The sequence below is a fragment of the Helianthus annuus genome, chromosome 5 (genome assembly GCF_002127325.2).
Source record: "Helianthus annuus cultivar XRQ/B chromosome 5, HanXRQr2.0-SUNRISE, whole genome shotgun sequence".
Lineage (NCBI taxonomy): Eukaryota > Viridiplantae > Streptophyta > Magnoliopsida > Asterales > Asteraceae > Helianthus > Helianthus annuus.
Genome location: NC_035437.2, coordinates 161,985,588 through 162,056,844, shown reverse-complemented (window position 1 = coordinate 162,056,844; position 71,257 = coordinate 161,985,588). Strand labels below are relative to the sequence as shown.

Below are 71,257 nucleotides of genomic sequence, written 5' to 3'. Positions count from 1 at the left end.
AAACTTATTTTTGGGACACATTGAGGACAATGTGTAATTTAAGTGTGGGGGGATGCTAAAACCTTGAATTTTGCAAGTCCTAATAACAAGCCTTACACAAAACTCTATTGGAACCGCTAATCACCCCAAATTTTTTTTTTCAAAAATTTTCAATTTTTTTTTACTTGTCTAAGTTTAAGTTGGGAATTCTAATTCTAACAAGGTTATATTTTTACAAATTTACAACCGATAGCGTCATGATAAAAAGAACCAACATAAGAAAATTATGAAACAGCATGACAAGCTTAGTTAAAATTTGATTATATATACTTGATCACGGCATACAAATATACATCTTTACATTAAATGCTCATTTTTCGTTTCTTGTGTGAATAGCCGCTTGGTTCTTACCACTCTAGAACTTGCCACGATAATTCATTCCCGGTCCTTACCAACTTAAACCCAAGTAAGTAAATGATGGAGGCATTAGGACTAACCCTTTTTCTTTCAACACCATTATTTTCATTTTCTTTTCACCTACCCAAAAATTCCCCCTAGTTAACCCCTTTGAGCCTAAATCTTTTCATTTCTTAACCCAAAACCCTTTTTACCCACCAAAATCCCTTTTTCATTTTTAACCCCTTATTTTAGTAACAAAGCTTGGTTTTCGTGTGACTCTTCTTGAAAAAAAAAATGAATGATGATGAAGTTGGAAATAAACAAACAAAGCTCCTCAAACAAAAGCTTGTTTGAATAAATACTTCATTAAAAATAAAAGGTCACAAAAATAAAATGTTTTATGAAAACCAACGCTTTTTACGCCTTTCGCCCTTTTTCAACTAACCACTAACCCAACCACCCACCTTTAGCCCAAGCCTAACCATTCACCCAAAAAGTCCTCTTGATATTTACAAAGGTATAAAGTTAAAAAGGAGGAGGATTGATTGCTTGGCAAGCTTATGGTAGAAATAAGTTCCATGCCGCTCTCGAGTGATTCACTAAAAATACACCTTCGGCCGAGTGTGAGTGATTTCCCCCGTGAGGTACGTGAACTTGTATATAAATGGAATTTTAAAAAGGTATGTTATGCCTTAATAAATAATTTATCTTATGAATTTTTTTTAATAAAACATGACGAATAGGATTGTAAATAAATAAAAATAAAACCTAACGATCTTGGAAAATCCCGACACTCTATGACAAGCCCAAAAACCTTCTCTTCTACCCATTCCATTTGGGAGTGAATAAAGCCACATTATAAAGAGTTTTGCTTGAGGACAACGTAGGGCTGTAAACGAACCGAACGAACACGAACAAGGCCTTGTTCATGTTCGTTCGTTAAGGAAATAAATGTGTTCATGAACGGTTCACGAACACTTACCGAACGAGATTTTATGTTCGTGTTCGTTCATTAAGGAAATGAGCGTGTTCGCGAACGGTTCACGAACATAAATAAATTTGGCGAAACCGACGAAGGATAAAGATAGATGGCCTAGAGAGTAGCACTTGAACTTGAATCCTTTCTTGTGGAACGGAGGTCGATCGTATTCGCCGATATAAATAATGAGAAATGAAAAGGAAATGATACATAAACAAGGTGAAAGTGAGTTTTCCTAGTTTAATTGTTAGGGTAATAAAATAAATAAAAGTTTAATAATATAAAAAGTACAAATAAAATATAAGAAAGTACAAAGATCTTCAATTAAAACACAAACATACGAACATAAACGAACACAAATCAACAATTGTTCATGAACACGTTCACGAACACCTTACCGAACGTTCACGAACACAATCGAACGAACAAGAACTATGTTCATGTTCGTTCATTTAACTAATCGAACGAAATTTCTTGTTCATGTTCGTTCGTTTATTAAACGAACGAACATAAACGAACTTCCCGCCGAACGGTTCACGAACTGTTTGCTGAACGTTCTGTTCGTTTACAGCCCTAGGACAAGCAAAGATTCAAGTGTGGGGGTATTTGATACGCGCAAAATGCAACATATAAATTATATCAATTGTGGCATAAAACTAACCCTTTTTTAGTACTAATGTTGGAAAAAGTGTGCTTTTGTCTTCCTTTTGTATTTTCAGGATTAAATGAGCTAAAATTAACAAAAGAAGCAAAAAGACAGCAAAATCTAACATAAATACAAGAAAAGGGACAAAAGTGGATTGCCCAATCCCTCGACAGCATCCTCCCGAGCAAAACAAAGAAGGCAGAAGACTGGCACGCCCTGTGCTCAGCGAGCACGGGGCCGTGCCCAAGAAGCAGCAGATAAGACAAACTAATAGAAGCTTCTATTGCCCACCACGGGGCCGTGCCCAGCGGACACGGGGGCGTGGTCAGAGTACTGCAGGCGCATTTATTGTAATTGCGAATTACAATTAATGAAGAGAGAGTGTCAGACGGACACGGGGCCGTGCCCAGTGGGCACAGGGCCGTGCCCAGGCTTCTGTTCAGCCTATAAATAGGAGTGCTTGGAGCCATTTCAACTCATCCCTTGGCACACCACCTCTCTCACACTTCACCCACCACCCACCACCATCACAACACCATCATCCACCACCATCATCCATTGTCCATTATAGAGTGTGTGAGTCATCTCGGGATCCAAGATTGATCGTAAGAGTTCTTGACAATCAAAGGCCATGTTTGCCTAAGTCTCTTACATCACTTGGTGAAGACAAGTGTCTAGTGTAATACTTTTTATTTTTAATCTTTTGCACTTTTTATTTGGTTTTGTATTAATGACTTTAATAACTAGTTTCTTATGTTGAAGGTGATTCTTCCTTATCGTTTGTCCGTGGTGTCTTGACATTATTTTACTGTCTATATAAAATAAAAGATTTTCACCATTCATATCTCCACGGTCTATATAGAGGTATGTTGGCTACCTGGTCGGGGGTTAAGGGAACGGTTTGGTAAGAGTCTTGCCCTTGTTCAGCGTTTAGAGGTCCTGCAAGGGACCTGGGTCAAATTTAGTAGGATCTCCTTCAATACCCAAAGGTATTGGATGGATCCAAACTCTTTGACCCCCTCATAAGTTAAACTACTATTAATACTATAACCCGGCTATTTAGGACTGTATCCCTGCTAACTCAGACTACTTAGTCGAGGGTAACGTCACCTTCAAAAGAGGGGCCTACCATAATTTGCATTAATAACTTCATTAATTATTTTTCAATAATCCGACCCTTTAGGATTGTATCCTTGCTAACTCAAACTACTGGGTTGAGGGTAACGTCACCTTCAAAAGAGGGGCCTACTACAATAACTAAGATAATCTCTTAAACGAGTGCAAAAGTGCGAAAATAATCAAAGGTTACACTATACACGAGTCGGATCCAAGTGATTCATCTTGTCTATCTGTTTTTATTTTATTTTTCAGCATTTAGTTAGTTTTATTTTCTTAGTTTTAAAATCTTTTCTAACATTTTGATTTGATTAGACGTTGAGGATAAACCGGTACTAAAAGCTCTTGTGTCCTTGGACGACCTCGGTATCTTACCAACACTATACTACGCCCACGATGGGTGCACTTGCCCATATGTGTGTTTAGTGTTAGTAAATATCGTGTTTTATAAATTTAAAACTTGGCTAAAAAAGTGTAAAAAGGGCTTAAAATATATACCTAAAACATATACACACTAACACGCATAACCTACTATGACATCGAAGCTTCCGAGCTGCATCGGAATAAGGTCGATTGGGAAGATGTGATTGTTGAGCTCGAGAGTACAATCATGGAGAACAGAGTTAACGGCGACAGTTCTTCCAGTAGTGACTTCGACATCGAATGACGAAGGGAGATAAGAGCGCTTACGACTAAGGAGCTTCTCGAATTCAAACGACACAAAGCAGTTATCGGCTCCAGTATCAAACAAACATGATGCATAAATACCATTCACAAGGAACGTACCATTAACCACGTCATTGTCAGCCTGGGCTTGACGGGCATTGATGTTGAAGGTTCTGACACGGGCTACTTGCTGCTGCTGTTGGGGCTGCTGCTGCTGCTGTTTGGGCTCTTGTTTCACCACCCTGTTCGGGCACATGTTTGCAAAATGGTTAGGGTCACCACATGCAAAGCAGACACGAGCATTGACCGCGGGTGCTTGAGCTGCGGGTTGGCCTTGAGGGGCTGGGAGTAGAGCTTGATGAGCGGCGGCAGGAGCTGCGGTGTTTCGGGGACCATAGCGACAGTTTGTAGTGAAATGACCGTAGAGATTGCAGTGAGCGCAGAAACGACAGGTGATTCCCACCGGATGATGATATGAGCATGTCGGGCAGAGCGGGTAGGGACCTGTGTAAGCACGCTTTGCTGGCGGTGCATTGGTCATTGGAGCTGGTCGGTGATGCGACTGCTGCTGAGCCGGTACGGCTTGCAGAGGGGCAGCAGTTATTATGACAGCACAGTTCTTGTTGTTGGAGCTGCTGTTGTTGTGCTTCTTCTTTCGGCGTGATGACTTGGAGGGTTGAGCAGTGGAGTCGGCGGTTGCTGCAGTGGTAGCTTGATGCAAAGACTTAGATGGCTTATCCCAGAAACCAGACTTTACCCGCTTGTCATTGATCTCGGCGGCAAGCAGGTAGGTCTCCTCAATTGATGATGTCTTGCTGGCGTGAACAAAATCGGCAACACAATCAGGTAAAGCTCGAATGTACTTCTTGATGGCCATGTCTGGCGTCTTGACTTGATCGGGACAGATAATGCTAAGCTGCTTGAAGCGAGCAGTTAAAGCAGCGTTGTCTCTGTCCTTCTGCTTGATGTTCCAAAACTCATCCTCCAGCTTTTGGCGTTCATGGGGAGGGCAGAATTCATCCATCATAATGGCTTTCAGCTCTTCCCAAGTCAGCTCATAAGCTGCATCATTCCCGCGTTTGTTTCGTTCGGCCGTCCACCAGTCTAGAGCTCGGGACTGGAAGACACCGGTCGCATTTAGGGTACGGAGATTTTCAGGACAGCCGCTTTGGCCCAGAGTGACTTCAACCGAATCAAACCATTGAAACATGGCGGTAGGGCCATCTTCTCTGGTGAACTCCTTTGGTCCGCATGCCTTAAACTGTTTGAAGCTGAAAACGGTCTTGTTAGCATCTTTAGGAGCATCGGTTCGCGACTCCTCTGACGATTTGCTGACGTTTTCATACACCTCACTTACAGCTTTTGCCACTTGCTTGGCGATGATAGCAGCGAGACGCTTGTCTCTCTTTTCTTGGCAGGTAAGAGGGGTTCGGTGTCCAGATGACGACATGGTCTGCAACAGACATTGTCGTTCGTCTCAGACACAACAAATCGGATCTCACCTCACACGTTTACTACTTACTAAAGCTCAGGAACACGATAAAGCATGAATCACATAAACATATAGGCACGAAAATCACGTAATCACAGAAGCACAAAAACACATAAGGCACAGAAGCACAGTAGCACATAAACACATAAACACAAACGCATTTAATCACAGATGCGGTTAATGTCACGTAATTCTCCTATCCGCACACAGTAGCACATACAGTATCCTGACCGCATCTAAGTGTTGTGAGTTATTCGAATATAGTGATCGCGAATAGCATATCGAGTAGTATAGCATAGCATAGTCGTGTAGCGTGTCGAGTATTATAGCATAATCGTAGCATAATATTGTCTAAAATTGCAGCGACTTGTTAGTGTCTTGAGATAGAATAGCAATACGAGTCGTGTGTGTCGATCGAAGTGATAGCGAAAATCGAAATTTTTTTAAAATTAAAACACGTAAACAAACAAGTACACTTAAAACACATAAAATCAACGAGTTATCAGAGTTGGTAGTTGCAAGCTCAGAATTGAAACACATAAAATCGAGGAATAGATTGTCTGCGGCTACTAGACATCGACTACCCAAAGCGATTCGACTATTCGCAGTGGACTTGTCGTCACTTTTTGACTTTCGGGTTCGTGTTGCTGCCTCGATTCTTGGGCATTCAACACGCATTCCCTAGGTCATACTTGTGAGTTCAGGTCGTTGGAGTCCGTCGAGGCTTTGGTGAGATAAATAAAAAATTCGGAACAAGTTATCAAGGTTAGGGTTTCACCCCTAGCTTAGCAACTTCTTCCTTGTTTTAGTAAAATTGAAGAGATTATTCATCAAAATATGGATTTCACTCCTGATTTGGTATAATTCTCCTTGTTGGTTTTGAGAAATTAATGAAGAAATCATTGATGAATTGATAAAGTCAGCATTGACCAAGCAATTTAGTCGAGAGTTTGCGGTTTTCACACCTAATCCGGACTAAATCGCTTGATTCTATTTGAAAATTCGAGTGCAGTGATGTCACGGCCCCCGCGCCCGGTTTGACCCGGTCCAGGAGCCGCGGGACAGAAACCCGTGGTATTTATGTTTACAGCGAAAGTCTTAACATGATCGTTTAAAATTGAAAATGCCCGAGTATTATTTATTTCATAATTCGAGATAACCCCGTAATTTACAGTAGAGGAATTTCATAGGAATTCCCTTATTTTACAAAACATGTTTATTTATTTATTTAGTCGAGCCACTACTTCAAGGTTGGGAGTGCTCCATAGCACTTGTACTTGATTCACAGTAGGTCACCTGAAACATGTTGTAAAAATATTTTGTCAGCGGGGAAATATTGAGTGAATCATTCAATCTGAGAAAGGACACATAGTTATCAATTACAGCATAAGAGCGATTACAATGGCATTTATCTTATTTTTATCTGGCGCCGGTGTCACCTCCTGGTGACGATGGTCATGCCACTATTGGGTCCTTCCCCAAGTAGTGACGATTATCACTGTTAGGACTTATTTGCCTAACCTGTATTAGGGCTTATTAACCTAACCGTGAGAATTTAGTAATGTGCACAATACCCCACTAGCCAGTGATTAAGATAACCACGTGATGTGCGTGAAGTGTGTTATATTTTAGGTATGTATTTTAAGCCCTTTTACACTTTTTAGCCAAGTTTTAAATTTATAAAACACGATATTTACTAACACTAAACACACATATGGGCAAGTGCACCCATCGTGGACGTAGTATAGTGTTGGTAAGATACCGAGGTCGTCCAAGGACACAAGAGCTTTTAGTACCGGTTTATCCTCAGCGTCTAATCAAACCAAAATGTTAGGAAAAGATTTTTAAACTAAGAAAATAAAACTAACTAAAATGCTGAAAATAAAAATAAAAATAAAAACAGATAGACAAGATGAATCACTTGGATCCGACTCGTGTGTTAGTGTAACCTTTGATTATTTTCGCACTTTTGCACTTATTTAAGAGATTATCTTAGTTATTGTAGTAGGCCCCTCTTTTGAAGGCGACGTTACCCTCAACCTAGTAGTTTGATTCAGCAAGGATACAATCCTAAAGGGTCGGATTATTGAAAGATAATTAATTAAGTTATTAATGCATAATGTGGTAGGCCCCTCTTTTGAAGGCGACGTTACCCTCAACTAAGTAGTCTGAGTCAGCAGGGATACAGTCCTAAGTAGCTGGGTTAAAGTTTTAATAGTAGTTTAACTTATGAGGGGATCAAAGAGTTTTGACCCCCGCCATCCAACACCTTTGGGTATTGAAGGAGGTCCTACTAAATTTGACCCAGGTCCCTTGCAGGATCTCTAAACGCTGAACAATGGCAAGACTCTTTCCAAACCGTTCCCTTAACCCCCGACCAGGTAGCCAACATACCTCCATATAGACCGTGGAGATATGAATGGTGAAAATCTTTTATTTTATATAGACAGTAAAATAATGCCAAGACACCACGAATAAACGATAAGGAAGAATCACCTTCAACATAAGAAACTAGTAATTAAAGTCATTAATACAAAACCAATTAAAAAGTGCAAAAGATTAAAAATAAAAAGTATTACACTAAACACTTGTCTTCACCAAGTGATGTAAGAGACTTAGGCAAACATGGCCTTTGATTGTCAAGAACTCTTACGATCAATCTTGGATCCCGAGACGACTCACACACTCTATGATGGACAATGGATGATGGTGGTGGATGATGGTGTTATGGTGGTGGGTGGTGGGTGAAGTGTGAGAGAGGTGATGTGCCAAGGGATGAGTTGAAATGTCTCCAAGCACTCCTATTTATAGGCTGAACAGAAGCTCGGGCACGGCCCCGTGTCCATCCTTGTCTCTCTCCTCATTAATTGTAATTCGCAATTACAATAAATGCGCCTGCAGGAGTCTGACCACGCCCCCGTGTCCATTGGGCACGGCCCCGTGGTGGGCAATAGAAGCTTCTAAAGGTTTGTCTTTTCTGCTGCTTCTTGGGCACGGCCCCGTGCTCGCTGAGCACGGGGCGTGTTCAGTCTTCTGTTTTCTTGGTTTTGCTTGGGAAGATGCTGTTGAGGGGTCAGGCATTCCACTTTAGCCCCTTTTCTTGTATTTATGTTAGATTTTGCTGTCTTTTTGCTTCTTTTGTTAATTTGAGCTCATTTAATCCTGAAAATACAAAAGGAAGACAAAAACACATTTTTTCCAACATTAGTACTAAAAAAGGGTTAGTTTTATGCCACATTTGATATAATTTATATGTTGCATTTTGCGCATATCAAATACCCCCACACTTGAATCTTTGCTTGTCCTCAAGCAAAACTCTTTATAATGTGGCTTTATTCACTCCCAAATGGAATGGGTAGAAGAGAAGGTTTTTTTTTTTTTTTTTAGGCTTGTCATAGAGTGTCGGGATTTCCAAGATTCTTTATTGAGGTTTTATTTTTATTTATTTACAATCCTATTCGGCATGATTTATTAAGAACATTCCTTAAGATAAATTACTTATTTGGGCATAACATACCTTTTTAAAATCTTATTTATATACAAGTTCACATACCTCACGGGAGATCACTCAACACTCGGCCGAAGGTGTATTTTTAGTGAATCACTCGAGAGCGGCATGGAACTTACTTCTACCATAAGCTTGCCAAGCAATCAATCCTCCTCCTTTTTAACTATATACCTTTGTAAATATCAAGAGGACTTTATGGGTTTTTTGGCTTGGGCTAAAGGTGGGTAGTTGGGCTAGTGGTTAGTAAAAAGGGCGAAAGGCGTAACAAACGTCGGTTTGAAAGACTTTTTATTTTTCATATTTTTATTTTATTTCGATGGATTGTTCAAACAAAGAGATTTGATAAACTTTGTTTGTTTGTTTGGCTTCATCTATATGTGTATATATATATATATATATTGAAAGTCATAAGAGAACCGAACGTTGTTACTAAAAAAAATAAATAAAAAGGTTTAGGTGGGTAAAAAGGGTTGTTTTGGGTTACGAAATGAAAAGGTTTAGGCTCAAAGGGGTTAACTAGGGGGATTTTGGGTAGGTGGTAAAAAAAAAAGAAAAATAATGGTATAGAATGAAAAAGGGTTAGTCCTAATGCCTCCATCATTTACTTACTCGGGTTTAAGTTGGTAAGGACCGGGAATGTATTGTTGTGGCAAGTTCTAGAGTCGTATGAACCAAGCGGCTATTCACACAAGAAACGAAAAATGAGCATTTAGTGTAAAGATATATATATTTGTATGCTCGTTAAAGGCTCAAAACTCACTTTTGTGGGAAAAGGGTTTTTTTATGTGATCAAGTATATAATCAAATTTTAACTAAGTTTGTCATGCCTTTTCATAATTTTCTTATGTTGGTTCTTTTTATCACGACGCTATCGGTTGTAAATTTGTAAAAATATAACCTTGTTAAGTTTTGAATTCCCAACTTAAACTTAGACAAGTAAAAAAATGAAATTTTTTTTGGAAAAAATTTGGGGTGATTAGCGGTTCCAATAGAGTTTTGTGTAAGGCTTGTTATTAGGACTTGCAAAATTCAAGGTTTTAGCATCCCCCCCACACTTAAATTACACATTGTCCTCAATGTGTCCCAAAGATAAGTTTTTAGGTTGATTGAATGTGTAAAATGGTGTTTAAAGCAAAATTTTATGTTACTGGCAATCTGGACACGGCCCCGTGTTCAGGTGCCAGTGACAAAATTTTAAGAAAAGAAACAGAAGCCTGGGCACGGGGGCGTGTCCAGTGAACACGGCCCCGTGTCCAGTTACCTGAACTGGGCGATTTGCTGCAGATTGTGCAGCACGGGGCCGTGTTGGGTGGACACGGCTCGTGCTGAGCCTACTGTAATGGGAGATCATTGTCGGATTGCTCTGTTTCAGTGCATGGGGCGATGTTTCTCGTTTCCCTGGTTATCCCTCATCATCCAGAGTGTGTTTTATTTCTTATAACACCATCCAAACCATCATTTCATTAATAATCATAGAGAGGATTACATAGTCCTAAAAATTAAAAATAAATAAGAAATAAAAAGTCCTAAATTAGATAGATTTAGTGAAACATAAAGTTATCATAAGGAGTCCTAATCCCTTGTTAAGAACCAAAATTCCGGGAATTCATTCTCGGTAATGTAGTAGGACTTCTTAGCCGAGTGTTATCTTCCTATATGCTTTCAAAGCCATTCTTCTATTTCTCTTGGGAGAAAGAAGGTGGCTTCGTTTTCCTCAACGTCTTGCGGAGGAGGGGTAGCGCCAACCGGAACTCCTTGTAATATGTCCCTAGGAGCCCCCGGGTGCATGGCATACCACTCGGCTGGTATGATAACTTCAGGCACCACGTTCCATGCCCTTTGGGTTATTATAGGTACCAAAGGGGGAGATGCGAGAATGTTCAACCTCTGGTGCAAGAGGTTAACTTCCCGGAGACACCCTTCTAGTCCCACCGATAGATGGTTGATGCGGTCGACCAAGGTTTCTTCCACCCCGTCATTTCATCTATAGCTTCTCTTAGGGCGTAAACATAGTTTACAAGAGAGTCTTCCGCCGTAGATGACCTCCTTCCGTTTCGGTTGTTCCTTGTGTGTGATGCAGACGTTCCGCTTGTTCTGCTTGCCATTCTGAGAGGAAAGACCGTAACGAGCTCAAATTTTTGTAAAACCGTACTTCGGACACAGCCCCGTGTTCATTGAGAACGGCCCCGTGTCCAGATGTCTGTAAGCTTTTATATTAAGAAATCTTGCAGTTTTTAAATTATTTTATTGGTTTATATGCAAAGTTTAAGCACAAAAAATTTAAAACAAAGTTTGCATGACTTATTTTAGACAAGATTTCTTGAATAAGATCTAACAAACACTTCATTAAAGGTTGGAATTATGAAGTTCCCAACTCTAATGGAGGTGTTAATTAAAAATTGAGGAAGAAGGTAATGGACAAAAGAGGAAAAGACAAGATAGTTCTTGAGAACCTTCTTTTAGAACATACCTAGGATAGTATGAGTGAAGATCTCAGGAATCTCTGTCTTTTGAAGTGGTCCAAATGAGCAGGAATCATGCTGCATTTATAGAAAACGACAGCACGTTGGACACGGCCCCGTGTCGGCTGGACACGGCCCCGTGTGCAGACAGAATCCTGACACATTTTTGTCCGTATTCTGATAAAATCAGAAAATAATCTTTTGGAGGACACGAGGGCGTGTTGGCCGGACACGGCCCCGTGTCGAAGGGCTGATTAGGAAGGTTGTCTTATGTCTTAAGGAACTTATCCGGATCGGGTGGTTCCTTACTGGATGGAACAACCCCAAAGTGCCTAAGATACCTTAATTGTCCTAGGTTAAGACGAGAACGTAAGAGGTTGTCGGTGAGGGTGATTCCTATGCTATATGTAGGTGGACAAGTCCAACCCTTTTCCGGGCTCTCGTTAAAGAAGGTGTATGCCGAATCGCTCAGGTCTTCGGGCCTTCAGTCTGTTCGTTCACTTTCTTTCTTTCTTTCTAAATTTCTGTAGTGGCGTTATTATACCCGGGCATTATACCCCCTAAAATAGCGAGGTTCTGCTACGATGTAAGTATTATAACCCCTGAAGACGTATTAGATACGCTGCCCGATTGATCTAGGGTTCCGTAACGGCTGTCGTGGTTCTGCCCGACGTAGTCGTTGGAATGCCGTCTCGGGGAGGGTATTACTAATGTTAAAATGGGTTATTATACTAACACACGTGCATTTGTGTAATTTATAGATATTTACCAGGAAACTCTAAAGAATAACCTAAGACAGCAATGTGAGTAATCTCCTTTTTGCAAACTGTTTTTACAAAACCTTAAATACCTTTCTATGCGAATGACAGTTATTGAGTATTTGTAAGAATACAATTATCGTGGGTATGTTGGGGTTTTGTATACAAAATTGGTTACAACCTGGTTAAGGAGTAACATTTCCACAAGTCGGGTTTCGACAGTACCAACGGGTGATAATTGATATAACTTGGAAACAAATGTAATTGCGGGTATAACAACCCTCGGTAAAACCGACACCCTCATAATAATTTTGACACCCTAATATATCTTGAAATATATCAACATGTCTTTATATGCACCCCGTATGTGAAAACCGAGCCCAAAGTAGAACATAATACATAAAATAAATTAAAAACCCTAAATCTTAAGTTCAGGCGGGCCGCGTAGGGCCTCACCTCAACTTAACGCGGGCCGCATTAGGATGTAACCGGACTCCGCTGAAATCATTAGTTGATGCGGGCCGCGTATGACTTCGTTTAAGTTCATGCGGGCCGCGAGCGACCTAGAATGTGGCACGACCCTGAGCTGACACGTGTCAACATCGTGTCGAGCCTAGTAGATGACCGGGCCAAGCTATACGTTGACCGCATGTTGACGCGGGCCGCGTAAGGCTTAGCCTTACTTTACGCGGGCCGCCTGGAAGTCCGATTTCAGCACTATAAATAGAACGCAACGGGCCTTCAGTCTGCTCGCTCATTCCTTTCTTTCTTTCTTAATTTTCTGTAGTGGCGTTATTATACCCGGGCATTATACCCCCTAAAATAGCGAAGTTCTGCTACGATGTAAGTATTATAACCCCTGGAGACGTATTAGATACGCTGCCCGATTGATCTAGGGTTCCGTAACGGCTGTCGTGGTTCTGCCCGACGTAGTCGTTGGAATGCCGTCTCGGGGAGGGTATTACTAATGTTAAAATGGGTTATTATACTAACACACGTGCATTTGTGTAATTTATAGATATTTACCAGGAAACTCTAAAGAATAACCTAAGACAGCAATGTGAGTAATCTCCTTTTTGCAAACTGTTTTTACAAAACCTTAAATACCTTTCTATGCGAATGACAGTTATTGAGTATTTGTAAGAATACAATTATCGTGGGTATGTTGGGGTTTTGTATACAAAATTGGTTACAACCTGGTTAAGGAGTAACATTTCCACAAGTCGGGTTTCGACAGTACCAACGGGTGATAATTAATATAACTTGGAAACAAATGTAATTGCGGGATCGCCCTCAATACTGTTCACTGTGAATTTTATTTAAACCTGATTAAACTGGGATTCACTCACCAGTATTTCCCACTGACAAAATGTTTTTAAAACACGTTTCAGGTAACAAAATGTGAAAGCCAAATAGAAGCCAGCTGGACAGCACTGGAGGCTTGGAAAAGTGGCAATAAAGTTACCTAAGAATAAAATGGATGTTTTTATTAAATAAATAGGATTTATTCCTATGAAACGTGTGTATTGAAAACTTGGGTTATCCCCATATGTTTAATGTTATAAAACATGGTGGTTTACTCTGATTAAATATTTCCTAACTACGGTCCTGATGAAAATTCCCGCTGCCAGAATTGGATAAATAAACGTGATACCACCGAAACTGGCTCACGGCCGCCCGTTCCCGGGAACTAGGGATCGGGGGCTGTGACAGAAGGTGGTATCAGAGCTATGCCACTGATTCAGCCACAGAAGTGTTCTGCTGACATCAAAATTCAAAGTGTTAGGAAATAAATTACCGGAATAAGTGCATAATTGTATTTTCTTGCTATGTGTTATCTGACTATTTGTTAGTTTACAGTATGAGCGACCAAGGACCCTCTGACGCCTATCGTCAATTGTCTGGGTCGCCTAGGAGCGAAGGCACCTCCTCTTCTCAGCCTGCCCTTTCAGGGTATTCTGCTGACACAGAAGAAGGAATCTTTGTGTTTAAGGCTCAATCTGAAGAGTCATTTCCTCAGAAAAAGAGGGGATGGTTCAGTAGGGGAGCACACGAGCGTAGGAAACGAATGAAAAAGTTGCAGGAGCAGCGAGTGTTAGCCGCAGCAAAAAGAGAGACTGATGCTTATAATCAGGATATGCTCAATAGGGGTATCGCTAATATCCATATTTTAGCAACCACTGCTGCTGACCCAAACTTGGAACAAATGCTAGCACCCCAACCACCAAATCCTGACCAACCCATGGAAATAGAAAATCAAATAGAAATGCCTGATTACAACCCGGAGGAGATACCTAGGGTACCTGCACCAAATCCTCTAGACCCAAACAACTACGACCCCTGGTGGGACGATGTTAGGGACTATGTGCAACAAAACCCAATACAGGAAAATGTGCCAATTCCCAACTTAGGAGCTTATCCAGGGTTAGATCCTCAAGATCCCTACAACATTAGTGATGCATATGTTAGGGAAATTTTAGAGAATCCATACCCGTACCAGGCCCCTATGCCTCTGTACCAGGAACCCGTACCACAGATTCCAAACCCAGTCCTAGAACCTGCACCCCCAATGAGTGCAAAAAATGTCCAAGAACTTAGGACTTTCGGTGAGGAAATTTTAGAAAGCAGTGAGAGAATGAGACAGGTGGGAGAACGCCTCGTATGGAAATACGATGAGCGTAATATGGATTTTTGGATGAATCCATATCAGTGAATGTGATGGCAGGAACGGTAGTAGTAATAATAATATAATATAATATAATAATATATGTGTGTATGAAAAAAAAACACTACGAACGCCTACTACTAGTGTTGTAGCTTTACATTTCAGTCGGTATTGTAATTTAAATTTCAGTACTGGTGTGCAATGATGCATACTATATAATAGAGTAAAAGTCGCAATGCTTGACGCTTTTGGCTAAAAGTGCGTGTCATGTGATTGGCTATATTCAAATATTAGTTGTGATATTAATATTTGGTAAATGTTTAAAATTCAGATGGCCGGCGAGGAAAATCAAGATAATCTGAATAACGATAACCAGAGTAACATTAACGTGGTTAATGAAAATCCGGACAACAATAACAATGGAAACCAAATGGATAATAGTGCCGTTCAACACATAGTGGCACAAGGAATTATAGATGAAATGCCATTTATTATTCAAACGGTTCAAGAAGCGAATAATAAAAGTAAGCATAGTAGTAAACGACCAAGTGAACCGGAACACAGCGTGAACAATGGATTCGTACTTCAAGCGCCCATTCCCAAAAGAAGAAGAACCATGCCATATGGTTGTTCTTACAAGGAATTCTGGTCCTGTAAACCAATAGAATTCTCGGGCAATGAAGGACCCATTGCAGCCCTATGCTGGATAGAGAAAACTGAGGCTGTTCTAAAAATAAGTAAATGTGCTGAAGAAGATAGGATAATGTTTGCTTCAAATCTGTTTAAAAATGCAGCCTTAGAATGGTGGAACACTATCCTCCAGTCAAGAGGAAGTGATAGGGTTTATAATATGGAATGGGAGGAGTTCAAAAATATAGTAGAAAGGAAATTCTGCCCTCCCAATGAAAAGGAACAGATAGCAAATAAGTTTCTGAATCTAAGAATGACCGGGGTAGACAGTAAGGGTTACACTACCACATTCTTTGAATATGCTAGGATAGTACCAACCCTTGCATCACCTGAACCGGTATTAATCTCCCGTTACATCTGGGGATTAATTGGAGAAATTAGACATGTAGTCAAGGCAGCTAGACCCCAAACCATAGAGGAAGCTGTAGAACTAGCCAATACCTTGACTGATGAACTAGTACGAACTAGAGAAGAAGACCAGAGGAGAAACCTAACCCAAAGGCTTACTCAAGAATTCCGTTCTGGGAATTCCAATCGTAGGAATGTAGGTTCTACCTCAGCACCATACTGCAGAAACTGCAAGAAGAAGCATTCTGGAAGATGCTCTCCTTACTGCAATTACTGTAATGCGCCAGGGCACAAGGAAGAAAATTGCAGGAGAAAAACCAGTAATGGAATGTGTTACAACTATGGAGAAAAAGGTCATATTAAGACAAACTGTCCAAAATTGGTTCCAGCTGCAAATAACAAGAATCCTAAAAATGCTAGAGCATTCGTTCTAACTGCAGATGAAGCTAGGATGATTCCGGACGTTATAGCTGGTACGTTTTTAGTTAATGATATTTTTGCTAAAGTATTATCTGACTCTGGTGCAAACCAAAGTTTTATTAATACTTCATTTTGCAAACTCCTAAATCAATCATTAACTAAACTACCACAAGAATGTCTAGTGGAAACAGCAAATGGAGAAACCGTTAAGATTTCTGAAATCTTGCAAGGAGCAAGAATAGAAATTTTTAATCAAAAATTTATTGCAAACCTTTACCCAATGAATCTAGTAGGATTTGATGTCGTGTTAGGAATGGATTGGTTAATAGCCAATAAAGCCAATATTTTATGTGATCAAAAGTCAATTCAAGTAAAATCACCAAGAGGTGAAAAGATCACAATTAAAGGAGATAAACCCATCTAGATCCACTAAATTCATCTCTGTGATGAAAACTGCAAGTTATATAAGGAAAGGATCTATAGTGTATTTGATTTCTATAATCACTAACACTAAAGGAAAAGAGTTAAAAGACATTCCAGTAGTGTCCCAATTTTCAGATGTCTTTCCAGAAGAATTGCCAGGGCTACCACTAGACAGGGAACTTGAATTTAGAATTCACCTGCTACCAGGAACAACACCAATTTCCAAAGCACCTTACCGGTTGGCACCCGTGGAAATGCAAGAACTGAAGAAACAACTAGACGAATTGTTGGAGAAAGGATTCATACAGCCAAGCTCATCGCCATGGGGAGCGCTGATTTTATTTGTTAAAAAGAAGGACGGATCAATGCGTATGTGCATTGACTACCGTGAATTGAACAAAATCACGATTAAGAATCGGTATCCATTACCGAGGATCGATGATTTGTTCGATCAATTCAGGGAGCTCGATTTTTCTCTAAAATCGATTTAAGATCAGGATATCATCAATTAAAGGTACAGGAAGAGGATACTCCTAAAACCGCATTCAGAACAAGGTATGGTCATTATGAATTTACTGTCATGCCATTTGGTTTAACCAATGCCCCAGCCGCATTTATGGACATGATGAACCGAATATGTAAACCATATTTGGATAAATTCATAATTGTCTTCATAGATGATATTCTAATTTACTCCAAAAGTAAAGAGGAGCATGCAAAGCACTTGCACTTACTTTTAAGTTTATTGAGAAAGGAAAAGCTTTATGCTAAATTTTCAAAGTGCGAATTTTGGTTAGAACAGGTACAATTTCTCATACATTTTAGTTAATCATGAAGGAATTCATGTAGATCCAATAAAGATCGAGGCAATTACCAAATGGAAAACCCCTGAGTCACCAACCGAGGTTAGGAGTTTCTTAGGATTGGCCGGTTATTATAGAAGATTTATCCGAGATTTTTCTAGAATAGTCATTCCTTTAACTAAGTTAACCTGTAAATCTGTTAAGTTTGAATGGGGACCAAAACAAGAAGAAGCCTTTAGAATTCTTAAGCAAAGACTAACCCATACACCCATACTAGCGTTACCAGAAGGAACTGAAGACTTTGTAGTCTTTTGTGACGCTTCAAAGTTAGGTTATGGATGTGTATTAATGCAACGTCAAAAAGTTATAGCTTATGCATCTAGACAGCTTAAGAGTCATGAAGAAAATTATTCAACCCATGATTTGGAATTAGGAGCTATAATTTTTGCCCTTAAAATTTGGAGACATTATCTTTATGGTAGTAAGTTTACCATATTCACAGATCATAAGAGTTTAAGGTATGTTTTTGGGCAAAAAGAATTGAATATGAGACAAAGACGTTGGATGGAGTTACTTAGCGATTATGATTGTGATATCCAGTATCATGCAGGAAAAGCCAATGTGGTGGCTGATGCTTTAAGTCGAAAGTATCACGAAAAGCCAAAAAGGGTACGTTCTCTTAAATTAAATCTACAAGTAGATTTAAACGATCAGATTAGAAAAGCACAAGAATCAGTAATCAAGGAGGATACTGAAAAATTAAAAGGAATGATTAAGGAGTTAGAACAAGGAACATATGGAATTTGGAGATTCCATAAAAAGAGAATGTGGATACCTAAATTAGGAAATTTACGTAACCGTATATTAGAAGAAGCTCATAAGTCTAAATATACGATGCATCTAGGAAGTGTTAAAATGTACCAGGATTTAAGGAAAAATTTTTGGTGGATAGGAATGAAAAAGGATGTAGCAGCTTATGTTTCTAAATGTCTAACTTGCTCACAAGTTAAAGCTGAACATCAGAAACCCTCAGGTTTGTTGCAACAATTAGAAATGCCAGTTTGGAAATGGGAATTGATAACAATGGATTTTGTTACCAAATTACCCAAAACAAGAAAAGGTAAGGATACAATCTGGGTGATTGTAGATAGGTTAACCAAGTCAGCTCATTTCTTACCAATGAAAGAAACCTTTAGTATGGAACAATTAGCCAAATTATATGTAAATGAAATTGTTTCTTTACATGGCATTCCTTTATCAATTGTTTCCGATAGAGATAGCCGTTTTACCTCTCATTTTTGGTCAAGTTTCCAAAAAGCAATGGGAACCAAGTTGAATTTAAGCACAGCTTATCATCCTCAAACAGACGGGCAAAGCGAAAGGACAATCCAGACAATGGAAGACATGCTTAGAGCTTGTGTAATTGATTTCGGAGGTAATTGGGACGAACACTTACCTTTAATAGAATTTTCTTATAATAACAGTTATCACACAAGTATCAATGCTGCACCATTCGAAGCACTTTATGGACAAAAGTGCAGAACCCCAGTCTGTTGGGCAGAAATTAGGGAAAAACAACTATCTGGACCCGAAATAGTACAAGAAACAACTGATAAAAACATTCAAGTCAAGGAACGACTGATAGCAGCGCGTGATCGACAAAAGAGCTACGCGGATAACAGACGCAAACCATTAGAATTTCAGGTAGGAGATAAAGTATTATTAAAAGTCTCTCCTTGGAAAGGAGTAGTAAGATTCATCAAAAGAGGAAAACTAAGTCCCAGGTATATTGGACCCTTCAAGATTATTAAAAGAGTAGGACCTGTAGCCTATCAGCTACAACTGCCAGAGGAAATGGCAGGAATACATAATGTATTTCATGTATCTAATCTCAAAAAGTGCTTAGCTGATGAGTCACTCGTAATGCCTCTTAAGGATATAGAGGTAAATGAACAACTCAAATTTGTAGAAAGACCTCTACAAATTGAAGATAGGAAAATTAAGAATCTCAAACATAAGAGATTAGTTCTGGTCAAAGTGAAATGGGACTCTAAAAGAGGACCTGAGTACACATGGGAACTTGAATCAGAAATGCAAAGGAAATATCCACACTTGTTCCAGTAGATCTCGAGGACGAGCTCTAAAACAAGGTGGGGAGGATATAACAACCCTCGGTAAAACCGACACCCTCATAATAATTTTGACACCCTAATATATCTTGAAATATATCAACATGTCTTTATATGCACCCCGTATGTGAAAACCGAGCCCAAAGTAGAACATAATACATAAAATAAATTAAAAACCCTAAATCTTAAGTTCAGGCGGGCCGCGTAGGGCCTCACCTCAACTTAACGCGGGCCGCATTAGGATGTAACCGGACTCCGCTGAAATCATTAGTTGATGCGGGCCGCGTATGAGTTCGTTTAAGTTCATGCGGGCCGCGAGCGACCTAGAATGTGGCACGACCCTGAGCTGACACGTGTCAACATCGTGTCGAGCCTAGTAGATGACCGGGCCAAGCTATACGTTGACCGCATGTTGACGCGGGCCGCGTAAGGCTTAGCCTTACTTTACGAGGGCCGCCTGGAAGTCCGATTTCAGCACTATAAATAGAACGCAACGGGCCTTCAGTCTGCTCGCTCATTCCTTTCTTTCTTTCTTAATTTTCTGTAGTGGCGTTATTATACCCGGGCATTATACCCCCTAAAATAGCGAGGTTCTGCTACGATGTAAGTATTATAACCCCTGGAGACGTATTAGATACGCTGCCCAATTGATCTAGGGTTCCGTAACGGCTGTCGTGGTTCTGCCCGACGTAGTCGTTGGAATGCCGTCTCGGGGAGGGTATTACTAATGTTAAAATGGGTTATTATACTAACACACGTGCATTTGTGTAATTTATAGATATTCACCAGGAAACTCTAAAGAATAACCTAAGACAGCAATGTGAGTAATCTCCTTTTTGCAAACTGTTTTTACAAAACCTTAAATACCTTTCTATGCGAATGACAGTTATTGAGTATTTGTAAGAATACAATTATCGTGGGTATGTTGGGGTTTTGTATACAAAATTGGTTACAACCTGGTTAAGGAGTAACATTTCCACAAGTCGGGTTTCGACAGTACCAACGGGTGATAATTGATATAACTTGGAAACAAATGTAATTGCGGGATCGCCCTCAATACTGTTCACTGTGAATTTTATTTAAACCTGATTAAACTGGGATTCACTCACCAGTATTTCCCACTGACAAAATGTTTTTAAAACGCGTTTCAGGTAACAAAATGTGAAAGCTAAATAGAAGCCAGCTGGACAGCACTGGAGGCTTGGAAAAGTGGCAATAAAGTTACCTAAGAATAAAATGGATGTTTTTATTAAATAAATAGGATTTATTCCTATGAAACGTGTGTATTGAAAACTTGGGTTTTACCCATATGTTTAATGTTATAAAACATGGTGGTTTACTCTGATTAAATATTTCCTAACTACGGTCCTGATGAAAATTTCCGCTGCCAAAATTGGATAAATGAACGTGATACCACCGAAACTGGCTCACGGCCGCCCGTTCCCGAGAACTAGGGATCGGGGGCTGTGACAATGTATGCATCGAACGAAGTCGATGGGAAGTCCTTCACGGCACAATCGACACAGGGACGACTATCGTCCAAGTCTTTGCTAGAGTCGAAGGTATTATCGGGATCAACGAGGTTGTTTGAATGCGATCCCAACACTTCTTCTTGGTTATTGTCTTGAGATGAATTTAGAAAATCCATCCTAAGTTCCTTTAACCAATCAAGAATTAGATCTTCTAGTTGAAATAGTTCATCAAGAAGCATTTCTCCTAAAATATCTGGTTGGGCGCCTTCGAGGGAGAGATAAGGATTATTTTTACTTTCACCCCTGTTAAGGATACAAGGAAACGATGGGTCTATATAGTGGGGCTTATAGTTTAGAAAATAACATTCTAATTCTTTATGTCCGACTCGACATAATTGACACCACGTACCATAAGAGTGCCGAAAGTAAAAAAAAATCATCATCACTCATTTTTTTGTGTCAGAATTTACCAACCGTCGGGATCTTACGGTTCTGTTTTCAGTAACTGAATTTTGGGCACGGCCCCGTGTTCATCTTACTGTCTGACTTAGAACAGGATTGCCAGTTCCAAAGATTGGGCACGGGGCGTGTTTAGCGGGCACGACCCGTGCTGAGTTCTGCAGAAGCTGAAAAATTTAAAAAAATCTAAAAAAAATAAAAAGAAAATAAAAAAAATGATTAGGCCGTTGATTCCTAACTTTCTTAAAATACTTGTGTCCCCGGCAACGGCGCCAAAAACTTGATGTGCGTGAAGTGTGTTATATTTTAGGTATGTATTTTAAGCCCTTTTACACTTTTTAGCCAAGTTTTAAATTTATAAAACACGATATTTACTAACACTAAACACATATATGGGCAAGTGCACCCATCGTGGACGTAGTATAGTGTTGGTAAGATACCGAGGTCGTCCAAGGACACAAGAGCTTTTAGTACCGGTTTATCCTCAGCGTCTAATCAAACCAAAATGTTAGGAAAAGATTTTTAAACTAAGAAAATAAAACTAACTAAAATGCTGAAAATAAAAATAAAAATAAAAACAGATAGACAAGATGAATCACTTGGATCCGACTCGTGTGTTAGTGTAACCTTTGATTATTTTCGCACTTTTGCACTTATTTAAGAGATTATCTTAGTTATTGTAGTAGGCCCCTCTTTTGAAGGCGACGTTACCCTCAACCCAGTAGTTTGAGTCAGCAAGGATACAATCCTAAAGGGTCGGACTATTGAAAGATAATTAATTAAGTTATTAATGCATAATGTGGTAGGCCCCTCTTTTGAAGGCGACGTTACCCTCAGCTAAGTAGTCTGAGTCAGCAGGGATACAGTCCTAAGTAGCTGGGTTAAAGTTTTAATAGTAGTTTAACTTATGAGGGGATCAAAGAGTTTGGACCCCCGCCATCCAACACCTTTGGGTATTGAAGGAGGTCCTACTAAATTTGACCCAGGTCCCTTGCAGGATCTCTAAACGCTGAACAATGGCAAGACTCTTACCAAACCGTTCCCTTAATCGCCGACCAGGTAGCCAACATACCTCCATATAGACCGTGGAGATATGAATGGTAAAAATCTTTTATTTTATATAGATAGTAAAATAATGCCAAGACACCACAGACAAACGATAAGGAAGAATCACCTTCAACATAAGAAACTAGTAATTAAAGTCATTAATACAAAACCAATTAAAAAGTGCAAAAGATTAAAAATAAAAAGTATTACACTAAACACTTGTCTTCACCAAGTGATGTAAGAGACTTAGGCAAACATGGCCTTTGATTGTCAAGAACTCTTACGATCAATCTTGGATCCTGAGACGACTCACACACTCTATGATGGACAATGGATGATGGTGGTGGATGATGGTGTTATGGTGGTGGTGGGTGGTGGGTGAAGTGTGAGAGAAGTGGTGTGCCAAGGGATGAGTTGAAATGTCTCCAAGCACTCTTATTTATAGGCTGAACAGAAGCTCGGGCACGGCCCCGTGTCCATCCTTGTCTCTCTCCTCATTAATTGTAATTCGCAATTACAATAAATGTGCCTGCAGGAGTCTGACCACGCCCCCGTGTCCACTGGGCACGGCCCCGTGGTGGGCAATAGAAGCTTCTAAAGGTTTGTCTTTTCTGCTGCTTCTTGGGCACGGCCCCGTGCTCGCTGAGCACGGGGCGTGTTCAGTCTTCTGTTTTCTTGGTTTTGCTTGGGAAGATGCTGTTGAGAGGTCGGGCATTCCACTTTAGCCCCTTTTCTTGTATTTATGTTAGATTTTATTGTCTTTTTGCTTCTTTTGTTAATTTGAGCTCATTTAATCCTGAAAATACAAAAGGAAGACAAAAACACATTTTTTCCAACATTAGTACTAAAAAAGGGTTAGTTTTATGCCACATTTGATATATTATATGTTGCATTTTACGCATATCACCACGACTTAATCCCTGTAATTATAACATTTTGAAAATAATTTGAGGTATTGTAAAATAGTGATAAAAAGAGAATGACTCACATTGCAAGTTTATACGGGCAGGGTTTAGCCTACTGATAAGCCGAATAACCTAGTTTAAACAACAATGCACACGAACCAGGTTAGTAACTAATACAGCATTTACGATAACTCACGAGATACAACCCTCACAACGAATGACAAAGTGCCATACTAAACATCCATCGAATTAACGACGAATAACAAAGTATAACCCTAATGCGGGCAGCACTTAAACATCCATTGGATTGTTTCAATCGATCGGATATTTAATCGTAGCAGCGATCGAGTTAATACCCGGTATTATGGCAGCACCTCACTATATGAAAATATAGATTTGGACAGTATAACTTCGTTTATAAAAGATTTCGTCGACACGGAATGAAAGCCCCTGAGCTAGGCTATTTATAGCCTGAAATTGGGTTTTACGTGGCCCGCGTAAACCCACATATACATCTTACGCGGCCCGCGAGGCCGCCTAGTCTAGGCGTAGGTCTGGTTGGTCATAAGTAGGGTCACCCGGTAATCAACACGTGGTCCCGGAATACTTATCCGGTCAAATTTAAGTTGACGCGGCCCGCGTAAACATTCCTTAAGTTTTACGCGGCCCGCCTAGAACCCTTAAACTTATCCGGTTGTTTATTAACTTGTAGCGGCCCGCGTAAGGTTAAGCTATCCCTTACGCGGCCCGCCTGAAACCCATTTTTCTTGTTTTCTTGGTTTTTCATGCACAGTAGGGTTTCAGGGGTCCGGTTTACATTTATAGGTTGTTCAGGGACATTTTTGAAGGTCCTTACATCCTCCCCACCTTAATTAAAATCTCGTCCTCGAGATTTATTGAAATAAGTGTGGATATTTGCGCTTCATCTCTGATTCTAGTTCCCAGGTGTATTCAGGTCCTCTTTTCGAATCCCATTTGACTTTAACCAGTACTAGTCGCTTGTGTTTGAGAAACTTGATCTTTCTATCTTCTATTTGAAGTGGTTTTTCAACAAACTTCAACTTTTCGTTTACTTGCAAATCTTGAAGAGGGACTACCACTGATTCGTCAGATAAACATTTCTTGAGATTGGATACATGAAATACATCATGTACTCCAGCTAATTCTTCTGGTAGTTGTAAGCGATAAGCAACTGGTCCTATACGTTGAATTACTGGGAAAGGTCCTACGTACCTTGGACTCAGCTTTCCTTTCTTACCGAACCGTACTACTCCTTTCCAAGGAGAAACTTTCAAGAGTACCTTGTCACCGACTTGAAATTCTAGTGGCTTGCGTCGATTGTCTGCATAACTCTTCTGGCGATCTCGAGCCGTTTTTAATCTTTCCTTGATTTGAGTTATTTTGTCGGTAGTCTCTTGCACAATCTCAGGACCTGATAATTGACTTTCTTCTATTTCTGCCCAACAAACTGGACTTCTACACTTGCGTCCATACAGTGCTTCGAACGGGGCAGCTTCAATGCTTGCATTATAACTGTTATTATAGGAGAATTCAATTAAGGGTAGATGGTCATCCCAGTTTCCACCAAAATCTATTACACATGCCCTGAGCATGTCTTCCAAGGTTTGAATGGTTCTTTCACTTTGTCCGTCTGTTTGGGGATGATAAGCTGTGCTTAAATTTAATCGTGTACCCATGGCTTCTTGGAAACTTGTCCAAAAGTGTGAAGTGAAACGACTATCCCTATCTAATACAATGGAGAATGGAACTCCATGTAAGGATACTACTTCATCTACGTATAATTTTGCTAATCTTTCCATGCTGAAAGTTTCTTTCATGGGTAGAAAATGAGTTGACTTGGTTAATCGATCCACAATTACCCAAATCGCATCATTACCTTTTCTGGTTTTAGGCAACTTAGTAATAAAATCCATGGTTATTAGTTCCCATTTCCAAACAGGCATTTCTAATTGTTGAAGTAACCCTGAAGGTTTCTGGTGTTCTGCTTTAACTTGTGAACAAGTAAGACATTTAGATACATAACTAGCTATGTCCTTTTTCATTCCTATCCACCAGAAATTATTTCTTAAATCTTGGTACATCTTATTATTTCCTGGATGCATGGTATACCTAGATTTATGGGCTTCTTCTAAAATTTTATTTCTTAATTCCCCTTGCTTAGGTACCCAAATCCTTTTCTTGTGGAATCTCCAAATTCCATCAGCTCCTTGCTCCAATTCTTTGATTCGTCCTTTCATTCCTTCAGCATCATCCTGGATTGCTGTGGTTTGAACGTTCTTTAATTGTTCCATTAAATCTAACTGTATATTTAATCTAAGAGCACGAATTCGCTTTTGTTTTTCATTGATATTTACGACTTAAGGCATCTGTAACTACATTTGCCTTTCCTTCATGATATTGAATATCACAGTCGTAATCGCTTAAAATTTCCATCCATCTTCTTTGCCTCATGTTTAATTCTTTTTGCCCAAATATGTACCTTAAGCTTTTATGATCTGTAGACAGTAAACTTACTTCCATACAGATAATGCCTCCAAATCTTAAGGGCAAAAATTACTGCTCCCAATTCTAAGTCGTGAGTCGTATAGTTTTCTTCGTGCTTTTTCAATTGCCTTGAGGCATACGCAATTACCTTTTTGCGTTGCATTAACACACATCCTAATCCTAGCATAGAAGCATTGCAGTAAACTTCAAAATCTTCTGTTCCTTCTGGTAATGCTAAGATTGGGGCGTTTGTTAACTTTTGCTTTAAAATTCTAAAAGCTTCCTCCTGTCTAGGTCCCCATTTAAATTTTACGGCTTTACAAGTTAGCTTGGTTAAAGGCACGACTATTTTAGAAAAATCTTTAATAAAGCGTCTATAATATCCAGCTAATCCTAGAAAACTTCTAACTTCCGTAGCTGATTGCGGGGCCTTCCATTTGGTGATAGCTTCAATCTTGGAGGGATCTACGTGAATACCTTCGTGATTCACCATGTGTCCTAGAAATTGCACCTCTTGGAGCCAAAATTCACACTTTGAGAATTTTGCATAAAGCTTCTCCTTTCGTAACAAAGTTAGGAGTGCATGCAGGTGCTCACAATGTTCCTCCTGACTTTTGGAGTAAATAAGTATATCGTCGATGAAAACGATTACAAATCTATCCAAATACGGTTTACAGATTCTGTTCATCATGTCCATGAATGCTGCAGGAGCATTAGTTAATCCAAAGGGCATGACTGTAAACTCGTAATGTCCATACCTAGTTCTGAAAACAGTTTTAGGTATGTCTTCTTCTTGTACCTTCAATTGATGATATCCGGAGCGCAAGTCTATCTTAGAAAAATACCTAGCTCCTTGCAATTGATCAAAAAGATCATCAATCCTAAGTAATGGGTATCGATTCTTAATTGTAACTTTGTTTAATTCCCTATAATCAATACACATTCTCATCGATCCGTCTTTCTTCTTTACAAACAACACTGGAGCTCCCCATGGAGAGGAACTTGGTTGTATAAATCCTTTACTTAGTAATTCATCTAACTGTTTCTTTAATTCCAACATTTCAGTAGGTGCTAGCCGATAGGGTGCCTTGGCTATTGGTATAGTTCCTGGAATTAGATGAATTCTAAATTCTACCTCCCTATCGGGTGGTAATCCTGGTAGGTCTTCTGGAAAGACGTCTGGGTATTCTGATACTATCGGAATGTCCTCCAGTTTCTTACTTTTGGTATTAACAACTACCGAAACCATATATGTTATTCCTTGTTTTCTTGAATAACTGGCCAACTTCATTACTGAAATGAATTTCAGTGGCTTTCGTAGCTTATCTCCGGTAATTATTACTAATTCTCCTGTGGGTGTATGGATTTCGATGGAATTTTTATCACAAAGAATTCGAGCATGGTTGGCTACTAACCAATCCATTCCTAACACAACTAACACAACATCGAATCTGGCTAAATTCATAGGTAACAGGTTTGTACAAAATTTATGGCCTAAGAGTTCTATCTTTCCTTCTCGCAAAACCTTATCTATTTTAACAGAATTTCCCTCTGCCGTTTCGACTGTAAAAATCTGCCTAAGGTTGGTTAAAGGTAATTTAAGAGCTTGGCAGAACGAAGTATTTATAAAACTTTGGTTTGCACCAGAGTCAAATAATACTTTTGCATAAACGTTGTGAACTAAGAACGTACCAGCTATGACGTCAGGAATTAGTTCGGCTTCCTGAGTAGTCAATTGAAAAGCTCTAGCGTTCTTCTTGGTAGTTCCTTCAGCAGGTTTAGCCTTGTTATCTGCTGGTTTGACCAATTTCGGGCATTCTGGCCTGAAATGCCCGGCTTCTCCACAATTGTAGCAGACTACTGCTTTCTTCCTCCTGCAATTTTCTTCTTGATGTCCTGGAGTTTTGCAGAAGTTACAGTACCCTTTACATTTTCCAAAATGCTTCTTTTTACAGGTACCGCAAAATGGGATAGTGGAAGATCGCCCAATTCCTCTTTTTCTGAAATTGCTACTATTACCCACACGAAATCCTTGGGTAATCTTTTGGGCTACTTCCTTCCTTTTATTTTCTTCTCGAGTGCGCACCAACCCGTCAGTTAAGGTATTGGCTAACTCCACGGCATCGTCAATCGTGCGAGGCCTAGCAGTTTTAACAATGTCACGAATCTCGCTAATCAAACCCCAAATATAGCGAGAGATAAGTACCTATTCCGGCGAGGCCAGAGTAGGTACAATTCTGGCATACTTAAAGAATTTTGAAGTATACCCTCGGCAGTCAACATCCACCATTCGGTGGCTCAGGAATTTGTTTGCCATTTGTTCTTTTTCGTATTCGGGACAGAATTTTCTTTCTATCAATTGCTTAAATTCTTCCCAACTCATGGCATAAGCCACGTCACTTCCCTTAGCTTGTAATACCGTGTTCCACCATTCTAACGCTTCTTCCTTGAAAAGGTGAGAAGCGTACATGACCTTATCTTCCTCAGCACATTTACTTATTTTGATCACTGCCTCGGTTTTCTCTAACCAACGCAGTGCCGCAGTCGCCCTTCATTGCCTGCAAATTCAGCTGGTTTACAGGCAAGAAACTCCTTGTAAGTGCAACCAGGTGTTGCAGCTTTCATTCTTTTGTGTATCGGGGCTTGAATCCCGTTATTATTATTAGTACCGCCTCCATTGATACTATTACTGGCAGTATCGTCATGCGTACACTTACTAGGGTGAGCTTGCGAAGGCTCAACAGGACTTTTTACCGCAGCTACAATTGCTGGAATAGCATTAACTATTCCCTGAGCAACGATGTTTTCGATGTCTTGTCGGTTTAGGAAGTGATCCTCGTTATTGTGTTCCGATTGGTTAACTTCATTAACTGGTTCATTAACAGCGTGTTCCATCTGGATGTGTATCAATCACGAACTATTATTTAGTACAAATACTTTGGTACACTGTACAACCAAACTTTATTTGAAATAGCAAACACCCAAGCTTATAGATCTATTACAACTGAAATTTAGAGACATATTATTATTTTATTTTGACTATGACGATCATGCCCTGCATTTATTCATTTCCTCGTACTTATTTATTTACCATGGTTGGTCTTGGTTTGGCCACTATCTTAATTAAGGATCAAGATTCACGGCAGTAGTGGCTAACATATAGAGGTCTGACCATTTTTCATCTAATTCGTCTTCCCATGGCGGGTTTTTGCCTATTTCCTTATTAACTTCACTTCTTTTGAATTGGATGTCTCTATTTTCTCTTGGCTTTTTCTAATAATACAATCTCTCTTCTTGGGAGTAAGTGGGTTTTCATAGTGTGCCTTACGAATAAATATTCCTTCATTAGTATTCACTGAATATCTTGAGGAATTTGATTGGGACGAGGTTCTCTTATCCTTTTGGGCATTATCTAGTTGATGATAAATATCCGAAAGCTTTTGCTTACCCATTCTGTATATTAACAAGTAGTTAAATAACACGAAAAATCAATAAAGGAACACATAATCACACAAACATGTACAGCCAAAACTGTCGACTTTGCGACTATTCGATTTTATATAGTTTTAATAGTATGCATCCGTACACGCTGATTATCTTACAACATTTTATTTTTAGACTATTTTACAAGATTTATATTTTACTATTATTATTATTATTATACACTATAACCACACCACCCCCTGTAATCCCTGTTAGCTGGCATTTTAGAAACCCCTCTCGTCGTATTTCCAGGAGATATGCTCTCCTACCTCCCGAATCCTATTTTCGGCATCCACCAATTCCTCGCCATAGTGGCGGAGTTCAGCTAAGTTTTCATTGCTCATTGGTGGGTTTGGTATAGGTTCCGGGTCGAATTGAGGGAGAAAAGTGTTAGGGCTATTCATAATGTTCTGAAATTGCCAGTCGGCAGTCCACCACTCCTCTAATGCTCCTGGTAAAGGTCTAGGGTGCATAACAGGGTCTGGAATGGCAGGTTCTAGGTTAACAGGTAGTAGGGCTTCTGCTGGGTAGTTAAAGAGAGTTTCATCGGCAGGTCCGATGATATCACCTAGTGCCAATTTACGATCCAACTCTTCTTCCCAAGATAGTGGTTCCTGGTTTTGCCTGGAACTCTCCCCAGTTTCTATTCCCTTTCCTTTATCCTTTGGATCTTTCTTTTTCATAGTTTTCTGTGTTGTTGGCTTCTTTCTGCGTACACGCCTCCAACCTACCCACCTATGTCTCTTTTTCGCTACTTTTGGTTTTTCCTGAGGTTGGGCTTTAAATACCATAGGCTCCTCCACATCTGCCTGGTACCCAGTAGTAATACTGGTAATATCCATATCTGTACTATGGATTGAAATATTCTGTAGGGCTTCTGATAGTTCGTTCATGCTGTTAGCACACACGAAGACGCACACAATCCTAAGTTAAAATTTTGTAAACTAAATTTTCACCAAATCACATAGTGGCAATTAAATAAATTAAGTATTTCTAAATACTTAATTGGCTTAAACCAGTGGCTCTGATACCACCTTTTTCTGTCACGGCCCCCGCGCCCGGTTTGACCCGGTCCAGGAGCCGCGGGACAGAAACCCGTGGTATTTATGTTTACAACGGAAGTCTTAACAGGATTGTTTAAACTTGAAAATGCCCGAGTATTATTTATTTCATAATTCGAGATAACCCCGTAATTTACAGTAGAGGAATTTCATAGGAATTCCCTTATTTTACAAAACATGTTTATTTATTTATTTAGTCGAGCCACTACTTCAAGCTTGGGAGTGCTCCATAGCACTTGTACTTGATTCACAGTAGGTCACCTGAAACATGTTGTAAAAATATTTTGTCAGCGGGCAAAAACTGAGTGAATCATTCAATTTGAGAAAGGACACATAGTTATCAATTACAGCATAAGAGCGATTACAATGGCATTTATCTTATTTTTATCTGGCGCCGGTGTCACCTCCTGGTGACGATGGTCATGCCACTATTGGGTCCTTCCCCAAGTAGTGACGATTATCACTGTTAGGACTTATTTGCCTAACCTGTGTTAGGGCTTATTAACCTAACCGTGAGAATTTAGTAATGTGCACAATACCCCACAGCCAGTGATTAAGATAACCACGACTTAATCCATGTAATTATAACATTTTGAAAATAATTTGAGGTATTGTAAAATAGTGATAAAAAGAGAATGACTCACATTGCAAGTTTATACGGGCAGGGTTTAGCCTACTGATAAGCCGAATAACCTAGTTTAAACAACAATGCACACGAACCAGGTTAGTAACTAATACAGCATTTATGATAACTCATGAGATGCAACACTCACAACGAATGACAAAGTGCCATACTAAACATCCATCGAATTAACGACGAATGACAAAGTATAACCCTAATGCGGGCAGCACTTAAACATCCATTGGATAGTTTCAATCGATCGGATATTTAATCGTAGCAGCGATCGAGTTAATACCCGCTATTGTGGCAGCACCTCACTATATGAAAATATAGATTTGGACAGTATAACTTCGTTTATAAAAGATTTCGTCGACACAGAATGAAAGCCCCTGAGCTAGGCTATTTATAGCCTGAAATTGGGTTTTACGCGGCCCGCGTAAACCCACATATACATCTTACACGGCCCGCGAGGCCGCCTAGTCTAGGCGTAGGTCTGGTTGGTCATAAGTAGGGTCACCCGGTAATCAACACGTGGTCCCGGAATACTTATCCGGTCAAATTTAAGTTGACGCGGCCCGCGTAAACATTCCTTAAGTTTTACGCGGCCCGCCTAGAACCCTTAAACTTATCTGGTTGTTTATTAAGTTGTAGCGGCCCGCGTAAGGTTAAGCTATCCCTTAAGCAGCCCGCCTGAAACCCATTTTTCTTGTTTTCTTGGTTTTTTCATGCACAGTAGGGTTTTAGGGGTCCGGATTACATTTATAGGTTGTTCAGGGACATTTTTGAAGGTCCTTACAAGTGATAACGAAGAGTAACAGGATATAGCACATAAGCTTGGTCTGTTGGTTCCTAACTATAGTCTAGGTCTCTAAGACAACGACCCGGACTAGGTCATGTCTAGCCTAATTCCCTATAGTTATGGCTCTGATACCAATCTGTCACACCCCAACCGATGGCGGAATCATTGGGGCATGGCACTGAGTGAAACAGATTGTCCAGAAGTTTCCACAAAAACTATCATTACTATTTAGTTTAATTAATACGTCCCACACCGTATCCCAAATAATAAAACAAATTATTACAGATAACAACTAGTCAAATACTCTGTTCCGACAACTCAGATTCAAATATAAATATTGTTTAAATGCTTCTAGAGACTCGATCTGCAAGATCTACAGACAACTATGCTCTAGACGCTTATTCTAAGCTCACCTTCCTAGTAGATGAGCATCCTAATTGCCTGTCACATACGTTAAAATAAAGTCAATACATAGAATGTAAAGGTGAGCATACAAGTTTGATAATAGCATATAGAGTTCGAAATAGTTTACGCATAACCAGCACGTACACAGAGGAAAACGAAGCATGTTAATTATCGACATGGATCTATCGATACCAATGACTGCGGGTTGACTGTCCGAGACAGTTCGCAATACATGATTACCACCGTAACCCATGCAAGTAATTGTCCTTAACAACCCCTGTGTGAACGGGCTCTGAGTCCAAACTATAGTACTATCGTCGTTAAGGCAGGTAGACAACATTTCACGTGTAAACATAACAACAAGCATTCATTTAGTTACGTAATACATGCAGAACGGTTAGCGTTTAAATAGTTGAGTAGTGTGTTCGATTGTGATTTAGATAAGTAACGTATGTAACACCCAAAAGTGCTAAAGCAAAAAGGGTTCGAGTATACTCGCAGCGATTGATTGATGGATTGAAGGGAGCGCTTGAGAGTAGGGTTAGCCTGAATAGTTCGATAGTATAATGATGAGTAACGCGTTAAATGGAAACAAGTAATGATGGGTCGAACAACATGGTCGATCGAACTGTAGGTTCGATCGAACAGGTTATTTGTTCGGTTAGACAGTCCGTTCGGATAGCCTGTTCGATTGGTCGGTAGGCTCGATCGGTTGGACTGTTCGAGTGGATTGTTTCTTCCTTTGAGTAGGATGTGTTTGTGTATGATGGCTTGTCCTTTTGAAGTTTTCGTTGTAGTATTTGAGAACATCGTAGTGTCCTTACCTTTCAGGTCGATCGATCGAACGGTCTGTTCGATCGGCCGGCTTAACCGATCGGTTAGACACTTCAGTAGTAAGTCCTCAGTAGGATGTCACCTGATCGAACAGCATGTTCGATCGGGTGGCACTCCAATACGTCGAACGAGTTGAAAAATCAATTAAGGGTTGAAGCATAGTATCTCATGATCCAAAGAGTAATTCAACCCAACCGTAGTTCGATCGAACATCACTTCGTTCAATACTATACTTCATGAAATTGCCAAAGTGTGGGGCCATGTGCTAGCCGATCGGCTGGCCTGGTCGATCGGCTGACATGTCCGATCGGTTGGACTGTTCGTTCGAACAGCCTGTTTGATCGGTCAGCATTCTGACCTGGTCGGCCTGTTCGTCTAACACTTGGCTGTTCTGATTGTTTAACGTTATATCGAGGTATTTTGACAACGAGCTGAACCATGACACCTTCGTTCTTACTTGTTTCCCCTACTCGGACAGGAATCACCCAAGTCCGGCCAGTGAACGGTTCGGAACGGTAGTTTAACGTTTAACCCGAAATCGGTGAACCTCGTAGATAGAATCCAAATCTTGAACCACAAAACCATTAGAATGATTAGTGAGTCAGCTCAAGCTCTGTTTCTACCGGTTTGAAGGCATTGTGTAATAGAGTTGAAAGAAGGTTGGAATCCTTCTTTCAATCCTTCACACCATGTAAATGTTCAGATCTGTGATAGATCTTAGTTTGTTTCTGTGGAAATCGGCTAGATCCAAGTGATTCTTGGTGGATTGAGGCCAAAACATGAAGTTCTTGAAGAACAACATGATGACATCATCCTAGAACACTTAGATCTTGATAATTTCATGGTTAGAAATCAAGATTTGAAAGATAGAAAGGTGTAGGAGTGTGCATAGATCAAAAACGTACAAGATTTAGGATAAAATCTTACCGGGATTGAGAGAAATCTGAGAAATAGTGAAGAACACGAGCTGGTCGGTTAGAGGGTTTCCAAAAGTGGAAAGAATGACAATGACAGGCCTATTTATAGGCTTCCAAAAGGGGAAAGAGCTGGCCGATCGGCCAGGCATCCCGATCGGATAGCCTGCTCGATCGGACAGTCCGTCCGATCGGCTGGGCTGTTCGATCGGCTAGGAGCCTGATCGATTAACAGCCTGCGTTGAGCGTTCGGTGCGACGATTTCTGATATTTTGATTCCGATGGAAAACGATACGAATACGATAGAGCTTCATATTCAAATTACTTTTAGTCCCAACCACTATATCTACATACAAGCATCTACATTTCACACTATCCTTTCGCTACCATTCATCATATTTCGATTGAGTTCGATTGAGTTTCGAGTTTCGATTCGATTGCTCACCACACATAACATAAAGTAAACACGCACAGGTAACACGTAAGGCACACACACACGTAATATAACACCAAATTCGCATAATTCGAGTTTCGAATTCGATTGATGGTTCGATTAGCTTGATTATTGATTGATTGACTTTATCGCATTGTTACTTCCTACTATTCACAGTCGTAAAGCGTTTCGCGTCGATTAAACATTCGATTCGTTCGATTACTTTGATTAACAACACTTACTCCACATAATACGAATAATAAAACATAGAATAGACTAATTACAGTCAAAGAAGTCAAACTTGACTTGGACTTTGACTTTGACTTTGACATTCGGTAACACGGGGTGTTACATCAAGTGTTTATTATCAAACAATCAAACACCAAAACTAACAAGAGACTAACCGAATCAATCTATGAACCGAGGATTGTGTGTGATGATAAGGCTTCGAGGGAGAGAGATGAGATACCCGTCAGCCTTCACTTCGAAGAAAGGGGGAGGGTTGTCGTCGAACAAGAAGGAGGAGAGGAGAGAGAGCTTAGGGTTTTGTGTGTGTTTACTTGTGTTGCAAACTATGAGAAAACAAACCCCACAAATGGGTATGTGTGTGCGTATAAGAGGAATCAGGGGAGTGGGCCGAACCCTAACTTGGGTTGCCCCTTTTGATTCGAGTACAAGTTGTGCGGCCCAAAGGGGCTTGTGCGATTAGACGAGTGTTGTGCGATTGTGCATACATATTTATATCATAATCACGTAATGCAAAACAAAACATAACATTCCATTAAAATCACACATATCAACTAGTCACATAATGTTCATGCAAGTTACATCGAGCACAAAGAAAGGTTCTAAAATTCGAGTTGTCACAACAAACATATGTGTCATCAAAACTATCTCACCGTTTAGTTTTTTTATAAAATGGCGCCGTTTACCCTTTTCGTCATTCTAATAATATAATATAACGTGATGTATCTTCTAATTATAAAACTTTTTATAAATTTACCCTTTTAGCCTTCTCTACTTTTATAGAACTTTTTTATAAAGTGATGTCATTTACCCTTTTCATTATTCTAATAATATAATATAGCGTAAGGTATCTTCTAATCTATAAAACTTTTTTTTTATAAATAAACCCTTTTAACCCGCCCTACTATTATACTTTTTTTATGTTGTTAAAGACAACAAAATTCAAAATCATTGTTTAACAATTATAAATGTAACTGAATACATGAAAATATACTTTTTAAAATCCCACCTCAAAATGCCACTAACATAAACTACTATAGACTAGTTTTTAAAAATTGATTTGTTAATATAGTTTTATTTAAAAACATGCTCTAGTTTTAGAAAGGAATGGAGCGTGGATTCGAGGCCAAGTTTTTTCGTTTTTCTTTATTGTGGTTTGTTAGAAAGAATTAATACAAATTAATAAAAATACATTATTAAGTGTGTGTAATAAAGAAGATTTGGTTCGTGTAGTTAATTATAAATTAATGGTCAAATGTAACTCTAATCTCATTTACTCCTTGTTAATTAAAAGGCAATTAATTCAATATTTGATAATTGACCAATTTTATTATTTTCTTTTCACCTCAACTACAAGACTACAAGGATACTTAAGTAAATAATAGGATGTTTTACATTTATCTCAATATTAAAGATTATTTCTGACATTTTATGTATTATAGAAAAAACTGTGTTTACTTTCTACCAAAAAAAAAAAAAAAACAAAAAAAACAAAACCCCCTAAAATTATATTATACTTATTTTATAAAAAAATGCATACGAACATTTTCTAGGACTAGTTTTTTATTAATCGTAAAAACTTGCTTAATTTAGCAACCGGCTTTAAATTCAATTATTGTAGCCTTAAAACACCTTTGGCAATTGGCACCCCACGAATTTAAATAATTTCTAAAATCGGTACCAGATTTTTCATAATATACATTAGCTTATGTAAAATTTAAAACTAAAATCGGTACTAGATTTAAACAGTATTACTTTGTGACAATAGGGTACTCTTTTGGAAAAGTGTTAAAAACTGATTTAAAAACCGAAAAAAAAAACACTTTAATATATTCATGAAGAATAAAACTATAAAAAAATTTATAATGTAGTTTGATCAATTAGAAATTATAATACATTATTATTTAATATTTTACTTTTTTATAACTTTTTTTTTAAAACTAATCATATTTATATTTGTTTATTGCATTCATGTTCAAGTTTAAAAGAAAAGATTTATAGTGTATTTTGAATTTTTGACCAGTTTAAAGTTTGGTCATAAACTAATCCTAACCATTGGATCACCATAAACATCATTAATGTTTCTCTTAATTAATTGTTTACTTATAAATGACACCAACATGAATAAACTCGAATTTAAGATAAAAGAGAGAAGACTACAACAGCATTCTCTCTATGCTTTGTGTTCTCTCCCATGGATATTGTTTACGAAAACTACTCGAAACCCGAATTGGAATCTGAATTCAAATTCGAAGATGATTTTCCAATCGACACAAAAGGTGTCTTTCAAGATTTCCACAATGTCACGGGTTCATCTTTCAACCCGGATTACACAACTCATGTTGTGGGATATGACCCGTTTGGGCTTCTACCATATGGATTGGGTTCGAATGATGATTTTTACGAGTTTAAGCCCGTTGAACAAGTGAACGATGGTGGGACTGGGATGGTGGTGAATTTGAACAACCAACACAAAAGTTATATTGGTTGGACGCAAACACAGGTTAATCTGTCAACCCGTTTTGGGTTGATGGAATGCACCCCGATTATGAATCCAAAGCCGATGAGCTTCTTTGTGGCAGATGAAGGATCGTGTGTCACGGCTGATAATGGAACGAAGAAAGGTGATAGAAAGAGCGGGAAAGGAAAATCGAAGTCTTCTTCGTCCAAAGGGCAATGGACCAAAGAAGAAGATAGGTAATGTACTAGTGATTAGTGTCTAATGAATTAATTACATGTTACAAAATTAAATGGTGAATGTTTTTGCATGTAGGATTTTGAAAGATATGGTGGAGAAATATGGGGTGCGAAAATGGTCATATATAGCGCAAATGTTGAGAGGGAGGATCGGCAAACAGTGTAGGGAGAGATGGCACAATCATCTTAGACCCGACATCAAGGTTTGCTTATATCCGTTTTAACGATGCTAGATCTTCTTTAGTATGGGTGTTTATAAACCGTTGAAACTAACTAAATCGCTTAAATTAAAGCAAGTTCACCAATTTGAGATTTATGTGGCTAGCCTAAACGAATCGGTCATGATGCTTTGGTGATTTAGTAATCTGGTTGGTGGTTGGAACCAACGAACCAACTGTTCAACATTATTATATTTTTTTAGAAAATACATAGTTGTTTATAAGTATAATAGCCATAAACCCTATGGTTTTTAAATTTTTTAATACAAATCAACAATTTTGAAGAAAAAAATCAGTTCAAAAGAAGAAACGGCAAAACCAAACCGCCAAACGGCCCAAACTAGGGATGAGCTTGGTACTGACCGGTACCGAAAATCCCCAAAAGTAGGTACCGAACCGGACCGGTACCGAAAATGTCAAAAGTCGGTACCGAAAATGTACCCGGTTCGGTAAATTCGGTACCGGTACCGGTTCGGTACCGGGTACCATTTGCTCATCCCTAGCCCAAACTGTAAAACCGACCAATGACCGACCATTTGTTACATACTTGATTAAATGATATACCAAATAGCAGAAAGATTTCTGGACGGAGGAAGAAGACCGGATACTGATCGCAGCACACGCAGAAGTCGGAAACAAATGGTCCGAAATAGCAAAGAAACTCCCAGGAAGAACCGAAAACTCAACCAAAAACCACTGGAACGCAACAAAAAGGCGCCAATACACAAGACGAAAATGCCGATCAAAATGGCCAAGACCAAGCCCCATTTTGCAAAACTACATCAAGAGCTTGAACTTACCAAGGGGAAGAACAAGTTCGACTCGCAGTCACAGCTTGACAGTGGTCAAGTCACCATCACCACCGTCGGTGGTGGAGGAAGAGAAGTTTGATTTTAACGAGGTGCCGGAGTTAGACATGGATGAGAGGTTGCTTGAATGGGATGATAACATCGATTCATTGCTTGACGATTTACCTTGTAATAATAGCGGTGGTGGAGACGTGGATCCGTATCTACAGGGTGCAACGAAGGAGATGGATCTAATGGAGATGATTTCACATGTTAATCTCTAGATTTCTTCTTCTTATATGTTTAATAAGTTTTGAGTGATTGTAAAAGAATAAAAGATTTGGAGGATTTTGAAAGCAATAAAGGATTGCACATTGTGCTTCAAAAGTGGTACCTTTGTAAGATAGAATTTAAGTCCCGAAAACCAAATCAATACTAATAAAATACACAAAAAATATCACCGAAATCTCCTTTTAAGCGCGATTGGCAGTTGGCACAGCTTCAAGCCTTCTTAGGCTTAATGCGTTTCACCTGAGAGTATAGGAATACTCCAGCAAGGGCCACTCCGGTACCTGAAGAGATAAGGGACGTTTTGTTAAAAGTTAAAACCAACCAAACTGAACCGTTAAAACCATTTTGGTGTTGACCTATAAATGGGTCAACATTATTAACAGAAAGGATAAGGGGCATTGTTGTAAAATGTGCAAACATTACCTATGGAATTGATAGGTGAAACAGGTGTTCGGAAGAAGAGAACAGAGGTCACGATCACCACCACACGTTTCACGCAGTTGCCAACAGAGTGTGTGACTGGAGATACCCTTTGTAGAATCATATACGAAACCTGCACAACGAACATTCATTTTAGCTTTGCTGAGCTGTAGTGCTAATTTCTATTTACTGAAGGGTAAAGTTGTCCAACAGTTGACTTTAAAATTCCTTTAAAGATTACCTGCTGATAGGCATGGAAGCAGATTGCAGCAAGAAGAGACCTAATGTACACTTGTTTGACATTCAATCCCTATAAAAAATTATTTATAAATCAATCGCTATAAATACTTATTTATATAGTAAAAGCTAGAAATAACAATTTACGAGGGTAATTTTGAAAAATTACTCACAGCAGATTGGAGGTATGCAGGGGTAACCCTCACTCCTTCAGTTAAGAGAGTAACAGGGGCCAACAAGAAAAACGACATAATTGTTATAACTGAGAACAGTGTAATATTATCCAATGATTCCTGTAAGAAAATAAATCTATAAAAATCACTTTCACAACACGTCAAGAAGAGTGATATAAAAATAAATATAGAAAAAATATTAAGAGTAAAATGCCATTTTCGTCCCTGAGGTTTAGCCAGTTTTGCGACTTTCGTCCAAAGGTTTGTTTTTTCGCATCTGGATCCAAAAGATTTGAAATCTTGCCATTTTCATCCGGCTCGTTAACTCCATCCGTTTTCTCCGTTAAGCCATGGATATTTTCGGCTTTTTTGTTAACTTAAAGGGCAATTCGGTCTTTTCAATACTTGTACATGATGCTAAATACTTGTACATAAAGTGAAAAAGACCGAATTGCCTTTTAAGTTAACAAAAAAGACAAAAATACCCCTGACTTAACGAAGAAAAATGGATGGAGTTAACGAGCCAGATGAAAATGGCAAGATTTTATACCTTTTGGATCCAAATGCGAAAAAACAAACCTTTGGACGAAAGTCGCAAAACTGACCAAACCTCAAGAATGAAAATGGCATTTTACTCAAAAATATATAATTAAAAAAAAAACTGTTAGCTGATATACCTCTTTCTTAACCATAAATTTCTTGCTGAGAACATTACGCGATTGGTTCGACAAATTGGATGCCATTGCACTCCAGAACCCAGCCCTGTTACCAAATGCAAAGATCAGATCATAATGATAATAAACAAATATCACTAAACGAATAAAAACATTTTCTTTCTTGAACAATAAATCATGAGAACATCAAAAGGTAATGAAATGTACGTTTACTGTCCATACCAATTGAATGAGGCTTCAGTCATTGATGCAAGAGCCACTCCACCAGCAATTGGTAAAAGCGAAGTAACCACCCATGGTGTAGGCATCTGTCAGTAAATACCAGAATAAATTGAAATTTAAAAAACTTTTTAGATGAAATAACGAGTGTAAATTACCAGAATATAACATGGGTAATATTATATACCTCTCCTAGGAACATAGCAGACAATACGACTGAGAAAAATGGTTCCATAGCTTTAATCGTGTGGGTAAACGAAACGGCAACTTTTCCAAGACTCATGTTTGTGAAAAGGTTGCCCAACGTGTGCACCATAGCCAATGGCAGGATTGCTAAAAGCTGCATGTTAGCTATTAATTAGCATCGAAAACAAAATATTAAGAGATAAATATATTCTCCATTACATGAGTGTATACCTGTGCACCGCTAATTTTTGGTCGTTTGTGAAGATTTAACGTCCACATCAAAAACACAATGACACTCCCAACAGCAAACTGTACTGTAGTCACGGTTATTGGATTGGGGAAGACTTTCAAAACCTGCAGCGTTGATCACAAGAAAATAAACTGAAGACTGTAAAAGGTTGAATCAAAATCAATGTGGTAAGTTCTCCTTATGATGAATCTTTAAAGTCATCAAAATTCAAAGCTCACGTGTATAGGATATACATGGTTACTACAGCTTTAGCAGAGCATGCTAATCAAAACAAGCGTATATAATAGAATAAATGACATATAATCTTAGTTTTAAAACGCCCATGGGGATCCAATACGCAATGCACAACGTGAAGCGCACGCATCACGTATGCAAGACGCTCGCTGTTAAAAATATTCAAACATTTTATAGATAGTAATTTAACTTGTTAACTTTTAAACACTAAAGTATAAGATATTCTCATCATCTCTAGTCGAATTTGTTCAATCAACAGTCTAACTTGTTCAAATATCTAACCCATCGCGCAACCAATGGCCAGATTTGTTCAATAAGATTTCAAACCGCATCATGCACTCATCATGAAATCACATCAGGCGACGCGATCTCATCACCTCATCATGTGATGCGCGCATGTTAAAACCAAGCATGTAACATCTACAAACTGTCGAATTCGCAAATATACCTATTTATGCAACCTACTTCTTGTATGCACCCTAATTCATTAAATTCTAACACAAATATCTACAATTGTAACAGCAAATGAATTCAAAACAAGCACATACATCATTACAACACACATATATAATATAAACACAACGCATGCCACGTGTACATCATATACACAACCTAACAAACACTATACAAATCATAATTCAAACAACAAAACAGAACAAACCTGCTTGTTATAGATATTGAAGTAGATGTTAAACAGATACCACAGCCCAAACAACGATCCAAGCACCACCGTCTCCATAAGCTTCGACTTCTTCAACGCCGCCGCGTCACCACCATCGGCACTGTCGGGAACAGACGCCGCCTTAACCTCGAAACCATCGGACTGACGCTCCGGCACCGGAGACGGAGTAGAAATCCAGTGACCTAGATTCCTAGGTGACGAGGAACAGCAGATTAAAGGCAATTTAGGAGTAATTGGGCGAAAATTGACGGATGATTTCAACGGTGAAGGAAGATAAGTAGGATTGAGCCTGTGAGGCTTGAGATTTGCAGTTGAATTAGAGAGATTGAAGGAAGAAGTCTGCATGTTTTGGAGATCTGAGATTGATTGAAGGAGGAGGTTGGTGGAGAGTGTTTGTGTGTTGGAGGCTCCGCCCGATGCAGTGGAACAAGGTTTGTTGGGGGAGGTGGGGGAGTTTATGAAGTGGATTTTTTTTTTTTTTTTTTTTTTTTGAAGGGGTGTTTTCGGTGGTTTTTATGGGGATATTCTTGGGATTTCAGATTTGCGCCACCTAACAACTACTTTTTTTTTGAAAGGCAAACAACACTTCATTTCGTAACCAATATACATACAGTACACAACAATAAGCAAGGAGCTTATTTGATCAGAATCCCACATATCGCTCCAGCCCAAATTACATTAGACTCGATTACAAAATCTAAACCCAACCCATGTTACAGATTGCCCATTTTTAGTGTCCGCAAAAATTATTCGATCAAATGTCAAAGGAGCGCCATTTCCCCCAGTCTTTTGTGATTTCTTTAGCTCTGTTTGTTATCCATAGGTGTGATTGTGCCTTTATTTCGCTTAGTAGTTCTTCGTAGTTAACTTTTTTCCCGCGAAAGATCTTGTCATTTCTGCCTTTCCAGATGATCCAGCATGTTGTAAGAATGATTGCATATAGAGCTTTTTTCTTTGATTTTTTGAGTCCATTTATGTTGCTGCTTTCCAAGAGCTCTCGGAAGTTGAAGGCGAATATTGGAGAGATGTTGCACCATTCCGCCACCTTTTGCCATATGTTTGAAGCCACGTAACAATGAATTAGTAGATGATCGGCGTTTTCGGGATAGTCTCCACAAAGGCTGCATAATGGAGAGGATTGAACGATGTTTCTTTTGATGAGACCTTCCATTGTTGATAGTCTATCTTGTTCCGCTCGCCAAGCTAGTATGTTTACTTTCTTTGGCACCCAGGATGACCACTTGAATGGATAGAACGGGGCTGCGTTTGCAGCCAACAAGTCACGACATGAAGCTGTTGTGAAAGATCCAGATGAGTCGGCCAGCCACTTCCATTCGTCTCTTGCTGATGATAACGTGCACGTCCGGATTAAGTTATTACAAGCTGCCAGTTCGTCTCGTTCCAGTACCTGCAAAGGTTCTCTTTTCCATGCCCAACCCCCGCCCTGAAAATTACCCGGTACAGATAGACGGGCTGCAACAGAGCAGCCTTTGTTAGATTCTAAGGCAAACAGGTTTGGAAAGGTGTACCTGAGCGGTGTTTCCCCGAGCCAGCAGTCGAGCCAGAACCGTGTATGCAAACCATTGCCAGTAACCCCTTTGAATAAGTTTTCAACCCTGATATTTACCTTCTCAAAGTCTTTCCCCACTTTATTGATCGAGTTCCAAACCCCGGGTATAGATGCTTTTATGGGCAAAAATGCCCAGGCTCTCTCATTGTGATGAATTGATTCTATGACTTTTTTCCATAAACCAGTGCCATCACATTTATACCGCCACCACCACTTTAGAAGAAGGCTCATGTTCATATGATGGAGAGAACCGAGTCCAATACCACCTTTGTCTTTGGGTCCGATTACCCTTTCCCACGAAACCCAAGATGTTTTGTTTTTTTCGTCCGAGCCCCCCCAAAAGAATCTCCTTCTCAGTTTTTCTAGGTGGTCAACAACTACTTGTTGTGTTTTACAAAAATATTGTATTGTAATAATAATAATATATGTAATTTAAGCTGTTTAATTTTTGATTAAATAATATGTTTTTTTTCATGAATATATCGTTAAAAACTAAGTGTGTGTTTTTAAGAAATTTAATCTAATTTATATGAAATTTAAGTATGAAATTTAAGGAAAAAACATGTGATAAAAAAGAAATTCCCACCCCCTTCACCAAACCTTCACCAGCCCCCAACCTAGAAAATTCTACATATTTGATTGATGTATGTTACATTATCAAAAACCACGATCGAAAGCAACGGGAGAATTCCCTATTTGTTTGAAAATAGTAAAGTATTTTCTTTTTCAGGTTTTCAGATATTAATTACTTCTATGATGATATGATACATGCAACGATGGTTATGTATACGAATATATTTACATGATTGATTATATGCCGGTCCTGAGGGTGGGCGGGGAGGACCACCGGTAAGGGCCTGATATTTCGAATGACACGTTATTTAAAAAAAAAATCCGATATTTATATGTAAAAAAAGTAAATTAATAGGGTATATCTATATAAACACCAACATAGACCCACTTACAAAACTTTTTCTGGTTTATATTAGTTACTAGGTTATGATCCCGTGTGTTACACGGGTTGATTAATGAAAACGATATAATTTATTATTTGTAAATACTTATTAATTTTAATCTACTCTTGATAGTTTTGATTGAACAGATATAATAAATTCATCGGTTGTCATTAATAACATTGAATTTCAGGGGACAAACCTTTAATAACATTGAATTTCATGGGGATAAACCTCCTAAAATTATAAAATAAAAAACAAAGTCATCTAGATTCACACCAACAAAACTTGGGAAAGTTGAACTAAAGAAAGGAATATTGGATTTTAATAATCTCCATTATTCGCCGTTGGTCGCTAACAGTTCCAAGTTCAAAAATAACTACTGGTTGTCACAACTATTAACATCCAATGGACTCTGACTAACGAAAACCTAATGTTGTTAGTCTCTGATCGCCGGAAAAAGGTTCCTAAAGGTCCGATCTAAGGTCTGATCGCCAATATGTTAATAGTTGGGACGGACAGTGGTTATTTTTTAAGTTGAGACTGTTGGTGGCCAACGACGAATAATTGTTATTATTGAAATCCAATATTCCCTAAAGAAACATGCAACTATTTTAAATTTTTTTTACTCAGTTTTTCTATTTTGTGTGCGTTACTTATTCAAAAGAAAAGTCTTGGTATCAATACATGCATCTCAACCCAATGGAAAATGTCCCCATTTTATTTCTTTTATTATATAACCTCGTGTATTGTACGGGTTGAATAAATATAATTTTATTTACCAAATAATAAAAAAAAGTTATATCTTTAAAAACCCTATGTATTATGCAGGTTGAATAAATGTAATTTTGTATACCAAATAATAAAAAAGTTATATCACTAAAAAATCACTCGTGTATTGTACATGTTGAAGCAGGGACTGAATAAATGTAATTTTGTATGTCAAATAATAAGTGTAAGTTTGTATATCTTTAAAAAGTCTCGTGTATTACACAGGTTGAATAAATGTACTTTTATATATTAAATAATAAAAAAAGTTATACCTTTAAAAATCACGTGTGTTGTACGTGTTGAATAAATAAAATTATATATATAAAAAAAAGTTACATCTTTAAAAACCTGTGTCTTGCACAGTTTGAATAAATGTAATTTCATATACTAAATAATAAAAAAATTATCTTTAAAAAAACCCTGTGTATTGGACGTGTTGAATAAATTTAATTTTATATACCAAATAATAAAATGGATAAATATAAATGGAAAACAGAACAGTAAAAGATAAAAAGATAAAATTATTACATGTATTTTCATTTATATTTTTACATTAAAAATCTAAAAATTAGTAGATGCCATGAGTTACCTATGCTTATTTTATTATAATTCAATTTTATTAATTAATACCTATTATAAAGTAAAGACAGGATAAATATAAATAGAACAAAAATAGTAAAATACAAAATTCATAGATTAAAATAATATATTCTTTATTTGAATCTTACTAACAAATATTATCTATATCTATTTGTTTAGGATATATTCTTTATTTGAATCTTACTAACAAATATTATCTATATCTATTTGTTTAGGATATATTCTTTATTTGAATCTTAATAATAAATATTATTTATATCAATTTGTTTAGGGTAAAAGATAAAAAGATAAAATTTATGGATTAAAATAATATATTTTTTATTTAAATCGTATTAACAAATATTATCTATATCTATTTATTTAGGCGGAAAAAAACTATTGAGATCACCTCATAGAGCGCCATGTGTACCCCATATGATTTACTTTATTATATGTATAGAAGATTAGTTCATTGTCATTAGGTTTAGATCACCTAATACCCAATTGCGTTAAGGGCTAAGGGCACGTTTTTTCAAGTTCGAACATAGTACATGAATTCTCGGGGCCGACCCTTATATAATACACGAAACCATGGTTATGTATACCGAAGAGATATGGGCCCGGACTCCATGAGGGTTCAGTGAATACTCAAACTCAACCCACAACCCGAATGTGAGGCTCAGACTCGGACTCGTTTACTAAATAAGCTTATTTTTAGGTCCGGGGTTGGCTCGTAAACAAGTTTAAATAAGTTCGGCTCGACTCATTTACACTAAGGCTCGACGAGCCTGACAAGCTTAACATGTTAGGCTCGAGCTCAGGCTCGATAGACAAACGAGCTTTTATTTTAGGTTCAAGCTCGGCTCGAGCTCGATAAGGCTCGGCTCGTTTCGAGCTTTTTCTCGAGTCAATCTCAAGTAGCTCGTGAGCCACTCGGCTCGTTTGCACCCCTATGTGTAAGACACATGATCTGATTTAACAAAAAAGTTATCTGGGTTAGGGCTAATGGACAAAGCGTATAACGTTTGAAACATTAAGTACAAAACTCATCAATTTTAAAAGCAAAGAAAACCGTTTTAAATTTGATATAAAAATAAAACACAAAACTTATAATTCACTCTTTTATTTTGGTTAACTACATCAGTGGAACTAGAAGGGTATTTTGTAATGTTGGAACATTCCATTAGAATGTTTTAAATTCCATGACATATGGATTTCAAGTTTCGTATTGACGAGGGAATTCATTGAAATTAATTCCAATTCCAACTTCTTCCTTAGACAAGCAAACACATTTTTTAATGATAACGTTTATGTATTCTTAAATACACCAAATAAATTTTATCTACTTCTTGTTTGGGATTGAACCTAACACTTCTTACTAAGAGACAAGTGACTCTATCAAGTAAGCTAGCTCAACATTGGCTCAAACACATTTTTGAAAGGAATTAATCTAGATTCCAATTCAAAAGAATTCCACCAACCAAACCGGGTCTTAAAGAGAATTAGTTCTTCTTTCTTTTCTGAACAAATAAACTAACAACTTCTCTCATCCGCACAATCTCGTCGGAAAATCTCTAAATAATTCTTAGCTTATCTCTTTAGAATGTTAGTTTCGAAAGTTCAATGGAAGCGATTGCAAAATCTTAAAAGGGGGGGGGGGTATAACACTAAAAAAATCTTTTTAAGGGCACCCCATGCCATAGAGTAAGTCCTCCCTTGACTGAGATGATGATTGAATCAATTTGTAGTGAGACCCTCTTTAGCACAATAGTAGGCTTGAGGGTTAGATGTGGGACTGAAATCACAATCGAACCAATCAAAAAATCCTTCCCATTTTTATAATAAGAAAAAGTTAAGGATTAATTGTGTTTTGATTTAAACCACTACACTAGAGTGTAATGATGGTTACAATAACACACCACAAAAAAAAAACCTCGGACTTGAAATCATTTAGATGCAGTTTTTTTTTTAGAGGTAGTGGGTTCGAGTCCCACGGATGGCGCCAATGATGAAACACAGGCTAACACTAAGGTTGATCAGTGGGATTGTCTCTTCTGTGGTTCAATCTCCTTCTCTGCTCGTCGAATGGCTATAGTCCTGCAAAACAACAACACCGTTAGCTCGTTAAGAGGGGAATATGGGGGTTTCCCTCTTAACCAGTCACCGGCGTGAGAATAAGTATGGTTCTGAGAAATAAAACAGTGTGTTTTGAGTGTGAGAGTATGGAGTGGAGAGAATGGAATTAACCTGAATGATGAAGGGTCCTATTTATAGCCGGAGGGTGAAGGAGGGAGGAGCAACCTTGCCAGCTGCTATAGGGCGCCAGCTGTCCGACCAAGGGGAATATCCACTTGGTCCCCTCTGTTGCGGTCAGGGTGGTGGTACACGTGGCTCGCCTACATTTGCCCATGCTGGAGACGTCGTACCGCTGCTGTCGGTCTGCTCCTTAGATTTGCTGCAGATCCACATGGCGCTTGGTGACTGGTGGCACGTGTTGTCCTTGTCGGAGGAGCATCTTTTGGTGCCACCTTGACATCTTCCAGAAGCTTCTGGAAGCTTATGGATGCTCTCGTTGACAATGTTTTAAAAACCGGTTCAAACCGGCCGGTTCTACCGGTTGAACCATCCGGTAAAACCGGTTAAACCGCCCGGTACACCCAGTTGAACCGCCCGATACACCCGGTTAAACCGTTTTTGAGCCAAACCCGGTACGGTATAAAAACCGGATTTTAAAACATTGCTTGCTGATGTAAGCGCCATGTTGGATGAAAAGTGGTGTGGTCCTTGCCATGTAGGCAAGGAATTGGGACCATAGAGGTAAAATGTCTGCAGTCTGCGGACCACATCTGCAGACATCTATAGAAGAAGATGAGATGAACCAAACCTCTGCAGTCTATAAGAAGAAAACTGTTTATTTTTTTTAACTTCCGTTGACTGCTAAAATAAACTGAGGATTTCGTACCTGTGAAGGGGTGGAGGAGTGGCGGCGGTAGGAGGTGCGACGGTGATGGAGTAGTGGCGGAGGCAGGAGTCGACGGCAGAGGAGGAGTGGTGGAGGCAGAAGGTTGACGAGGGTGGATGAGTGGCGAAGGCAGGAGGAGAGGGGTGGAGTGGCTGGTGCTAGGGTTTTATGTTTTTCCCCTTTTCTATCCAATGTTATCATATGAGGGCACAAGAAGAGGTTAGAAGAAGCTCATCTAGATCTGCAGTAAGAAGAGGGTGCACGGACCTTTTTTAATGAAAAGTCGTCAAAAAAACAAACACTCTGCAGACCTAAATGTCTGTGCGTAATTTGCGTAACGCATATAAAGAGGACAAAAAGATGCCCATGGCTTTATAGCCTAGTGGCATCTTGGGGGTGAGATAAGTCTTTAGGACCAATAGGTCATGGGTTCGATTCCCACAATAGGGGGATTTTCCTATATTTATTGGGTTTCTGTGGTTTCGCTGGTGACACGATGATACTCCAATGATCCGTCAGCGATTCAAATTTACGTTAAAAAATAGTTTTTTCAAGAAAAAACAAACAACCACCTTAGGGGCTGTTTGTTTGGATCTGAATGGATCCATTCAGAGCTTACCTCTGAATCGGTCAGAGGTTGGGTTGTTTGGTTCACAAAACCCTTACCTCTTAATGGTTCCATTCAGATCTGAATGGTTCAGATTTGAGAAGTCGCTGAATGAAAAACTTGACATACCTGCCCCTTCCTCCCATCTCCACCACAACTCCTCCTCCCCTCCACTGCTCCTCCACCGTCTCCTCATCCACAACTGTCGTCTCCCCCTCCACTGCTTCTCCAATTGCCGCCGTCTCCCCCTCCACTGCTTCTCCACATTGCCGCCGTCTCCCCCTCCTCTGCTCCTCCACATCGGCGCCGCCGCCTCCTCTGCTACTCCACAACGCCGCTGGCTCCTCCTCATCTTCTACTCCAGAACGCCGTCGGCCTCCTCCACAATGTTCAGGCACCTTATTGATCAAGGTCAACACCTTGTTCATCTCCATGGCTTTCCTCCTCCTCCGCCTATGACCACAGGTTCTTCTTTTTGTTTACTAGTGAAATTGTGTTTAGTTGTGATTTGATTTATCACATATCCACCTCTTACTGCTTGTTTAGTGAGGCAATGGGATGAATTCTTGATTTAGGGTTCATTGGAAGAAGTTATGGATTTAAGTCAAATTTGATTAATTGAATGCCTCTTCTAATGCTTATTAGGTTTGACATGATTATTATAGGTTTGACATGCATTTTTGTCGTGATAGTTGGAGGATTAATTGTTATTGAAATTCAGATTCAACAAGGATAGTTTAGTGAGAATGAAGATATAATTTGGTTACAATGAATTGATGCTAATCAGTTAGGTATTTAGTTTTGTTCATAGGGGTAAAAATGTCATTTTACATGGTCATTTAGAGGTGCAACCAAACAGCATTTTACTGGTTCAGCACTTACTGGTTCAGAGCCTTTTACCCATTCAGGCCTCTTATTCATTCAGCACTTATTGGTTCAGATGTTGCCAAACAGCCCCTTAGAGTTTTTGACCACTTGGCGAAGTATTAAAGTTTACAACACACGCCACAAAAATGATACGAGTATTTGTGTGTTATTTTAAGCCCCAACAAAATCTATTATCCACAAACTCCCTCTTTCACCTTCCACAAAAACCAATCAAACCACACAACAAATCACACCAATTTCACACACCAAATCATGCATTCCGTAACCTTAAAACCGTTTACTCAATTCAACACCGTTAAATCAACGCACACAACACCACTTCAATCACCTTTTGGCGCCAAAAATCTTCCACTTAGGTTAAATTGTGTACATCACCGGAGAAATTGCAGAATAACCGCTCGTGCGGCGGAGACAGACGGCGGCGCCGGTGCCGGAGCAGAGAGTCAGAGTCAATCGAATTCGAGTTCGTCGTTTGCTCGGAATCAAACTTATGCTTTGCTGAAGCAACAAATGGAACTTGCAGCTAAATCTGAGGTTAGGTTTTTGTTTGAATTTGTGAAATTATTAGTTATTGATTGATGTATGAATGTGATTGTGAGAGTTTGAATTTGATTGGTTTAGGGTTTTGGTGGATACTGATGTGACAGTTTTGTGTAGGATTATGAAGAGGCTGCTAGGCTTCGCGATTCGTTGAAGTTGTTTGAAGAGGAGGAGCCGGTTTTACGGCTTCGAGGTTTGATGAAAGAAGCTATTGCCAATGAGAGGTTTGAGGTATTGTTTACATCTATTTTATTGTTTGGTTTACTCACAAGAGTAAGAATTTGTAGTGTTTAGAAGTGTCTTTGTTTGCATTTGATCTTTAACTTTAAATTGAGAAGTTGTGGTGTACCATTTCTAGTGTTTAGAAGTACTATTTCTCTCGCTAATTTAGGGGCTGTTTGTTTACCTCTTAATGAGGCTCTTAATGGTTCAGACATCTTACTGGTTCAGCACTTAATGGTTCAGACTGTTTGTTTCGCGAGCCTCTGAATGATTAAGCATTATACTGAATCTGAATGGTTAAGACCTCTAATCTGAATTGGTCAGACATTTGCCTCTGAACGGTTAAGCATTATACTGGCTCTTAATGGTTCATACCTCTTATTGGTTCAACACTTAATGGTTCAGACCTCTTACTCGTTCAGCACTTAACCATTCAGAAGTTGCCAAACAGCCCCTTAGTGTTTGATTTGCACTATGTACGGTTTATGCGGTTATGCCAGTTCTCTACTTAAAATTGGTTATGTATGAAGGCGCCCCTATCTGCTCATAACGTGTTATCAAACTATTTAATTTATATGTTCGTTTTTTGATCATTGTTGTCTTCTCCTAGGATGCAGCAAGATACCGTGATCAGATAAAAGAAATTGCTCCTCACTATCTACTGAAGTGTTCAAGTGATGCAACAACATTGGTATTATATCCATTTCCTCTTATTATTTTGTTGTTCTGTTATCTTCATCCTGTCGCTTTTCTCTCTCCTAAGTAGTGATGGGTGTTAATAATCTCTTTTCTTTTATAAAATTGGATTGAAATATGAAGGACATTATGATGGAATGGGTACTGCCCATTCGTTACGAACTTGAGTTATTAAAAATGTTGAAATTTGCAATCAATTAATGAATTAACAATAAATATGTATGATTATTTTAGGGAATCAGGGTTCAAGTTAGGAGTGTGTACATTGAAGGGCGCAGTCAACCTTTGAGAGACCAATATTTCTTTGCATACCGGATACGAATAACTAATAATTCAAACCGACCTGTACAACTTCTCAAGAGACACTGGATAATCACCAATGCTAATGAGAAATCTGAGGATGTTTGGTATGGTCTCTTATTCTCTTTCCATTGACCAACTTCTTACATTGCTGAGCTGTTTTTGACTTTTTGACAACGTTGTTTTATAGGGGTATTGGAGTTATCGGTGAACAACCAGTTATACTTCCTAATAACAGTTTCGAATATTCATCAGCATGCCCATTAACCACTCCTAGTGGAAGAATGGTGAGTATATATTCTACTTTTCTGCATCTGTGTAGTCATTATTTTGTTTTTCTCATGAGTAAATTACGATTTTGGCCCCTGTGGTTATATCACTTTTACCCTTTTAGCCCAAAAAAGAACATTTTAACATCTGAGCCCCCAACGTCTTTTTTTCTAACCCTTTTGGCCCCTAACACTAACCCCATCCATTAAATGTTAGGGGCCAAAAGGGTTAGAAAAAAAGACGTTAGAGGCCAAAGGGGTTAGAAAAAAAAACGTTGGGGGCTCAGATGTTAAAAAAGTTCTTTTTTGGGCTAAAAGGGTAAAAGTGTTATAACCACAGGGGCCAAAATCGTAATTTACTCTTTTCTCATTTAAGCATCTCATGTTTTTTTTTTTAATTTAATTACTACATATAGGAAGGTGACTATGAAATGAAGCATATTGATAAGGTAGGGTCAAAGACGTTTAACGTGGCTGTTGCCCCCTTTGCTCTTTCAACATTAGGGGATGCTACAGACAACATTTGAAGTGTGTGTTTGTGTGTATTCACACACACATGATGATGATGATGCTATTCCCTGTTCTACTTGACTTCAAATCCTGCAGAAGTTGATCATGTGAAGGTAGTTAAGATTGGCTTGTGTATCTGGTAAATGTCAGATTGAATTTTGTTGAATATATGTGTAAGGAGTTGAATGTAGAGATAAAATTGTATAGCTTTTTGAATTCCAAAGATATTCTGAATTTTGCAGTTTGAAAAATTGTGTTTTATCAGTTGGGTTGTATCAATAAGATGCTGTAGGATGATGCAATGCTTTTCATAAAATTATAGATACATTATACAACTGATTTTGAAGCAAAACCGGATGCAAATCATGAATCACAAATCAACTTTTATTTATTGCAATTGTGGTTAGATACAAATGGGGATGCGCGGGTAGTACAAACGCATTGTCAACATTTTCTGACAATACGCTGCTAGTACAATGTTCAATTCTACACCATTTGTTAAAACTCCTCTTGAATTAAGGGGGGCCGTCAAAATTTACAACGTTGCGTGGTAGGAGACATGCTAGAAGAATACGCAATGAGATGCATGCCCATTACCCGGATGAACCGAGAAGGTATAAATGTGGATTGTGCAAAGAAAATGGTCATCGGATGACGAACTGCCCTTACGTTAATCACTGATTAGAGAATTTATCATCGATATTATTGGCTTTTATGTTTAATATCATCTAGGCACGTGGAACTTTTTAAATTTTAGGACTTGTATTTGCATGGTATTTTTAATATCTATATTTTGTTTATAACCAGATCGTATTTAACTAATATTAGTTTGAAAAACTACCACCGGTGACCACTTCCTAACGTAGCCATCAAGTAGGAGACAGTTTTTTGAAAGTTGAAATACTACCACAGGGCAAACTTTGAGGTTATTTATCTCTCTATCACAAACCGTGAAAAAACTCAATGAACGGGTCATTACAACGCACTCACATAGTATATTCAAGGAATAAATGCTACCGGCCCGATAAAAGGTTTTACAACGCACTAAATTACTCTCGAAAATCATCTTTTATATGTTTTTAGGTATTGTTGAAAAACCAGGGGGCCCGACTTTGCAGGTCAATATCTCTCTACCAAATACAACAACCAGGTCAATGACTGGGTCCTTAGATAGCCCTCATGTAATACATTTAAGGGACCAACAAAACTGCCCCGATCAAAGGTGTTACGACGCACTAATTTGGACTAAAAAACGGGATCCGCAAGCATATAATACAATCAATATTTGGATTTAGAAGGAAAAAAAACACAGTTTTAATTAATCCTCCACTAGGGAAAACGCCTTTCATTAATGTTTAGATTTATGTTGCATGCAATTCATTGATGTTTTGGACTGCAAATTCCGGTTAACCAACATTCCTTCCGGCGATACAAATGGGGATGCGCGGGTAGTACAAGCGCATTGTCAACATTTTCTGACAAACACATATACAACTAATATCAATCGTTTGTTTGGCTACACTTGTAAGTGTGTAGATCCATAGCCAACTTCAATCATTCTTTTGAGTGAGTGATCATTTCCCACCATTTACAAACAAATGCTTAACAAGAATTAAGAGTACACAAGTTTCTCAAATACACGGTGATTTCAAAATTTATAACATTTTATAGATACAAGTAAAACAATCAAAGTGAAAAGCTTGGTAAAGAACCCATTGGGATTACCGTATCATCATTATCTTTAGTCCCCCATAATTTAGAAGAACTAGCCTTCGACAACAACCCCGAGAGGAACCCTGTTGAAGACTTTGATTCTGTATCCCAAACCTCATTCGTGGTACCATCCGGGTATCTCATGGATCTAGACCCAAGACCTACGCCACAGGGGCAAGTAGCCATCTTCTTGAAGCAAGCCTTATGGTAAACCAGTTCACAAGATTTACATCTTTCAACCTCACCTTCCTGTAGAATCAAACATATCTCATTTGTCAACAGGAATTTCTTTCTTTTGGCTGTGTTTGAGGATGTTGTCATTTTACTAGGTTATTTGTAGTATTTAAAAAAGGGGTAATCTATTTACACCTCTTGATGTGATTTTTTTATTCATATTCAAATTTGTTGTTGTTTTTATAACTTTTAATATGTGAACTTTTTATGGTTTTGAAAGTTGAATACACTGTTGTGTTTATTTTATACTACTTATATATTTTTTTATTAAAATCCAAGCCGTATCAAATGTAGATAAAAATATACACATCACAACAGTCACAACAGTAATGCAAAATTATATAAAACATTATCCATTAAAATTCATAAAACAAAAATGAAATTATAATTAAATAAAAGTAAAAAGGTAAGGCCAAAGGTGTCAATAGAAGGACCCTTTAAAAATTCCGAAAAGAAAAGATTACTGCATAAAAACACTTAAAACTTTCGGAAAATTCTCATCTAAAAAAATTACTAATTTTATAGAACAATTGTCTGAAAAAAAAGTAAAAAACCTTATATGATTTTCTAAGCTTTTTAACTTGATAATAAAGTCATTATTAACATAAGTCTGAAAAAAAAAGTAAAAAACCTTAAATGCTTTTCTAAGCTTTTTAACTTGATAATAAAGTCATTAACATAAAAGTTTTTCTTATTTTGGGTGACTAAATCTATTGGCTTTTCAAATATTGATGATCACTACACTTTATTAAAAGCACTCTTTTGTTAAGTTATAGAAATTCACTATATGTTTCTATTATATTTCTATGTCGGGAACTCGGGATATACTTTATCCGTTTGTCAACGTGAAATTTTGTTCTTGTCATGGTGTTTGGGGGTGTTTATATCATTTCACTAGGTTATTCATGATATTTTCAATATCTAAAAGCAATCGAATGTTTCAAACATATAGAAATAAAAATATGGATAAACAGTTTACCTGGAAAGGGAAAATAAGAGAAGACGGGTCATCACAAGCTTGTCTAGCACCACAGGGGACACCCACATCGTAGCATATTAAACATTCGTCGGTAATATGATTCACAATTTTCTTCGAAATAGTTTCTACCATCACAGGCAGTGCTGCAAGAAACATATACAAGTCAATAGTTAACAAGAAAACACATCGCTATTAAGTTCTTAACTCAGTAAATGATCACTATTTACTATTTAGTTGTCAGATTCATCATGATCCGTGGGATAAATACACACAAAACAAAATTTACACAATTACATATACCTTGGCCATTATCATTTGATCGAATAATTTGATAGGGGAGGGTTATCTTGAGAACGCTAAATATTGCGAAAACCATGAGAACGAATGAAAAAACCAATCAAAACCAAAAATTCTTAATACAAACCTCATTGTAATTAGTGTACAACATCAAAAAAAAAAAAAAAAAATCAAATAATTCATTAATCAACTCAAAATCACTCTTATTAGATTTTTTACACGTGTAAATATAACAAAGTTACACATGTGTAAATGGTAAACTTACATATGTGTAAATTTTCTTTATATACGAATTCACGTAAATTTAAATGTGTAAATGAAATTTCTAACATTGTATTCGAACAATAATGATAAGTGTAAAAAAAATTTTGAATTTGAATTATATTTGACCAAGTTCTCGTGGTTTTTTCATTCGTTCTCACGGTTCTCACAATATTTAGCGTTCTCATTTAAACCTTCCCCTATATATATAAAGTTACATATGGTTGGGTTCAACGGGGAACACTAAAAAAGTGGGGAACCGAGGGGAACTGACTCAAACAACCTCCGATTGGACACATTCCAGCGGCATTGGAACCGGCTCGTTGAACCCTAACAGGAAACTCTAAATCCTAAACTCTAAACCTAAACCATAAGACTAAAACCTAAGCTAAACCGTAAAATCTAAACTATAAACTCTAAAAAGCTAAACCCTAAAAGCCAACCCCTAAATCCTAAAAGCTCAGCCCTAACCCTAAAAGCTAAACCATAAATATAGACATTACACGGTTCGATGAGCCGGTTCCAATGCCGCTAGAATGAGTCCAATCGTTTGAGTCGGTTCCCCGCTTTTTAGTGTTCCCCATTGAACCTCCCACAAGTTACATAAACCTAAACTGATGATATATAAAAAGTTACATAAACGGTAAATCATATGACAATAGGCTACTAACCTGCAAAAACCCCTTTGGAAAGATCAACAAGGTCTTTTAGAGCAAAAAAATCACTGCTTTCAAGAATATATCTCCGGGATCCAACTCCTTTGTATATGGACCTGCGAAAGGGGCAACGAACATACGGAAGCATTCTTCCAATTCTCTTTCTAACATTTATAACATGTTGCAAAGGTGGAACTTTGGAGAATAGAAACGGGTTCACCGCACCTACACAGAGCATTGGCTGAAAAAAAAAAAAAAAAAAAAGATAATCAATCATACGTTTAAAGATAAAGTATAAATATTAAAACATTACCTTGTCATGAATAGAATCAAGATATGATTTAGCTAGCTGGGACACGGGATACTCTTTAAAATCCCACCAATGCAAAACCCTAGCAGGCAATATCGCAGTTTCGTTTACATGACAAGACGAGCAAAAAACCTGACCGCTGTATTCACAAACACGAGGCTTGCCCCACCCAAACGTCTGCACAAATTCCCATAACCGCGTTTTCCCCTCATCAAAATACTTATGACAACCCGCACAAGTATAATGTTGACCTTCTAACATCTGTCTCATTGACTTATGAGCCCTAATTTCAACAATAAGCGATATCGACTGTCCCAGTGTGTGCATAGGCTTGCTTCCAATTTGCAACAAAACATCGGGCCCGTTTTTCGGTGGGGATAAGAACCACATAACGGAACTCGGGAGGTTCGATGAAAACTTCGAGTGTAGAATAGATTGTAAGCATTCTTGTATAAGAACGCTTCTTTCTAAAACGACATCCGGAGATGAAATCCCGAAATATTTTCGCGACTCGCGCTCAACCTTTGACCATGGAGAAGGCAGGTCGAGACCTTTACTGGCAAACAATGATTTCAAACGGGTGTAAAGAGTGAAAAAATCGCGATACCGTCGTTCCACTTCCCATTGGTGGGTCCCGTTCCATACGCGTAATTTGTAAACTGTGTATTCCTTAACTCCTACTAATCTTTCACCTAATGAGACATCCCCTTTCTTCTGTTTTGCACCGATTACTTCAATGCCGTCAATTTTGTAAGGGTTTTGAATGGATGCGTGATGGTTGTCGATGCTAGAAGTTGAAGCGGTTGAGCCACCGTCTCTTGACGGGAGAGAAACGTGATTGTGGTGGTCCCTACCGCGTCTGAATCTAGCTGCGGGAGACTCACCGGAATTAAGTAGTATTTCTTCCATTTCAAAGACAACTTCATCAAAGAATTCGTTCAGTTCATAGTCTTCGACCTGTGAAAATGTACTTAGCAAAGTTACTATAATTTACCAAAGAGTAAAATTCTATTTTCGTCCAGAGGTTTGGCCAGTTGTGCGACTTTCGTTTAAAGGTATGTTTTTCCGCATCTGGATCCAAAAGGTTTGAAATCTTGCCATTTTCATCCGGCTCGTTAACTCCATCCATTTTCTCCGTTAAGTCAGGGGTATTCGGTCTTTTTACATAAAGTGAAAAAGACCGAATTGCCCTTTAAGTTAACAAAAAAGACATAAATAATCCTGACTTAACGGAGAAAAATGGATGGAGGTTAACAAGCCGGATGAAAATGACAAGATCTCAAACCTTTTGGATCCAGATGCGAAAAAACAAACCTTTGCACGAAAGTTGCAAAGCTAGCCAAACCTCAGGGGACGAAAATGGCATTTTAATCTTTACCATAAGATAGTTCACTTCTAAAAGAAAACACATAAAAAGGGACGAAACTTAAAACTAACCTTACTTGCCATTTCAATATCTTCATGAATATTCATCGACTTTGGACTAACATTATGTCTTTTCTCTGCATTGATAATCGGCAATGCCTGGAGTGAATACGCATGGTCTTCAGCATCTTGGCTCGATGTTGACCGATCGTGACCAAGTGTAGAATTGTCTGTGGTTCCCTTAAATGTTTTATTTTCGAGCAGCACGTCTTGAGAAACCTCTTCGGCATTTTGGGACGAAGTTGACCAAACATGACCAAGTATAACAATGTCTGTTGTTCCGTTTAATATTTCATTTTCAGGCAGCACGTCTTGAGAAACCTCTTCAGTTTCAAGTTGACTAAAGTCTTCTGCTTGTTTGGAAACAACAAATATATCCGTCACGTTTTCTTGTCCATGTGACACGTCAATACTTTCACACACAACAGTCGGTTTCGAGGTGTGATCTTCAATTCCAATTTCATTTAGGTTGTGTTTCGGGATTTCATCTTTAACGAATAAATCTTGAGGGTTTCCCATAGTTTCTTGCATGTAATCGTCCCAATCATCTGAACCATACGCTACCGTTGAAGTCATTACCAACGAGTTATCGTTACTTTTTTTCTTCTCGTGTGAATAAGCGCCGTAACCTCTAAACGGCAAACCAGTCATTTCCTCGTTATCCGTGCCATAACCATACATCGAGCCTTCGGATTCCGAATGTTCTAACTGAGACGACGTTTCCCCTTCAAATACATTGTTGACCTCGTCAACACCCAAACAAGACTCAGAACGTTCTTCCACACGTACATTTACCACATGCTTTTCCATCGTTTCGTCATCAGTAGAATTACTTTGTGTTTTTCGAGAATTAATCTCGGGTTTCCACGTAACCACACCCCCTTCGTCTTCGAAATCCGATAACGAAGTTTTCATTTCCGTTTCATCATACGGGTTCATTTCGTTTTCAACCACTGACGACCTTTGTTCCGATTTTTCACCGGTTTTCTGACTATACTCGCCTAATTTTCCCAAAGCTAACAAATTTTTATTCTCAAACTTCCCACCCAAACTGAAACTCTCCAAACTACCTAAATCTCCGAATCTAGAACTCTTTACAGACCCGATATCAGAGTCACCGAAGTCGTGAAACGTACCAACAGAACCGCACAAACTAGGTGTACCCATTGCAGAATTAGCACTACAGTATCTATCAAATTCCGATTCACCACACGACGAGTAGCGCGATGAAACTGGTGACGCGTCATTACTTCTGTCATTCGATAACTTCAGGTCCGAAAGTTTCCAGGTTGATAACTCATTAGTAAATTTATCATTCAAGGAGACAGTTTCACTAGTCCCCTCTCCATTCATCATCCTATTGTAGACAGAAATGTATCAAACATATGTAAACAACTTTTTGTATTTTTTAACTTTCAATTTCACCCCTTATACTATATATAATATACGCCTTTAACTTTAATGCCTAGTTAGTTTTTTCACTGATAATTTCCATTCGTTAACTTAAAAAAAAAAAAAAAAAAAAAAAACACACTTAATATCAGGTTGTGTTTAATTTTTGTTCCTCGACATTCCGGCATAAAATTTATTGAAAACGGAATTATATTCGAAAGAGAACAATTTTTTTGTATCCTAGGCTATAGCGAGTGCCAGTAGGTGTTATCAGTACCAATATTCTTTTCCAACGGTTCCCGATCAACGTAATATACGTGTCGATATCCTTTTGGGTATATCACGACTTTACTTTTTCGGTTCTCTTTCTGTTACGAAGGTCGGTATAAACAGCCAACCACATAAGTCCTGGCCGCTAGGGCTGTAAACTAACCGAACGAACACAAACAAGACCCTGTTCGTGTTCGTTTGTTAAGAAATATATGTGTTCATGAACACTTACCGAACGAGATTTTATGTTTGCGTTCGTTTGTTAAGGAAATGAACTTGTTCATGTTCGTTTGTGTTTGTTTGTTAATTTTAGGCAACGAACGTTGACGAACACAAATGAGTACAAACTAATGTTCATGAACACAAATAGAAACAAACGAACACAAACAAGCGTTCATGAACAGAATATATAGTACACCGACACTTATTAAATATTTTATTTGTCCGAATTTTGAAGTATTTAAATAGAATATAAAAACTAAAAACACTAATGAACTATCGAACACAAACGAACACGTTACCGACAGTTCACGAACATACATGAACGAATGCGGCCTCTGTTCATGTTCGTTCATTTAACTAAACAAACAAAATTTCTTGTTCGTGTTCGTTTAACAAACATAAACGAACTTCTCGCCGAACAGTTCACAAACCGTTTGCCGAAACGTTTGATTAATTTGCAGCCCTAGTCCGCAAAGCGCAGGTAATAATACTAGTTATACTAAAAACACAACAATATCAAGTAATAATGTAACATAATCATAAAATTAAAGGTACCAGCAACAGAGATTGCACCCTTGGGCCTTGACCTTCTGACTCCAGAAATTCAACAAATTAGCATCAACCTAAAAAAAAAAAAAAACCTAAATAATTACAAGCTGAGTCTGGAGAATCAGAGGATCTACCGATCTAATCATCTAAACCTAATGATCCTTAATCTACTGACTAAAACGATTTGATTTGACTTTTAAACTTTAAATACAATAATTCAATAAATTTGATGTTTGAAAGTGAAATTACAATCTGATATTGAACGGAGTGATGATTACGAGAATTAGGGTTATGAATACGTTGAATTTATGGTGAAATATTGTGAAAAATGAAAATTTGTAGAGTTATAGCGGAGAAATGGATAGAGGACTAACCTTATTTGGAGAATGAACAAGTGATTGCAGGTGAGAGTAAATGAGGGAGTCGATCTTGAAAATGGTGTTGTTGGAGTTCAGATATGAACGATGGTATTGTTGGCTGGTTTATCACGAAAATGAATATCATTATTTCTTTTTGGTCTTGCAAATTTATCATTATTTATTTAGGTGTATTTTTTGTTTACCGCTTAATCAAACTCTTAATGGTTCAGATCTCTTGTTCAGCGTTCAGACTGTTTTTTTTGTTTGTATTAAGGGTTCAGACATTTGTCTCTCAATGGTTAAGCATTATAATGAGTCTGAATAGTTGAGACTTCTAATATGAATTGGTTGCGTCTAAACCATTAAGCATTACACTGGCTCTTAATGATTCAGACATCTTACTAGTTCAGCACTTAATGGTTCAGACATCTTACTCATTCAGCACTTAACCATTCAGAAGTTGCCAAACAACCCCTTACTTAGTTATTCTTTTTTTAATGAATTTTTCTTAGCAGTTAGTAGCTTTCACCTACCTCCCCTTAAGCGAAAAAAATAGTGCATTATACTCGCGCTTGACGCGGGGATGACTCGATTTTTGATAGATTTTAAATGAAAATGTAGACGTGGTGGTAGATATAACGTTAATAGCGAGAATCTAGTTGATATTGGTTCGATTTATTACAATATTGATAAGGTATTGACACTCGATATAGCAACCGAAAGAGAAAACTTAAAATAAAAGTTGTGATTAAGTCCAAACGGATGTTGACACGTGTTTTACACCGGTCGAAATACCAGTACCGATGTTTTTTGGTGGGTACCTGGTCGATCCGTTTTCAAAAGTTTTATATCACGTTTTTAGTTTTTGTAGAAAAAACTAACAAATGAAAGTTAGAAGAGGAAAATGAAATTATTGGGTTAAAGACAATATATTATTTAGAGGAGTTGGGGCACCTCACGAGTATGAGGATGCGAGTAAGGTACCCACACGGTAAGACCGCCGCCACCCCCACGGGTAGGTCATGCGGGTTCCGTGCACGGGTATAGCTTGCCGCGCCAGAAAGTGTTAAGGTTTGAGGGTTGGGGTGTTTAAGGTGTCGGATTGGTGGGTGTAGTAAAAGAGCGGTCCATGGTTCTAGGTACTTGTAAGTGTCATCAGTATCTTATGGTTCTACGGTACTTTTGTGGCTCCATGTTTTGTTGATGATGATGGTTGGGTAAATCTTTTGGATTGTGATCAGGCTTGAATGGTTGCTTTTAATGGTTTGATTGGTTGGTGGGTCCTCGGTTCGTAATATGCTGTTTCTTTTCGCAGCGCATGGTTATTTACGCGAAGACGGACGCCATAGTATCTGACGTACTTACCCCACTCGACGTCCCTTCACTTGTTCATTTGTTTTTTGATCTTAATAACGTCATTTCCCATGACGGTCACACGCAGCCATTGTTATCTTTTCAGGTGACCGAGCTTGTCGATGGAATATTCATCGGTGGCTTCGTCAACCACATGGTCGCTGACGGAACCACTTTCTGGCATTTCATGGCTACTTGGAGTGAAATATTTAAATTAGGAGGACAATATCATGGCTCAATATCTCGTACTCAAATGATGGGTTCTGGATGGATATGATCCTATTATCAGTCTCCCGTACTCAAATGATGGGTCGTAATATACAGTAGCGGATCTAGGAATTTTTTTCACCGGGTTCCTTTTGGTAGATTTTCACTAATTCTCACTATGGAAGACTATGCTTATATTTAGTTATTATTTCTTTTAATAGATCATAATGGATTGAACCCAATGGTAATGACTAATGGGACATCAAAGTTACAAACAAGTTATATTAAAAAATGGGTCATAACATGGTGTAATAACTGATATTTTACTTGGAAGCCTATATATTTCGTAACTATCAACTGGTCTATTGCTATGTTAAGATTGTGCCAGAACAGGTCTTTCGACATTTAACATCTTATTTTTAAATTATGAAGAAGAATGCAGAGATTTCCGCCTTAAATAGTTGGATCATGTATCCAAGATTTGTGCATATCATAATCAACTTTGTTCCCAAGAATCTTCCAACTCAAAGATATCGACAAGCTGTTGCCTTAGATGAAAATGAAGATCGGAAGCTTGTTTTGATTGGTTTAGTTATGTGTGTGTGTTTTCTTTTTTTATTTTTTATTTTTTTTATTATTATTTTTTTTTTTTGTATCTGGCGACACTCCAGTCCAGACTCCAGACGACACTAGTGTGCGCATGGGTTTCACATGTATAGTCATAGTATTGCCAGCCTTTTGGTCAGTATAGTAGTAGCTTCCACTAGGATCAAGGCGACACCAATGTCGTTGGTGCCTCGGTCACTGGAGTGTCTCCAGGGCACTTGGGCATGCCTATAAATAGGTGGTCATTTAGCAAATTTTGAGGTTAGGCTTTTGGATTGTGTGTTTTTGAGCAGAATTAGCAAAGTCTTTATCCGTATTGTAAACATTTCAGACTTATTCCAAGCTTCGTTTAATGTTCATATTGTGTTCTTGATTGTTCTTAATTGGTTTTCATAGTTTTTGAACTTACAGTTCCTAAACGAAATATTTGAAAATGACCCTGTGTTTCCCATACATGGAAGCTCTGCTTCTGGTGCTTGAAAACATACTTCAGAAGAAAAAAAAAAAGCAGGCAACAGAATAAATAGTATAGAATATTATCTGAAAAACATTCTTACGTTCCTTGCTAGATCTTATTACATGACAAAGCCAAAGAGGCACCTTTTATTAAAAAAGAAAAATAAAAGAACCAAATAGCAAAACAAGTCGACATCAAAACTACACTCCTCAACTATGTTAACGAGCTTTCACCGGCCCGTTACCGAATGTCCGAATTTAGACCATACGAATCATCGTCATCATCAAACCGGACTTCATATCCAACATAATCATATAATGACCACACGAAAAACATGTCCGCTTTTACAATTTCCGAGTCCCCTTATTGATCATTCGTATTCCCTCCAAGCCCTTTGATTGCAGCGCCTACACTCGGCTTTGCGTTGTTGCTTTCAGTCAAAACTGGGCCCTTTTCGTTTGCTTTCTCCACTAGTTTCAGATGCAGCCAACCTATCACCAAAATATTTCATAATTAATACTTGAAGGGTCTAACAATAATTTCGTAGAAGTTTAAGCGTTCAACTGAATTACCTAAAGGGAAACAAAATGCTGCACCCAAAACCGATCCCAACAGTACGTTTCTTCCACGCCAAGCAAGTGATCCGGGCACTGAAAACATGAATAAAGAACATTATATTAATTATATGGCGTTTTTGAGATTGTAAATACCTTAAACTTCTTACTGATTAGACCGAATGTAGCAGTAGTAGCGGAACCAGCTCCAACAACATTATAAACGTCATGAACTCCTCTTTTATCAGCAAGAATATTTTGCAAGCCATAAAACGTAGCGCTAAACACTCCAAGGCGAACACCACCAACAATTGAACCGCGTGTGATTCTAATGAACCGTTTCTCCATTGCATCTCTCATTAATCGATATTGTTCCCGTTTGTCACTCGTACTACCTAGCTTCAGTGTTACTTCTGCATCCTTGCTCTGCGGATATTTACAGAAATGCCACAGTCCATATTATACCGTCGGATAATATATACCCTTACAAACTTCAAAAATTTCATATATACCCAACCAAAACTAAAAATATCATATATGCCCTTACAAAGTAGTTAAAATATCAAATATACCCAATTTATTAAAAACAATCTAATAAATGATCATTTTACCCTTATTTTTTTAACTTCAAGTTTTCATATATGCTCATCTTTTAACTTCATATATTTATATAACACATTTTTAGCTTAAATTTATTTTTACCCTTTTTTTTACTTTTACCCATAAACAATAGTATACTCCATATATAATATTTAAGCTAAATAAATTATGCTAGAAATGAGTAAATATAATATTTGAAGTTAAAGGTCATATATGAGATTTCAAGTTTAGAAAAATAAGGGTAAAATTGTCATTTATTAGATTGTTTCTAACGAATTGGGTATATATGATATTTCAACTACTTTGTAAGGGTATATATGATATTTATAATTTTGCATGGGTATATATGATATTTGCAAGTTTGTAGGGGTATATATGAAATTGCCCCTTACATAAAAAAAGGCAAGTATTCATTTTTAGGCAATTTTGACATTAGTCTGTGTGTAGTGGTAGGTTGTATCACGCCAAAGCAGAATATAGCGCCCTATGGCGCTGCGACACACCGCCCCGAGGAGTGCCATACGGCGGATTCCGGCCATCCTTGCGAAAATTATAATGGCGCTACACTAAGGTTTCTCTCTCTCTCTCTCTCTCACACACACATATATATATAGGACAAAGATCCGTTAGGAACCACCCTTTATTGCGAGAACCGCGAGAACCAATGTGAACACAATCAAAAATACCTAAAAATAGCTAAAAAAACACACAAAATCTTTTTTTTTTTTTTTATAAAAAAAATCGCTACTTTTAGCAGCCAAAAAGAAAATTAATTTTTTTTTTGGCTACTTAAAGTAGCGATTTTAACTTAAAAAATACTAAAAAAAAATTTTTGTGTGTTTTTTGATTTTTTTTTTATTTTTTTAGGTTTTTTGGGGGTTTAGTTTTTTGGGGGGGTGGGGGGTTAGGTTTTTTTTAGCTATTTTAGGTTGTGTTCACATTGGTTCTCGCGGTTCTCGCAATAAAGGTGGTTCTCGCATGAACCTTACCCTATATATATATATATACACACATAATTGAAGGGGTTGAAAAAGGTGGTGTGCACAAGACAAGAATCATATCAAAAGGTCAACTAAGAAGAAAAGGGTTAAACAGGTCGAAGGTTGCATACAACATCCTAAATAGCATTCTTCAGAAATTTAGATCCTTGTTGTAATAATATAGCTTTTTTAACCATGTTAACAATTTTAGCGCATTAATTATTCAATAGAAGATTAGTTTCTGAAGAAGCAAACTTACAACAGAAGCAGAGGCTTCCTTCATGCCTCCATATAACATTCCGGCAAATACTCCAACTATAGTTGCTGTACCCCAGTTCACAGTTCCATCCAATTTTGAAGTTCTCTGTGTTCAAAGTGTAAACAGTAAATATTAAATAAGTTACGGTGATAGATTAATTAACGTTATTCAATACAGCCTGGACCGTCTTTGGATTACTATTAGTGTGGTTATGATTCGTCTTCACGTTTTAAGCGGCGAATGTTTTTATAAAATGTTGATAATAACCTAAATCACTGTCTAAAATACAAAACATGTATCGGGCTCGAAGAATGAAATACAACAAAACAGATAAATTTCCCACAAAACTTATCAACAAGAACCAAATGAGATCTCTAAAATCTAAACCACTTGAAACCAAAAGAGATACTTAATAAACAAACCAATAAATTTGTGCAAATCTGAATAGTAAGCCAAGCCTTACATAAGGAGAATTATCTTCGGGTTCTTTTTGGACTTCCATTGTTGGATATAAGTGATCCTGCAACCAAAGGAAATCATTCAATGGCTATTACTCGGGTAAATAAAAACAAATCCAAACACCTAAGAAAAGTGAACACACACTAGTAGTATGAAACTGAGCAATTATGCTAAACTGGACTGGCAAACTGGGCAGGTCGGGCAGGTTCGCAACACGGGTCATGTTAAAAAAGGTTATTCTGGTTCTGGTTAAAGTGGGTTTGGCAAAAACAGAACGGGTCAGAACGGGCTGTTTTCAACAAGATTCCCAATCAACCATCTTATACATAGCAACAAGACAAGATCAAGGACCCAAAGTTTTACACTTTTACCATTGGTGGCATCGAACAAACAACAGATTCAATGATATATGAACATCTGCTCATGTCGAAAGAATGAATCGGTTTCGTCAAAACTAGGTTTTCGATTGAATTACGTCTTGGTTTGGGTCTTTTTCTGTGTATTGAAATCGAAAATAATGATTTCAATTGTTTGTAAATCGAAATGTCGCTACAAGGAAATCCAAATCGAAATCGGAACAATGATTTACCGTGGAATCTGAACGGCTGCAGTGAATTTTAGTTCTATTTTGCTGAGCTCATTGAGACCAAATGGGCATGCATATCATAATATAGACCTATTGTGACCCTAATTAACCACTATTAGCTAGCTGAGTAATCAGTAATATGAAACAAAATCGCATACATACAAGATAACAAAAAACAGTTCACCTCAAAACTAGAAACTAGTATTATCATAATAAAAGCAGCAGGTAGATTAAAATTAGGTCTACCAATTTGATTAACAATCACTTACACGAAATTCAAACAATTAGCAGATGAGAGGATAATAAGTATCAACAGAAACAAGTGTTCATGAAACCTAGAACAGATTCCAGCGAAGAAGACGATGGCGATTGACGAGAGGATTCGATCGTGGGTTTAAGGTTTGGGGAATTTGGAGAAACCGCCATAATCCGCATCAGAGATTCGGTAATGGGTGTTATAATCTGGGCCAAATTAAGCCCATGAACTGACCCATTCCACCAATTGTTCGACCTTGGTCGTCTTAGACTCTTAGTGTATTTTTGACAAAAGTAGCTAGGGGTTGAAAGCTGGTGGTTACTGATTGGTGGTTGGTGGCTGGATGCTGTAGTTTTTTAGATATATTTAGGTGTTTGGCAGAGTATTTGAAGCTTTTAATAAAATGTATAAAATGATCAAAATGCACATAACTAAAAAGTTCATTATCTTTAGAGGTTAAAATAGTCATTTTTTTCCCTAAAAGCTTGTAGCTCATTCTAAACGCTACTAGTAGGGGCGTTCAACCAAAAGCTTCAAGCTCCTTCAACCAAACAAGACTTTTTATTGAGTATGAGTTTTTTCTTAAAAACTTAAAGCTAGAAGTTGCTAGAAGCTGCTAAAAGCTCCATGCCAAACATATCCTTAGATTATTTGTTGTGCACAAAATAACTGGTTAAACCGAACCGGGTATTAACTGAAACCATAACTGGTTAATGACTGATTTTTAGAAGGAACTGATTTACTGGTTAACCGGAAAAAATAAAAAAAAGTATTAAAAATTGGTTAATAAACCGGAAAATAAAAAATAGAGAAAAAGCGGTTAAAGCAAAAATGAGAAAAAAAATCGACGTTTCAACCGTTTTGTGCATCTCTAGCACCACATAGGTAATTATAGAAACGGTAAAATGGACGCCGACACAAACCTAGTGGTCTATTTCCTACCCACTTTCATATCAATTCTCAAGCCCACTTTCAACCCCTAAATAACTTGCCTAACTCTTTTTAAACTGTTGTCGCAGGTGCACAAAAACCGGTTTCATAACCAAAACCGATTATTAGCGTAACCAAAATTGGTTACTAACCGGTATATAAAAAAACTGGTTTAGGTACGTAGATAACCATAAGTTAGAACCACTTATAAGATTTAGAGTGTTTTTTTTTTCGGTTAACGGGTTATTATCACTTTTCTTAGTTTTTTTTTTTGTCCATTTTTAACATTTTTTTAGTTTTCTTTTACCACACACACATAAATATAAATAAATAAAAACGAATTTTACTAGGTTTATATTATATATTTGGGTATTTTTGTTTTTAAAATATTTTAAAAACGGTTTCTTAAACCTATAATAGGTCAACCGTTTTCTATTTTTTTTTTTAACTTGTAGGTTAATGGTTTATTGATTTCCACCACCCAAAACAGGTTACTTTTTAATGAAAAAAAAAAAATAGTTCGGTCATTTTTATTAACCGACTTGTGCACTCTAGGACCAAGCTTGTTTATAATGGTCCTTGAGCCCTACCTGCGAATATGGTCACGCTAGCCTTAGAGACATGTCAGTTTTGCATCAATGATGTCCATATGTTCCATCTTAGCTCCGGCCCATACAAGATTCTGAACATAAACTCATAACATTACACAACAAGCATTTATCCATTTGCGACTTGATTGTGATGGAATGTAGGAGACATATGTGGGTGGTGTAGCATTAGTGCGCTTTAAGCTTGAACCAATCACATATAATGCGTTTATGCTATTGGTCTATTGGGTTGTTCAACCCAATCACCAATGATCCAAGGCTTTATAAGTTGTAACCGAGAACCATGTAGAAATGTTTCATGTATGAACTTCAAGAGTATCATGATCGTCAATGTTGGATGGATCTTGGGCTAGCTCATATGCTCTTATAATCTTACGGGACATGTCCACCTATTGATTGTTAATCTAGCGAGTGAGTGAACTTATGAGATACGAGTTAGGTATGACGCGATGACTCATTTTGTAAAGCATGTAAAGCAAAGTGTGTATTATGTATTACTACAATCGTCTCGTGGTTACCGTATATTTGAATTAATCTAGCTTTATTAGGAAAAAGAATGAAATAAGCAAATTTTCATCAAACATAAATAAAATATCCTAAATAGTCTACGTCAATTATTAGTGCTTAGAGGGTTATTTGTAAGCCAAATTAATATAGAATAAGAAAGCCTACCTAAATGAGTGGGAGTTCCTAATTGGGTCAAGTTTTTTTTTAATGATGTCTTTTGCTTTTAACTTTTTTCTTTGTCATGTCTTTAACGGAAACATAAGAATCTTTATATAACGTAATGATAGATATGAAAGATATCATAATGATATTTAGACGTGTCGGTATATGAAAATTTGGCCGATCACCAAAAAGGCAACGAAATGGGACTTCTAAGATATGAAATTTTCAACGTACCAACATAATCAATTTGGACAAGCAATGAAACATGACTTCTAGCGTGCATAGTATATATTTGGTTTCCCGTGTGAAACTAACTAGAGACATGACTATGAAGTGTAAATAATGAAGTTGAACACGCAAATAGGTTAGTCACAACGTTAAAGCGGGGAGACACTTGCGCAATGAAAACTGATTACAAATCATACCTAGAAAATTAAAAGTACCGTTGTAATTGTTTCATTTTATAAGATGGTTACACAAAATTTATAACCTAAATGCAATATATATATATATATATATATATATATATATATATATATATATATATATATATATATATAGGGGATGGTTCAAATGAAAACCACTTTTATTGTGAAAACTCGAAAACTAACTAAAAAAAGCCTAAAAAACACACAAATTTTTTTTTTCAATTTTTTTTATAAAAATCGCTAGTTTTTATATATAAAAAAACTTTTTTTCAAAAAAAAAAAAATTTGTGTAGTGCACATGTGTAATAATACACATATGTATACACATGTGTATTATTACACATGTGTACTACACAAAAATTTTTTTTTTTTTTTTGAAATTTTTTTTTTATATTAAAAAACCTGCGAAATTTTGATTGCAAAAAAAATTAAAAAAAAAAATTTTGTATGTTTTTTTCGCTTTTTTTAATTAGTTTTCGAGTTTTCACAATAACTAGTGGTTTTCATTTGAACCTTCCCCTATGTATATATATATATATATATATATATATATATATATATGGGGAGGTTCATTTGAGAAGAAAATTTAATTGAGAATGAAAAGAACAAAGGGTACAATTGTGAAATACTAAGTAGTTAATCTTTCATCTCATTTATTACAATCTTTAAGTAATTAATTACTCATAAAGATTATTATTCTCTACACTAATTTTTATTGCCTACACACATAAAAAGTTATCGTACACATTTCGAAAATTATCCTACACATACTTAAATTTATCCTACACAACTCGTAATTTATCCTACACACCTACTAATTTGTCCTACACTCTAAATTAATTTATTTTTTAAATTTTGAAAAAATATATATTTTGAAAATAAGTTACAAATTTAATTTAGTTAGCTAATAAAAAGGAAGACTAGATATTAATGATCTATGTAAGTTTACAAATATACCCTTACATTAAAATTAAATGCAAATATTAAATGAATTAAAATGAAACATTCTTATTGGTTGAAACTTATTCTTTTTT

The 71,257-nt window shown here is 37.8% G+C and overlaps 6 protein-coding genes across 8 annotated transcripts; 2 read left to right on the top strand and 4 right to left on the bottom strand.

Annotated features, from left to right (window-relative positions):
- The first annotated feature begins 37,198 nt into the window (after positions 1-37,198).
- LOC110941774 (transcription factor MYB98) lies at positions 37,199-38,655 on the top strand. The gene is made up of 3 exons (XM_022183438.2): positions 37,199-37,365; positions 37,442-37,568; positions 38,158-38,655. The coding sequence occupies exons 1-3, from the start codon at positions 37,199-37,201 to the stop codon at positions 38,653-38,655; spliced, it is 792 nt and encodes a 263-aa protein (XP_022039130.1).
- A 55-nt stretch (positions 38,656-38,710) lies between these two features.
- LOC110941773 (phosphoenolpyruvate/phosphate translocator 1, chloroplastic) lies at positions 38,711-42,306 on the bottom strand. The gene is made up of 9 exons (XM_022183437.2): positions 41,717-42,306; positions 40,803-40,925; positions 40,573-40,725; positions 40,389-40,474; positions 40,170-40,254; positions 39,493-39,612; positions 39,324-39,392; positions 39,086-39,215; positions 38,711-38,943 (listed from the first exon to the last, which is right to left on the bottom strand). Exons 1-9 carry the CDS (start codon positions 42,080-42,082, stop codon positions 38,873-38,875), a joined length of 1,203 nt encoding a protein of 400 aa, XP_022039129.1. The 5' UTR covers positions 42,083-42,306; the 3' UTR covers positions 38,711-38,872.
- A 185-nt stretch (positions 42,307-42,491) lies between these two features.
- LOC110943906 lies at positions 42,492-43,538 on the bottom strand. The gene has a single exon (XM_022185636.1). It carries the CDS (start codon positions 43,536-43,538, stop codon positions 42,492-42,494), a length of 1,047 nt encoding a protein of 348 aa, XP_022041328.1.
- Positions 43,539-50,181: 6,643 nt separating this feature from the next.
- LOC110941775 lies at positions 50,182-52,906 on the top strand. The gene is made up of 6 exons (XM_022183439.2): positions 50,182-50,601; positions 50,725-50,838; positions 51,440-51,520; positions 51,760-51,932; positions 52,016-52,112; positions 52,511-52,906. The coding sequence occupies exons 1-6, from the start codon at positions 50,320-50,322 to the stop codon at positions 52,619-52,621; spliced, it is 858 nt and encodes a 285-aa protein (XP_022039131.1). The 5' UTR covers positions 50,182-50,319; the 3' UTR covers positions 52,622-52,906.
- A 1,187-nt stretch (positions 52,907-54,093) lies between these two features.
- Positions 54,094-61,414, bottom strand: LOC110941777. 2 transcript variants are annotated; one of them, XM_022183440.2, is made up of 7 exons: positions 61,287-61,414; positions 60,919-60,986; positions 58,492-59,836; positions 57,058-58,011; positions 56,760-56,985; positions 55,531-55,673; positions 54,094-54,566 (listed from the first exon to the last, which is right to left on the bottom strand). In XM_022183440.2, exons 3-7 carry the CDS (start codon positions 59,833-59,835, stop codon positions 54,291-54,293), a joined length of 2,943 nt encoding a protein of 980 aa, XP_022039132.1. In that variant the 5' UTR covers position 59,836; positions 60,919-60,986; positions 61,287-61,414; the 3' UTR covers positions 54,094-54,290. The 2 variants fall into 2 exon arrangements, with proteins under 2 accessions (XP_022039132.1, XP_022039133.1); XM_022183441.2 differs by lacking the exon at positions 60,919-60,986.
- A 2,527-nt stretch (positions 61,415-63,941) lies between these two features.
- Positions 63,942-67,797, bottom strand: LOC110941778. Of its 2 annotated transcripts, none has more exons than XM_022183442.2 (6): positions 67,602-67,767; positions 66,751-66,807; positions 66,288-66,392; positions 64,619-64,874; positions 64,467-64,544; positions 63,942-64,385 (listed from the first exon to the last, which is right to left on the bottom strand). In XM_022183442.2, exons 2-6 carry the CDS (start codon positions 66,787-66,789, stop codon positions 64,258-64,260), a joined length of 606 nt encoding a protein of 201 aa, XP_022039134.1. In that variant the 5' UTR covers positions 66,790-66,807; positions 67,602-67,767; the 3' UTR covers positions 63,942-64,257. The 2 variants fall into 2 exon arrangements, with proteins under 2 accessions (XP_022039134.1, XP_022039135.1); XM_022183443.2 differs by having other exon boundaries at positions 63,943-64,385; positions 67,668-67,797.
- Positions 67,798-71,257: the final 3,460 nt, after the last annotated feature.

Bases quoted from the DNA above. Each gene is read 5' to 3' on its own strand.
- LOC110941774 (XM_022183438.2), top strand. From the start codon at position 37,199: ATGGAATGCACCCCGATTATGAATCCAAAGCCGATGAGCTTCTTTGTG. The intron at 37,366-37,441 runs GTAATGTACTAG...TTTTGCATGTAG, and splicing joins TGGACCAAAGAAGAAGATAG to GATTTTGAAAGATATGGTGG. The intron at 37,569-38,157 runs GTTTGCTTATAT...ACCAAATAGCAG, and splicing joins ATCTTAGACCCGACATCAAG to AAAGATTTCTGGACGGAGGA.
- LOC110941773 (XM_022183437.2), bottom strand. From the start codon at position 42,082: ATGCAGACTTCTTCCTTCAATCTCTCTAATTCAACTGCAAATCTCAAG. The intron at 39,613-40,169 runs GTATATCAGCTA...ATTTTCTTACAG, and splicing joins AATTTATGGTTAAGAAAGAG to GAATCATTGGATAATATTAC. The intron at 39,393-39,492 runs GTGAGTAATTTT...AATTTTTTATAG, and splicing joins CTGCATACCTCCAATCTGCT to GGATTGAATGTCAAACAAGT.
- LOC110943906 (XM_022185636.1), bottom strand. From the start codon at position 43,538: ATGAGCCTTCTTCTAAAGTGGTGGTGGCGGTATAAATGTGATGGCACT.
- LOC110941775 (XM_022183439.2), top strand. From the start codon at position 50,320: ATGCATTCCGTAACCTTAAAACCGTTTACTCAATTCAACACCGTTAAA. The intron at 50,839-51,439 runs GTATTGTTTACA...GTCTTCTCCTAG, and splicing joins TTGCCAATGAGAGGTTTGAG to GATGCAGCAAGATACCGTGA. The intron at 51,521-51,759 runs GTATTATATCCA...TGATTATTTTAG, and splicing joins CAAGTGATGCAACAACATTG to GGAATCAGGGTTCAAGTTAG.
- LOC110941777 (XM_022183440.2), bottom strand. From the start codon at position 59,835: ATGATGAATGGAGAGGGGACTAGTGAAACTGTCTCCTTGAATGATAAA. The intron at 55,674-56,759 runs GTTAGTAGCCTA...TGTTTCTTGCAG, and splicing joins TTCCAAAGGGGTTTTTGCAG to CACTGCCTGTGATGGTAGAA. The intron at 54,567-55,530 runs GTAAACTGTTTA...TTGATTCTACAG, and splicing joins CTCTTATTTTCCCTTTCCAG to GAAGGTGAGGTTGAAAGATG.
- LOC110941778 (XM_022183443.2), bottom strand. From the start codon at position 66,789: ATGGAAGTCCAAAAAGAACCCGAAGATAATTCTCCTTAT. The intron at 66,393-66,750 runs GTAAGGCTTGGC...CTTTGAACACAG, and splicing joins CCGAAGATAATTCTCCTTAT to AGAACTTCAAAATTGGATGG. The intron at 64,875-66,287 runs GTAAGTTTGCTT...AAATATCCGCAG, and splicing joins AGGAAGCCTCTGCTTCTGTT to AGCAAGGATGCAGAAGTAAC.